Genomic DNA, 72,089 nt, shown 5'->3' on the forward strand with positions numbered 1-72,089 from the left:
TTTCTATCATTAGATGCTTACAAGTTCAAAGAGGATCACCAACAGTACAAAGTCAGTATGTTACCATCAGTGTGCTATAAATGTCATAAAAATCACATTCAATGGAGGAATTTTCATAAAATGGTTCACAAGCTGCAGGCTTTGAGTGCTTCAGAAAGAAGTAATGGCATTTTGTCACTGTTGCAGAAATCTAGAGAGTAGGTTGAGAGAGAATACTAGCATTTTCAGTGCAATTGCAGTCCTTGCACTAGAAAAAACGCTACTACATTGGCACTAGCAAACCCTACTAGTTGTGGCATTGAATTCTGTGGTAGTAGAGCTTTAGTGGCATGCATATACTGCCACCAAAGATATTTTTGTAAGATCATTTGGTGGGCCGGCATATGTCTATGAGGAATTTCAGACATTATGGCTGTCTTAACGTAAATATCCGCTTAAGTGATTGCATTTTGAGATATTACGTCATTTTAGATGGTATGGGGTAATTTTGAAATGTATAGATACCAGTACGAAATTACGGACTCTTTGATGGGTGAAATCCATAATGGTCCTTATTATAAAATGGTAGTGGTCCCTGGGGTCGTGCAAGGGTTGCCTGAAACATTGGTTTCTAGAGTTTTCCTCTTCCCCATCTAAGAGAGACCTCAAGCGCGCCGCACGTACCCTGGAAGACCCTACTGCGATCTTCCCGTGCACCAGTTCAGATGGATTCAGGTACGCTTCCGCTTTCAGTTTAAGGTTTCGTTTATTTCAATGATTTAGCATGAGCATGATCCTGTTTTAGGGTATATACGTTTGGTTTTGTATATGCGTTATGGGGAGAAATCCCAACATTTGGTATCAGAGCCTTTGTTCTTCGTTAAATCGTTGATCTTTTGGCGTTCTTCCCATTTGAGTGTTCCTGTTCTTCGGCTGCAAGTTTTCAAAAAAAAAAAAAAAACTGGACAGGGGGCGACGGCCTCCATCGCGTAGGCGATGGAAGCCGTCGGCTTCCGTCGCAACCGGAGAAAGGGACAAAGGGAGCGGAAACGGCCGGCGAGGTCGCTGTCGCCGGAAGGGGCGGTGTGACCCGCCGGCTGTTGAGCCTCGGTCGTGGACGACAGAAGCCGTCGGGCTCCTGTCGCAGCCACGAAAGAAGAAGAAGACACAAAAGGAAGGAAACGGGGACGGCAGGGAGGGGCGACGGAGGAGCACCGGCTGGCGATAGGGGCAGAGGCCGGGGCCGGCCTTTATGGCGGCACGGCGGGCTGCGACCGTCGGTTCGGGCGACAGCCGGTGCCCACCCACCTCCGTCCGGCTCGTTTCCTTTATTTCGTTTTTTCTCAAAGAACTGCAAATAGGGCAGAATGACGATGTGGGGAAACCGGCCAGAATCGGTCGGTTTCCGTTGGGCGTTGGCCTGCTATCGTGGCAGCCGACGTCCGGCGACGCCAGCGGCCACCCACGGTGATGGGTGGCCTGCCGGTGGAGCTTCACCGCCCGCCTGCCGTTCGGCAGGCGAGCGGTGGAGGCAACGCCCGCGAGCGATCGCGCGGTCGGGCGGGCGGGCGGACCGGGTCGGTTCTCGACAGACCCGATCCGGATCCATCGTGATTTAAGAAAAAAAAAAAAATATTTGCCGCCGCCCGCTCGAGCGCGTTTATGTTAATTTTTCGGACCGGGTCGGGTCTCGTCAAACCCGACCCGTATCCATTTGGTTTAAGTTATGTAAATCGGTTCATTTTTTAAACCGGTTTTGGAAAAGACTCGAACCGGTTCATTCGGTTTCAGACCGGTTCAATACGATTCAGAACCGATTCGGTCCGATTCAGACCGGTTCGGACCTTCTAGGGACCGGTTCGGACCTTTTAAACCCGATTCAGACCATTTTTGGGACCGGTTCATTCAGTTTTAGAACCGATTCAGGGCTTTGAGAACTGGTTCATTCAGTTTTGGAACCGATTCTAGCATTTCAGAACCGATTAAGTTGATTTTCGAACCAATTCGGGCATTTTCAGACCGGTTCACTTGATATTTAGACCGATTCAGGGCTTTTCAGACCGGTTCATTGAGTTCTGGAACCGTTTTTGGGCCAATTTTAACCGGTTCAGTGGGTTTTAGAACCGATACGGTCTATTTTTGACCGGTACGTCTAATTTTTAGACTGGTTAAGCCCTATGTAGGGGTATGTGGGTGTTCTAATTGTGGTTTAAGAACGATACGGGCCATTTTAAGGCCGATTTAGTAGTTCTTGACCCTCTTAAGCACGATTATGATACCGGTTTATAAATTTTGGACTCTTTTGGGCCCATTTCATTGAATCATTTTGGTTTTGGATTTAATGTAGGGCATACGTGTATGTAATTTGGTTTATGCATCAAGTTTTGGATTCATGTAAGGCAATTTTGTATGTGTCACATCATTGAATCATTTGGTTTTAGATTCAATGAATGACAATTTTATATGTAATTTTTTTTTTAATTCATGTATCATGTTTTGCATGTTATTAAAATTGTGTATGTGCTTTAGATGAATGTTTGGATTATGAATTTGATCTTTGGCCATGTCTGTTGTTTCAAATGAGTAAGTTTGTATTTTATGTCGCCAAAGTGACCTCTGTTGTACGAATTTGCTTGTTTTAAACATTAGATGATAGTATACTTGATCCATGCGGACAATGATCAGCCCAAAGGAGGATTGTTGTTTGGTCAGGTTTAAGTATACAGGGCAATGAATATGTGATAATTTTTCAGGTTTCCATGTGAATAGCGAGTCAATCCAAAGATAGGCTCGTTGTTTGACAGGGTTAATTATCTATATTCATTGTTGATCAAGAATACCACTTGCAGTTAGTATTTCAATACAAAGATTGGATATTAATGTTGCACCGGTACCTTGTGATGGGATTCAGGCCATTGTATTTAAATTCATTTATATTTGTTATTTCATCTTTGTACATGTATTGATTGTGAGCATGTTTGGTATTTTTGGTTTGTTCTTTATATAGTGAGTTCTGCTTCCATGATATTTGCAAATTTGAATACTATTACTGAGTTAAATGATTCGATTTTTTCAAGTAAGAAAAGAAAGACTGTTAATGAAGTTGCAGTTGACCAATCATCCGTTAAGAAACAGAAGAAGCATAAGGAAGGCCTATTAGGCTGCTTCTTTTGCAAGGGTGAAGGTCATATGAAGGAGGATTGTACTGAGTATCACGCATGGCGTGAAATGAAATGTACACTTTTCACTTTGGTTTGTTCTGAGGTTAATTTAACTTCAGTACCCAAAAACACTTCGTGGGTAAATTCGGTGTTACTACTCACATAGTGTTTATGCAAGACTGCTTAAATTGTCGAACGCCAATTGATGCTGAAAGATTCATCTATGTGGGTGATGACAAGAAGGCGAAGGTTGAAGCCATAGCAGATTTTTGGTTATTGTTAAAGACTGGTTGCTATTTGAATTTGACAGAAACTTATGTGGTACCGTCTTTTAGATGGAATTTGGTTCCTATTTCCTCATTGAACAAGTTTGGTGGAGGAAGTAAATTTAAGTTGCTTCTGTATTCAAATTTGATTGTCACTGATTCTTTGTCTAGTAGCGATAACCTTTATTTGCTTGATACGGTTGCTTCCTATAATGAAATCTTGCATGTTACGTTTAGTGGTACTAAAAGAAATTAGCCAAAGAGAATTCTACTATGTTATGGCATTGGCGCTTAGGACATATCTTTGAAAAGAGAATATAAAGGCTCATGTCAAAAGGAATTCTGGAGTCTCTTGATTTTACAGACTTTAGTGTTTGCATTGAATGTATAAAGGGAAAATGAACAAACATTAAGGGGTTATAAGTTTTATAATCCATTTAGTAAGTCTTTCTTTGAAAAGAGAAATGCCTATTTCTTTGAGGATATTGAGTTTGAGGAGGTAATCAAGTTAGAAGCATTGCCTTTGAAGAGGGACCTGAGTCCACTCTATTCAGAAGAAGGCAATGATGTCGATCTTCATACTGAAGAACAAACTCAACAACCTCAAGAAAATCAAGTAGAGGTGCCACTGAGGAGATCCACTAGAGAGAGGAGAAATACAATTTCAAATGATTTTGTCTATCTCCAAGAACATGATGTTGATATGGCCTAAATGGAGGATGATCCTGTCAACCTCCAGCAAACAATAAAGAGTTCTAAATCTCTTGAGTGGATGAATGCCATGAATGAGGAAATAAAGTCCATGATGGATAATGACGTATGGGAAGTTGTTCCCTTGCCTGAAGGTGTGAAACCCATTGGTTGTAAATGGATATTTAAAACCAAGAGGGATTCATTAGGTAATATCGAAAGGTATAAGGTACATCTTGTCGCTAAGGACTTTACTCAAAAGGAATGCATTGATTATACAGAGACTTTCTCTCCAGTTTCGTTGAAAGACTCTTTCAGGACTATAATGGCACTTGTAGCTCATTTTGACTTAGAGCTGCATTAGATGGATGTTAAGACAGTGTTTCTAAATAGAGACATTGATGAAACGATATATATGGTGCAACCAGAAAACTTTGTTTCAGGAAATGCAAAGAAAATGGTCTGCAAACTCAAGAAATCCATCTATGGGCTAAAGTAAGCTTTCCGTTAGTGGTATTACAAGTTTCATCAAGTTATAGTTTCATTTGGTTTCGAAACTAATATGGTTGAAAAATGTGTATACCAAAACTTCAGTGGGGCAAGTTTATCTTTCTGGTTTTATATGTCAATGATATATTGGTGACAAGTAATGATGTGGGCATATTGCATGAAACTAAGAATTTTTTGTCAACACAATTTGACATGAAAGATCTTGGTTGTGCATCTTTTGTATTGGGGATCTAAATATTTCGAGATCGTTCTCAAGGTATTCTTGGATTATCACAAAAGACATACATTGATAAGGTGCTTCAGCGATATGGCATGAAGGATTGTAACCCAGGAGATACTCCAGTTGCTAAAGGAGACAAGTTTTGTCTCAAACCAACAGTGCCCTAAAAGTGAAATCGAATCTAAGGAAATTGAAAGGATTCCCTATTCGTTTGTTGTGGGAAGCCTTATGTATGCTCAGGTTTGTACTCGTCCGGATATTGCTTTTATCATTGGAATGTTAGGCAGATACTTAAGTGATCCTGGTATGGGTCATTGGAAAGCAGCCAAAAGAGTTTTGAGGTACTTAAAAAGAACATAAGATTTTATGCTTATATACAGGAAGTCAGACCAGTGGGAGATCATTGGGTATTCAAATTCTGACTTTGCTGGGTGCCAAGATAATGACATCCAATCAGGTTTTGTGATTGCAGAATTTTGATACAAGGCTGCGCATTTTGTATGGTATAGAAAGACCACTAAGGTTGTTGTGTGACAATAATTCAGCAGTCATGTACTCTTATAACAGCCACAGTTTGTCAAAGTTGAAGCACATTGACATTAAGTTTTTTGGTTGTTAAAGAGGGGATACAGAATGGTCAGGTGTCTTTAGAGCATATTGGGACAAACTCTATGATTTGCGGATCCGCTTGCCAAGGGTTTAACACATAAGGTCTTTCACGAACATGTTGTTCGTATGAGGATGTTATCCTTGGATGATGTGCTGGTTTAGTGGGAGTTTGTATTTTGTTTGCTCTAATGTATGGACACATATTCAGTTTTCTGCAGAATAAAGTTTAAAGTTCTTTGGTTCCATTCTGTGTTTATGTTTTGATCTCCATAAGGTTTTAAAGTTGGACCAGTTGAGAATAGACATGTTGTAATCACATTACATGTAATTCTCATGCTATACATCCATATTAGATATATGTCATTGGTTATGTTAACATTTGTGATCATTGAAGGTTTAGCTAATTTTGATATAGCGAAAGCCGCTTTGGTTCTATGTTGATATGATCATGGACGAGATTGGTGAAATGACGATTAATAAGATAGCAGTTATGAGCTCTTAAGGTTTTGTGTAATGTCTGAATGTATTAAGACATATTTGGCCCAAGTGGGAGATTGTAAGATCATTTGGTGGGCCGGCATATGTCTATGAGGAATTTCAGACATTATGGCTGTCTTAACGTAAATATCCGCTTAAGTGATTGCATTTTGGGATATTACGTCATTTTAGATGGTATGGGGTAATTTTGAAATGTATAGATACCAGTACGGAATTACGGACTCTTTGATGGGTGGAATCCGTAATTGTCCTTATTATAAAATGGTAGTGGTCCCTGGGGGCGTGCAAGGGTTGCCTGAAACATTGGTTTCTAGGGTTTTCCTCTTCCCCATCTGAGAGAGACCTCAAGCGCGCCGCACGTACCCTGGAAGACCCTACTGCGATCTTCCCGTGCACCAGTTCAGATGGATTCAGGTACGCTTCTGCTTTCAGTTTAAGGTTTCGTTTATTTCAATGATTTAGCATGAGCATGATCCTGTTTTAGGGTATATACGTTTGGTTTTGTATATTCGTTATGGGGAGAAATCCCAACAATTTTACCTTGCAGTTTAAGCAACAATTGGTCATGCTTTTGCATATGATAAACTCACAATGATGGAAAGGGAGAATCATCATCTCTAAAAAACAGTCACCTACTGGCCCTCTTCACTTCCCTTCAGATACTAAACAAATGTGCTTATCGACACATGTTTGGTGCATGTACAAACAGGGCCGTTTCATTCAGCTTAGACAGAACTTCGTTCACGATTGACTTGTCAATGTCATTTACAAATGAAGTTTTCAGTTGTGGACATGGATCAGCATTTGACGAGCTAGGCTAACCAAGTCAAGTTGCCTAGATCATTTTCCACCCCGATCTGGACAACAAAGATACTTCCAATAAGTTTATAAAATTAGATCAGATCCGATACATACTTGAAGAAAGTCTAGAGTTTTAAGATACAAGCATTTACACTACCTGGCAGATTGTTGGAAAAGTCTGCCTAACCTAGCACTTTTTGTTATCAAAATAAATATCAGTGCGGTTCAATAGTAGAAGCTATAAATTGAATAAATTGCTGGCCAATCTAGCCTATCTAGACATAGTGTTCCTTTCGAGGTGGGTGAGAGGAACACTAGCCATGACTTGGAAAAAAGGGCCAAACACCCTTTCTAGAGCACTTGCTAGAAATGATCTTGCCAGAGGTTCACCTCCAAAAATTAAATTAAAGGTATAGAGCTGCACAAAACCCCTCAAGGATATACAAATGAACAACAAAAACACAACCAGAAGCCAAAAAATTGGACATTGTAGGGTAGACTAAGGAAAGTCAAACTATATTTCAACTAATTTGAGAGTGATGTCTGGCGCAGGGTCATCGGACCCAATCTCCAGCTTATGGGCGCACAAAGAGATCTTCAAAAAATTTTTGGTCAAAATGTTTCAACAACTCCGAATCTAGCGCAACCATAGTTTGTTGTTCGATATGACAAGGATACTCTGCAATATTTCAAGGTGGACATAAGTGAGAATACCTTGCAAGGTATCAGTTTCAGGCATGAGGGAGTCACCTGTAATCACGCGCAGGTCACCGCCATAGAAGCCTTTATCTTTGTCTTGAAAACCATAGGCCACATAAGTCCCCTACCTGTTAACAATGCAGATAATCTGAATACAAATGCATCCATCAAGTATTCTCGGCCACTTTCCACCTATACCACCAGTCAGTATCCAAACCTAAGCACTAACTAGTTCTGTTTCATTTCTGCTAGTGCCCATACAACTGTCTACATAGATCTTTAAGATCCTTTGAAGTTCTACCTCCAATCCACTTTGGTTTTGATCTAGCATAAACGATTTATGGTCATCCAGACACCCTAGATGGCGCAACCAAACCAGACTCATCAACTCCTTGAAAGCCAGCCTCGCTTGAACCCTGCTGCAAACCATTTTTTAATACTAGATAGTAGATACAATGTTATGATATGGGGCACATTTCCTTCTGAACCGCTAGGCAACCTCCGTCCAGATCGCTTTGGCTTTTGCTTGTTGACAGATAAAGCATCTATTAGCCAATGCCACTCCTCTTCTTTTGACATGGTCAAGGGTGGGTGACTTGTTTTTGCAGGCAATGTACGTGAACCACTGTGCCCTCAGATTCAACACCAAGAACTAGATAAACTCTTTCCACTCTGCCAATCTGTGTTTAGATTGAAGCAGCTCCCACAAGACCTAAGCATTAACGTCTTTAGTAGGATCCATCGACAACTGCAACCTGTCCTCCTTGGGGAAGAGGCAAGGCCTCTCAATACCATATTGTCTAAGGAGGCAATGGAACTCATGCAGCAGGATCAGATCCAACTCTGACCTCTTTGACGGTCAGTCTCGCAGCAGCTTGGGATCCTAGCCTTGTTACAGGTCAAGTTATGGCAGTGCATGACTATTGGTTTGTTCTCTTCTGAACCCATAGGGCCTTCGGGGAGACATTCTTCATGGATGGGATATACAAGCCTAAGGATCCTTCAGCTTGCAAAGAGGCTTTCTCCTGCCTGGAAAGCTATGTTCTTGCCTGCATCTCCCATGTGCCCTGATGGGGGATTTCAACATTATGTTCAGAAAGGATGACAAAATTGGTAACTAACCTAACCCTTCCTCTTGTCATGTTTTTAATAATTTAGGTCGACAGGAGATCTTCTGACGTTTCACTTGTTCAAAATTGTGTGGAGGAAAACCACATTTGGTGTCACTAGATTGGTTCTTTGTCAATAGAGCACGGTATGGGAAGTAAGTGGGGCTTGATGGAACTTTAGCAGCGGAATGGCACCTACGATCAGCCCTTCTTCTGCACAGCAAATTCACCAGCGGCTTCTCTAGGATGAGCATCAAGAGGCAGCAACTATGACAGATAGAGAAGAAGAGTAAGAAGTAGGGAAGTTTTGGGTTTGCTTCTGGAAGGACAGGCTATAGGGTAATCTCACAATTAACCCTAAGTTTTAGATTAGCTAGGCTTTTACAAACCGCCTCACAAGATTTCTCGATGCCCAGCAACGGTTACGGCTAGAGGGAGGTAATGTAAATCTTTTAATTTGTGATGTAAATTTCTTTATTTTATTCAATAAAGTCTTCATTTGTAAAACGTTTTAGCTATATTATCTCGAAACCCCTTACAGTTAAGAGATGTAGAGATAGGGCTCATTACCACTATCCAACATCTTCCACTTGGCCATGAGACTGTCAGCTTGCTTCTACTATGTGTGAGTTTCTTTATTCTTTTGATATATGGTTTTTCGTAATTGGTTTATCCATCATAATTTGAGTTTGTTCAAGGTTTACAACGAAGTTTTCCTTTCAATTGCTTTCCATCGCAACCTTTCAGATATATCTTAACCCCATATGGGATACATGCTTGGTAAACAAATCTTCAGTTATTCCCTTAGTTAAGGGATCAGCTACCATGTCATTGCAAGACACATAGTCAACTGTTACAGCTCCATTTTTCATAATAGATATTGTTGTCTGATTATCACAATATAATTAAATTAGTTCATGATCAAGATCTAATTTCAAGTCTTTCAAGAATCGATTTATCCAGACAGCAAAGGTAGTTGCAACATTACATGCTTTATACCCTGCTTCTTATGTGTGTTGAGCAACACATCTCTGTTTTTTACAGGACTAGGTTATTGCTCTACCTCCAAAGAGAAACATGTATCCAGATGTGGACTTATTGTCGCCTTTACAACCAGTGAAATCTGCATTGAAATAACCAACTAGAGTTAGCTCATCGGCTTGGGTAGGACAATTTCAGTTCTTTCATTCCTTTAATATACCAAAAAATTCGTTTAACTGCTTGCCAGTGAGGCCAACCAGGATTACTTTGATAACGACTCACCAGATCGATAAGAAAGCTTACGTTTGGTTTAATACAAAGCATTAGATACATTAAACAACCAACAATCTGTGCATATGGGACATTTAATTTCTATTGTCCTTCACCAGGATAATTACTTCTACATAAATTTACTCCTTTTGTTATGGAAGTTCCAATAGGTTTGCATTCTTGCATTCAAAACTTCTTTAAAATATAATCAATATATCGTTCTTGGCTTAGACTAGAAATTTATGAGTTTCTATCTTGAGTGATTTTTATTCCTAATATATGATATGCTTCACCCTTGTCCTTCATTTTGAAGTTCTCATTTAGCCAAGTCTTTGATTTGAGTATCATATTGTTATGGACAAAATACAAAAGAGATCTCATTTTTCTAGATATATACACACTAGTCTAGCTGATTTACTACGTAATTAAGTCTTGTGATTGTCTTATGAAAGGCAAAATACCACTGTCTAGACTATTGTTTCAAACCATGCAATGATTTACGCAACTTGTACACTTTGTCTTCACTTTCTTTAATGACATATCCTATGGTTGAGTCATATATAAAGTTTCCTTTAACTCACCATTAAGAAAAGCAGTGTTCACATTCATCTGACAGACATCCAAGTCATAGAAAGATGCAATAGAAAGAATTATTCTGATTGATGCAAATTTTGCTAACGACAAATAGGTTTTTAAGTAATTAATTCTTTCCTTTTGAGAAAAACCATTTGCCACCAATCCTGTTCTAAATTTTTCGACTGATCCGTTAGCTTTGTACTTTTTCTTTAGCATCCATTTACACCCAATCGGTGTTCCATCTTTAGAAAGATCTACTAGCTCTCCAACTTTATTTGTTTCTATACATTTGATTTCCTCATCCACAGCGTCTACCCAATCTGACGATTCATGCGAGTTTATGGTTTTATCATATGTCAGATTGTCAGACATTTTACCATTATGTTAAATAGCATAACTCATCTGCAAGATGTACATAGCAATCACTCAAATATGTAGGAGGAGTTCTAGGTCGTTTATGACCTAACAAAGTCTGAGATGACGAGATACTCGGATCAGTTGATTCATTACCAAAACTATTCCTCAGTTGTTTCATTATCAGACTGTTCCTCAGATGATTCATGCTCAGTTGACTCATTACCAAATTGTTCTCCAGTCGACACATTGCCAGACTGATCTTTTGAATAAATCAGATCATCCAGTAGACTATTATGGTCTTCCATTGGATCATTGTCTTTGTTATTGAGTTCTTCTAAGAACTCTACATCTCTACTTTCTATAAGTTTTATAGTCGAGTGATATAATTTGTAGTCTTTGAATCCTTTTGGATATCCAATAAACACACATCTTACTAATCTGTTATCTACGTTATCCATTTTTAGATCTATAATTTCCACATGTGCTACAGATCTTTATCTCATGAGATGTCTCAGATCTAGTTTCACACCAGTCCATCTCTCATAAAAAGTGATTGAGAATACTTTACAAGGAACTCAGTTTATTATGTATGTAGTTGTTAATACTGCTTTACCCTAAAATACTTTGGGTAATTGTGCATTTGCCAACATGGATCTTACCAGGTTCAAGAGGGTTCTATTACACTTCTCAGCAACACCATTTTGTTGTGGTCTTCTAGGCATTGATTTTTGCTTATTAATTCCAAAGTCTTTATAGTATTTGAAGAATTCATTTGATGTATATTCACCACCTCGATCAGATTTTACAACCTTGATATATTTTTCAAGTTGTCCCTTCACTTCAGTTTTATATTCCTTGAACTTATCACTAGCTTCTGAGTTATATTTGATCAGATAAATATAGCCAAATCTTGAGAAGTCGTCAATGAATGTTATGAAGTATAATTTGCCACTATGTATTTCGACCTTGAAGGGTCTACAAATATCTGTATGAATTATTTCCAATAGATCAGTTGTCCAAATTACTTCAGACGAAAAATATTTTCTTGTCATATTTTTATATAAACAATACTTACATTTCGTGAAATTCTTTATATTATATCGGATATTATACCTTGTTGTGCTAGAGTCTTTATCTTATTGATGTTTACATGACTTAATCTTTTATGCCATAAATTTGCACTCACATTCAACGCAGAGTCAATATAAGCAGAACTGGAAGTTTTATTCATCACCATTGATGAGAACTTAACCGCAAGCATATCCAACCACAGTGACTTGAGCAAGGAAAATACATAAGCATAGTCCAAATGCAATTTATCCTCTCCGCCGGCAAGAGTGGCGATAACTGCAAAGGCAAATGAACGACACATCTGCACGTAAACCCCCTTTGTACGAAAAGTCGTTTCCTACCATTAACCTCCTTGATCTCCATATCTTGTTCTGACTCATCCCCGACCATCATTTCGCCTGAAACAATCTCCATCGAATCCCCTCGGTCCTCTGCTAATAGGGGAGGCCCCAATGACGAGACCTCCACTCTCACAAACTTTAGCCGCGTGCAAAGCAAACCCTCTCTCTCCTCACAGAACCTCCAACCTGTGTAGAAACTGTCTTCAAATCTCAATCTGCTACCGTTAAATTTGAATGGGCTGATATATATGGCATTTAATTATTTAGTGTAAATAAGCATTTCTACTGCAACCATGCTAGGATTACACCATAATTTTATTAGAAAGAATAGAAAACAGATTATTAGAAAAGATGGTAGAAGGAACCTTTAAGCTTGAGGAAATGAATCCCAAAACAGCTCTCCTACCCTTGGGCAAGGTCTACAATATGATCATAGACCGGATGAATAGATGGTCGAAGAATGTCAGCTCATACATTGGTTTGTGTAACAGTTTCAATCCCAAAATTTTTATTGGTTTTTGGAGTGCTCCAGAAAAATGAGATTTTCTTTTGAAAATGAGAGAGAAATGAACTCATCCATCAATACGATGAGATTTTCTTTTGAAAATGAGAGAGAAATGAACTCATCCATCTATACGAGAAATGACTGTTCCTGGCACCTTTACCAGGGGTAATCAATGCAAGGGCTATGTTTATTATTGATGCATTTCATTTTGGTTTAAACATCTTTTCTATTCTATATGCGGTGTAGTATTTGAAAAAAATGTTGAAAGTTTGATGTTTCTAACTTTTGAAAAGATTCTTGAAGAATTATTTGAGAATGTGGAACATTTTGGAGAAAACTAGAATTGAGAGATATTTGTAAATATCATTTGAAAAGCTTGAAAAATCATTTTGAAGTCACTTTAGTGTTCTCTCAAGATTTTAAGTAGGTTTAAGATTTTGCTCTAATTCGGTTACTACCTGGTTAGAGTTCAATCTCATCTTGCTTAAGTTCTTTTAGAAATTTGATTGTGCTTATAAGTGCTATTGAGTGAGTGTGACTGCATGAATGTATTGATCTAATATGATTGGAAATGGTGAGTGTGACTCCATGAATGCATTGATCCAATATGATTGGAAAGGAAAATCATTCATTCCTACCATAACATTCATTTAAAGACATTCTTACCACAACATACATCTAAGGTTTTTGTAATAAATATTTTTGATAAAAGAGAAAAGTTTTTGAAAATGAAATGTGGTTGTAGACCCTCAAGCATAATTCCAATATTGGGTCATTACTTTGAGTTTTGGTCTTAGTGAAGTCGGAAAATGAAAATTAAAATTTTAAATGATAAGATAAAAATCTTGAAAGAATGGGAAAAGACGAAAGACTTTATCCCAAGAGAGATATAGATAAAGAGAGAGAGAAAGAGATCTTAAAAATCATAAAATTAAAGATTTAAAAGAAAGAGAGATACATATTCATATACATGTTTATATATACATATATATGTATATACATATACGTATAGATACGTATATGAAATCTTGTGAAAATGAGGTTTAAATCAAATAGAGAAGAGAAGATCATTTTATAAAGATAGTGTGATTTAAAAATGAAATACTCGTACATATGTATATGAGAATTTGTAAAATGATATGTTAAATCATAAAGAGAATGATAAAAAGAAATAATCATGTGCACGTGTATATATATAACATGTATATACGTACATGTCTTCATGATAATTAAAATCAAGAAATGAATTAAAAATAGTCAATTTCAACTTTTAATATAGGCCGGAGGGGAACTTGGGCTCACACAAAAACCAAAGTTAAGTCTTCAAGACCGCATTAGAGAGGGTATTTGGTTTTGAAAATCTTCTGAAAAATATAATTCTAAATATTTTTGAGAGTGAATAAAAACCACAACTATTACAAGAAAATTAATTTCTCCCACCATTGGGTATGGAAGAAAATAAAAAATACATGAAATTGAGAGCAACGTAGGAAAGCACTCATTGGGGTCCCTAATCGGGGGATAAAAAAATAAGTTAAGCGTGAAAATGACATGAAGATGCACTTTAACATGTATAAATTCATGGAGGGCTTTCCCAGGTTGGACAAGTCCCAACCTCAAAAATCAACACAAGAATGAAGAAATCCCAACCCCAAGCACTCATTCTCACCGTGCAATTGCTCGTCAATTAAGGAAAATTAGAACATCATGCATGAGCATCATTTCAAGCATGAATGATGAATGAAGACAATATAGCAAACATATTTTGAAAATAAATGAAGAAATGGAATTTATTTCACCTTGCTCATACTCCCGGTGCACTCAAGATATGGCTCTCGATTCCGGATAGGAAATCATTTGAGCTTTCTTGCATGGCCATGGAGAGGTGGCAAGAGGAAATGAAAATAGATGGAAATAAGAGGATGACTACATACCTTGAATATGAATGATATTAGAAATGAGTCCTCTCTTTTAAATGATTTTGGAGTCGCCTAAGATGAAGCTCAAAGATAATGAACCACTCAAGAGATCTCTTTATGCTCCTTTGAAAAGTTTAAACTTGAAGAATGCTTGCTCCCAATGTTGGAGAAGAAGAAAGAAACGGAAAGAGAGAGCCAAGGAAAATCAAAAATTTCAAGTGAGGAAGCATGATAGGTTCCTCCATGGTTGACTCATGTTAAGAGGGGGGATTGTGAGGGTATTTATAGAGATTTTGGAGTCAAAATTCAAAATTTGATTTTTTTTGAATTTCACAACATTTTCATCCGAATTTCAAAGAATTTTGAATTATTTTCAAATTTTTTTCTAAGGAATAGGTTTTGACTAAATGGGATTGAACATTAGCCCTGCAAACAACCTTTTGAGGTGTGGTCAGGGCTATTGCCCACCCAAAGAAACCAAAACCGCCCCCAAAGGAGTGGGTTTTGCAAAAAAAAGGGCGGGGGGCTGCATTGTTGCAGGCCCCTGCCCGTGGGAGTATGCACGCGGCAGCGCGCTGCAGCGTCGCAGGCGATCACCCTACACGCCTTGCCTGATCACTTAACGCAATTGCCTTGCGCGATCACACAAGCGCACGGTGCGGGAAGCTCCACCCCCTCCCCTCCCTTTTTTTTTTTGAAATAAAACTTTTTTTTTAAGTGAAAGCATAAAAATCCAGTTTTTTGTTTAATTTATTAAAAAAAGTATATAAAATTGGTTTTTTTCGTTATAAAAGAATGGTCTGCTTCGTTTTAATCTTGAAAAACGTATTTTAGTGCAAGGATGAAGCATAAAATAAGGGAGAGGTCTGCGCATGCGCACGCGGCGCCTATAGCACCAAATTTTGTCGTTTCGAACTCGATTTTGGATTTTGAGTTTGAAATGCTTGATTTGGATCTAAACTTGGGTTTAAAAATTCATTTTAGATTGAATATTTGCAAATTTGTTTTGGGTCTCGGATTAAATCCACATATAGTATTTTTTGAAAATTTTGAGGTGATAACAGTAACATTAAGTACCAAACCTTGGATCCTCTCTTTGCTAGTTAGATCTTATGAATAAACAAATTTTGTTACATTTTCCGCTATGAATATTTTAGGTTCTTTAAGTACCAACTTTCCTCTTAATCATAATTGGAAACTCAGCTTTCACTAAATAAGCATTGCGGATAACATATATGACATACTTTTCTTTTTTCTGCAAAAATGAAGATAGAATGCACCGGTGATTTGGGTGATCACAAACTCTGCTAATTTCATCAACTTTGAAGATTGATCATACAAGTATGGTTCGTGCTTCGTTGGAAAAATAAATTGTTGGCACACATATATATGTTGTTTACACGTGCATACATTTTTTGCCACATGTATAAGTAAGTTCAACATACTGAAACCTATCTATGGAAATTTGTTCGTGAACCAGTGAACTAGAAAACTGAAAAAGTTCTTTTCAATAAAAGGTCTTCATACCAGAAGCCATATCTTGGGGGATGAGGGGTTGGGTGGGAGTTTTTGGCTCCAAAATAAGTTCTTTGCAATGAAAAAGTCTTTGTCGCCCAAGATAAAATAAGTTAATAATTGAGCCGTTCCTTGGCAGGTTTTCATTGACCTGTACTGCGTTTCTTTTTTATTTGCTAAACAAATTCACTTCATTACCGTGAAGAAAAAATTAAGATGACCTCATTTAGTTGACAAATTGTGAGATCTTGACTCCCAATATATGACCATGAAACAGGAATCTAGTTGGGCGTTCCGAGTGAGGGAAGCAGAGCTCCTCTTCCTTAATTATTATCACCTCAACCTTTTTTTTTAATTCAGTGTTTCGCACAAGTAATGTGCTTATCGTATTCGATATTTTTGACATCTGGCTTTTTTAAAACCAATCATACGAAATTACGAATGCATTTTTCATGTCTTAAAAAGTTAGGAAATAATTTTTTTTAAGTTCTTATACGAGCGAAAAGATAAACCATGGATCTGTAAATCCTCATACAATGTTATTTTTTGAGAGAAAAACATTATTTTCAGTCAGATTTTTTTATCTTGTACGTCTGGCGGATGTAAGGACTCTGCCCTTTACTTCTAGAACCATCCAAGTCCAGCATAAGTAAGACTTTTTCCCCAAAATTTGACACCATTCTGTTAGTCAATCAAATCATTTTTAATTTCAATAAAAGACTCGGGGACTTGCGCGTTGAGGTATTTTATTTGCAACGACAAAATGTCTCAATCACCTGATGTCAGGTATCAGGGCAACTTGTATGTTATGTGTTAAGGCATTTTAACTAGGTTGGCATAATGTCTCAATCACCTTATGTCATGCATGCCAGAGCGGCTTGTCTCTTTAAGGCATTCTACGACGGCAAATGCTCTAGAAAATAACATGCTCTTAATGTCTCCATAAAGAAAAAAGAATCAAGTGGATTTTGAAAATTGGAAAAGGAAATGAGCGTGAAAAGTAGCTACCGGTGAGAAAATCCTTTTCAATTTCTGGGTTTACTGGGAAAAGCGTCCAGGGGAGAATACCTCATCGGCTGATCATCCTGAGGGCCGAGGGGACGTGCAACTCTTTAAAAGAGGGGAGAAACTAGGCATGGCATTCATCTACCTGTGTGAATCAACTTAGGGAGATTGCATCGGAGCTTGAAGAAGATCATGTTGTTCCATCGAAGGCCACGGCCGCTTGACCACTCGGCCTCTTAAAAGGAGTCAAGCTGCAGCTGCACTTGTTCTTTATGGTAAATGTTTCTGAACTTAGAAGCTAATTTCTTGGTACATAACTCATGCTAAACATTAACTGCAACCTTTCTTTCTTCCTTCATCACTTAGAAAAGGCTACGAGGTGGGTTCAATTTTGTAGCCGTTTTTCTTTCGTTCACGATCTAAAGTTATGCTCGTGCATAGAAATCAAAAGGCCTTCTCACCCTACATTTACATTGTGGGGGAGGCAATGGCAGGTTATTAAACCGGTGCCAAATGTTATAATTATTATCTAGCTAAGAGTAGTTTCTTTGTTTCTTCTGGAAAAATGTTATACTTAATATGATGAAAGGTCCATGGTAGGCTGGTGATATATTGCTGTTTCAGCGTTCAAGTCCTGATTTTTTTTTGAAACATCAGTCAGCAATCAATCTTATTGAATGAGCAGGAAGAGTATTTTGTCGTTCCAGCTAATAAGAAAGCCAAAGCCTCTCCTCCTCCTCTTGCCTTAGAGTTTAGAGCTGGTTCTGACTTTCATACAGGTACTGCATAGCTGTGGTTAGCTCGTGTCGTGAGATGTTTGGTTTGGGAGGATGATTTCATCCTCTCCGGTGTCCACATTACTACTCCTTCTATCTGGCTGCTCTTCCCTCTTTACCTAGTTGTTTGCAGCAAAAGCCGCCGACTCATCCTCCATCGCCTGGGGATCCCTATCATTCAACAGGAGATCGATGAGGCGATTCCATTGTTCGCTTCTTTTGTCAATCATCCTGACTTCCCGTCTTCAAAATCGAGACAAGATTGGTACGCTCGCTCACCGTGGGCGTTCGTTCAGTCCCAATCTCTTTCTGCGTTAGTGTCTGGAATAGAGTTTGCATTGCGTTGGCTTCAACTAGTGTATCACTTTCTCCTATTGGCACAACGAAGTTAAGTGCATATGCCACTACTAAAAATACCCTTGGAAGGGTAAGCATTCAACCTTCACCAAAAGAACAAATAAAGGGATGAAAATACTGAAAAAAATGCCTAGCCTGCAGCCTGGAAAAGGGGCAAGAACGAGGGATTAGCCGATTCATTTCTTGACACATTTCTGATACTTGTTTCTGAAATCCAAACAATTTTGTTTCTGCAACTGTACCATCTCTCTCTCTCTCTCTCTCTGAGCCACAAAAGAACAGAAAAATCGTTGGTCAACTACTCCATGCTGTTTTCGCGGGCAACACGCGTCATCGTCCCAAGCCTATTTCATTTTCACATATCATCTCATGGGATTCCACGGATCGGGTTTGGCCAGCACATGGCCCGTTCTATATCTACCATTATGGTCCAACTTTGTTCGTAAAGACTGGCCTAACTGAGTAAGATATCCGGCCAAGTTGTCTCTTTGTTTTGTTATGGTGGGTCTGCCCCCATGCATCTGGATCTGGTACTAATACCGCAAATTAAGTCAAAACTAAGTCCTAGAACTGCCTGGGGCTAAGCGCAAGTTAGAACTGACCAGTTAGCCTTTTAAGTCCCAACCTATGTCACCTGAGTCACCTGAGTGTAGGTGCAGGTGTCGGTGTGGGTGCAACTGCTGGAGCGGAAAATAAAAAAGTTCGGGTGACTTAGGTCCCAACCTACCCTTGTGATGGAGTCATGTTTGATGAATAAGTGGAAATCCCACCTTTGGAGCCAGAGCCGAAGTCTGGGTTCTTTTTCCACCCTAGAGTCCAAAACTGCCTATATGGTACCTGGACTGGACTGACTCCCTTCTAAGATTTTATTAAATCTTGAGCCTACGTGCCAACAGTTACGCCTCCTTTGGCCTGAGGTAGGCAAATAAAAGGAAGTCCATATATATGGACTGACTCCTCTTGTGCTACTGTGCCCCTTGACTTTGCTCCTTCAAACGCGGTCCTCTTAGCTTTTTATTAAATTATGAATATGATAGGCCAACCGATAAATTATGAATATGATAGGCCAACCGAAAAAAGGCAAAAGAATCATTTTATTGGTAATTTAAAATTTTTATTAGTATTTTTTATTTTATTATGAATTAGTAATCTAGTACCCCTTAAATTTCGGTTTAAGCCAGCGGCCAACAGCTGCTAGTCCTAATGACCATATGGTCGGTATTTTCGGTGTCTTCTTTTCTCTCTCTCTCTTTCTCTCTTCTTTCTCTTTCTTCAAAAAATATGGAAAAAAAGAAATAAAATATTACAAACTTTTCAGGAAAAGGTAAAACTGAAAAAAACATTGTGTAACGTTTAGTTACAATTTTAAGTACCGAAAATAGTCTAATATGATTTATCGGCCATATGGGAAGCACTTTTATGATCATGAGTAGACGATCTCCACTAGTAGCTGGCCTTATAAGGCAATGGGGTTTATTAATTTTAGCAAGGTACTTTTGTTTGGTTGAATTGGTAAAAGTTTTTGGTATCTATATTCGCTTAAAAAGAACCATATAATACCAGACTCTCTCTCTCTCTCTCTCTCTATATATATATATATATATATATATATATATATATTGCACATGTTATTCTCAAATGTCTTTTTTCAACATATAGTATTGGAGAATCTGTATCTCAAATTACTACACGGCCCTTAGACGGGATGGTACCTGCCATTCTCCCCCTTAGATATATAGGTTCAAGTTTAAACCATAATACCTTGAGATTGTTACTATACACTACATGTAGACATGTAGAGTCTTTAGTCTAGCAACATTACAGGAAATACAGGAAACAGTGGCAGTGATTTTGCGTAATTGAAAGTCTTTTCTAGTCTAAAGTGGCCTTTCGGCAGTTAACACCATGTCTTTAGTTTACCAATTTTTGGCAAAAGCATGCGCCAATAATTTGGACGGAGTTGAAAGCCAATGGCGAAAAAGAATTGCAAAGAAAGATTGACATGGGTTTCAAACATCTTAGTGACTATATTCAGCATCAGCACAGTAATATTGAATTTTGATTTAATACTAAACGAAGGAGTCATTGTTCGTGAACATGAATGTGCTTAAAAATTGCTTCTAAGGAGCATGTAGGGATCGAGTTTAACTCACGCGACCTGTAAACTGGAAACTTGGCCACATTTGCGTGTGTGTGCGTGTGGTACCGAGTCAGCTATCTTTTAACCCATTACAGTTTCTGTAGATTGCTCATAGAAGAAAGGCAACCTTTTGTTCTGACTTTCTAGGAATGCTGTCAAAACCAACAAATTGCTTGTACAACATACGCTTGCTTAGCATAAAACCAGAAAAGAAAAGTAGGAGTCTGTATTTGTGAAGTTGACTGCTTTTACATTTCCCACACATCAGATAACTAAATTCACAAGATGGTAGAAGCCCATCACCTCAACGAGGATATTTACCAAAACATCCTGTCCAGATTGCCTGCAAAATCACTACTGCAGTACAGGACTGTCTCCAAGCAATGGAGGGCCATGATCTCTGACCCTCAATTCATCTCCCTGCATGCTTCGAATTCATGCAGCAAAAGCTCTCATGTCTTTGCCTCCGTCTACCTCAAGGGCTCAAGACCGTTTCTTTGGAACGCCTCCGCAGCAGGCATCCATTCTGCTCTGGAGTCCTTCCTCCTGCAGAAGGGTGCTGATATTGTCGGTTCCTGCAACGGCCTTGTGTTCTGTTGGAACTATGATGGCCTCTCAAGCTCCATCATGATACTGAACCCCACCAACATGGACTACATTTCCCTTCCGGACCCGTTAAAAGAAATGTCATTGATGTGCCAAGAACCATTTGCCAGTTATTCCATTGAGACCAGCGTTGGCTTGGCCTTTGACCCTTGCATGGGATCCACCGGCTTCAATTACCAAGTTGTACTAGTTGAAGCCCTTGTTCCAAATTGGCAGGCTTCATATGAAACACCCCATGGCTTGAAGTTCCAAATTTACAATTCAAAAACTGGTGCATGGTCTATGTCAGGAGAAACTAATAGCAGCCACACTCTGTCTGATGCAAGCCCTGTGTATCATAAAGGAGTTCTATTTTGGCTTTCCATCAAGGCGCAGATTCTTGCTTTTGATGTAGAGAGACAGCAATCTTGCTTATTGGAGTTGCCATCACAAATTGTGGAAGAAAAGCGGAACACCAGCTCTGCAAATTGCGACGATGAATGGTTCGGAGCCTTAGGTGGAGGTCTCTGCTATTTGAGAACTGGCAATACTACAGTGAATGTGTGGACTGCCACTGCAGATTACAAGGAAGCCCAGTGGGTTCTGAAGTACAGTTTGTGCTTGCAGAGCATAGTCTACAATCACCTTTGTCTTTTGAATTCGCTACTGAACCGGCACACTTGTTCTAGTGAGATGGTGTGCTCGAAGAGAAGCTTGGACCTCAAAGTGTGTGAGATGGACATGAAGTTTTTCCATCCATTGTGTCTCTGTGGAGATAACAGAGTCCTTCTGAGGGCGGGGGACAGCATTCTTTCTTATGATATTGAGACAGAGACTTTCGTGGAGTGTTGCGATTTTCGTAATGTGAACTTTTTTTATGTCTACCCGCATTGCAGCAATCTTGTCACTTTTAGCCTTTTCAAGAGAAATTAAGCGAACTTTTTGGGTGGTTGCTTGCTGCCTTTCGCTTTGAAGCTTGTTGTGATAAACGTATTGGAAGTTCTCAGTAAACCAGTATCAGTAATTTAGATGATAGTGCCAACTGGTGCAGTATATGGCTTTAGACTCGAAATCAGTTAGAGTAACATCTCTCCCTCTCTCTCTTTTTGCATGTGGGATATGCACATTGATATAATGCTATGACAAACTGAAACATAAATGGTGTATGAATTCGCACATAAACTATAGAAGTTGGCCCAAGGCACAACAGCAGAGGTTCTTCTATAAGTCATTTAATTAAGGATCCCCTCATGATGGTACAAGGAGTTGAAGATATGTAACCTTTGGAATTCAGAGACGCGGTCTTTTGCAGTACACTTCTTTGTTTTTCACTACCTGAGGTATGAACTGTACTAGCAAATACTCTTGGTGTGCCTCTGTATGCTTGTTAAATTGACAAAATTAGATCTCCTGATATGCATTCGTATTCATGTTAGCTTGAGATTTCTAAGATGCAAGACTCCAAAGAATTAAAAATCAAAATTGGAATAAGAATACTTATCGTTGAGAAAAGATCAAAAAATGGATAATTTGTAATTTCCAGCTATTTGCCAGCTGAGGAGACAAAAAAAATTGAGGACCCGTGAGATCACTATATGGCATCCCTAAAGCAGCCATAACCTTTCAAAACTTCAAAGTTGCACAAATGCAGTATGTTGCTCTTTGAACTCCAACCCACTATTAAGATGCATCGGAAGTTAATGATCCCCAAATGTTCAGGTTGTGCGCCAAAACTGGACCAAGTGCATTAATGCCTCTCTTCTTAGAGGAAAACAGCAATTGGAAATCTCTGGAACTGATTGAGGAAATTAATAGAAACTAGAAAGATTTCATGGGGAAGTTTCCAACAAGAGCGGTAATGAGCTTGAAACAGAATTAGTGTTTACAGAACAACAAAAATTGTTGTTCAGAAAGTGAAGGAAATAAGTTTCTATCCTTGTCCAAGGGGGATACGACAATGCAGAGCTTTGTCAAATGACTGCATCCTCATTAAAAAATGGAACACAAATGTGATTTAATATAAATGAAAATGGATGTCCTGGACTACAGTTTCAATCTTTTCGCTAAAGAAAATTTAGAAACTGACCATTTGAGAGGCATTGCTACGCCTAATGTCAGGCTAGAAAAAAGTGCAAGTTCTTTTAAGACTCTATCAGTCTTAAAGAATGAGTCTTTGCTTTAGATTAAGAAAGTGTTCTAGAAATGATGGTTTAGAAAGCATAAGGAAGTTTCCCAGAAAAGAAACTGAGGAGCTAATCATTCAGCTTTTTGGGGATATGAAGATGTTCAGATTAATCGGTCATATTCATGCTATTTTTTTATTTTAAGAAACCAGGAACTTCTAAAAATGGTGCAATTCTGACCAATTAAGCTTTGTATTTCCTTTGCACTTAATCAAAAAGTGACAAGCTGCCTGCAAGTTCTTGTTACAGGTCAATTAATTGAAGAAAGTACCTCACTAATCCTAACTTTGTAGACATGGCTCAAATAAAAAAAGGATGATAGTGGATGAAAATGAATGTAATGAAGCCATATGAGGGAGTGGCCTGGGAAATCTTGAGAAGCACACTTGATTTCATTGCTGTTGACCCTAAGCATTATGACTGGGTGTTGACTCTCGCTTTCATTGGTGTGGTGGATGGAGAATCACAATTTGAAATTTAAAAAGCATCAAGGACCTAATAAGAGGATTTATCTCTCTATAATTTATTCTGCTAATGACAGAGAGACCATTGCATTTGTCATTATTACACTGATTAACCTCTTATTATCATTCCGATCTAAGGTTTTTATTGGAACATTGAAGTTTTTATCCTACTTTTCCTCTCTAAGTACTACAGCTTCTTACACTAGTAGCAGTTCACGTGGATGTAATTGTAATAGCTACACTTGCACTGAGGTCTTCAAAAACCACAATTTCCTCCTTTGCGAACATTCCATATTGAGCTGTTGTACCTTCTTTCAAACTGGTTAAGTTTAACTACACTTTATTATTGGATAGCTTGTCATGGGCAAATATTAACTCTAATTTTTTTTTATCTTTCTTTAGGTTTTTTTGTTCTCAATGATAGTTTAAATTCTATCAGTTCTACACCATGAAATTTAGCCTCAAACAATTCTCTAAGATGTATGCAAATTGTCTAAATAGTGGATATTTTCATCCTACCTGATACAGTGCTCCTAGCAATAGCTAGGTACTTAAACATGTCCAATATCTTGTTGACAAGATCCACTCTGTTGTTTGAGTCCTTCATCATATATGATTTGTGTTGTTTGAGAAGAATTTTGATATGATTTTCAAGAGTGGTGCCATACTTTGATTTAATAGTATCAAGCGTCTCCTTTGTAGCCTTGTGGCTTTAAAAAATTTGAATCAGATCAATATTCATGTATGCTGGCATTATTTTTTGTGTCAAAAGACCACCCTTCTGAATTTTTTTGCATTTATGAGCAGTGTTCACACTAGGAATTTAGATGGATCATAGCACATAATTCAATCCTTCAATGACAATATTAAAGAGTGGTTTTTTTTTTGTGTGTGAACATTCATCACTACCATTGTTGAGGAAGATGTTGATGCACAACAGATACAATGAACACCACCACCAGTTCATGAAATCCATTGGTGTGGATGATTTCGATGAAGATTCCGTTGATGGTCTAAGTATATGTCCACTTATACTAGCGGACCTGAATGTCAATGTATCTTGCTGGTTTACCCACACAGCTTACCATCAGTAAAGTATGATAGTTCTACTAACGTAGGTTTACCGTCAGAAAACTCCATTCTTTTACTGATACTCTTTTGCTTGTTATATTCACATGTTTGGCACATTAGTAAAGGTCCGTTTTACCGACAAGCCTCCCATGTGAGTAAAAACTTTCATATTTTTATTATTTTCTATTATGTACGACCCAAGTAATGAGAATATAGAAAAGCCTTGCAATTAGTGGATTGCAGAACTAAAAAGCTGGAATTAATATATTACATAGAACATATTCTTAGTTAACATACAAATGAAATTACAAAATCACTTCAACCATTGCTATTCTCTTCAGTAACACGCATGTTAATAAAATACATAAAAACTGAAACAACCCCAACAAAGTTTTTGGTATATGTAGTCCATCTTCCATATTAAGATGGTACTTGTACATCACATTGATAAGTACATAAAACCAAGTCCAAGAATCAAAATTTAATTTTGGTCTACATGTATTAATGGTGGAAATCAAACGGTGCCAGAAAACCTACATAGAAGAAGTAAAATATGTTACAAAAAAATGGTGTGAACAATTTAAATGTATAATATATTTTAAACTTAATTGAATGATTCTACAAACAAAAACATGATTTTATTTATACAATCTTTAAGCATATCCAACCTTGCACATTAACATCTAGCTCAAGGACCTAGCATAGGTTGCCTCGAGCTCAAGTACTCTAGCACATGTTAATTTTGAGCTCATGACATCATGCACATTTGCCCTCAAGCACAACTAATTTTCCTTGTAGGGTACTGATATGATGTATTGATTTATAAGTAGTTAGTGACAAAAAACTCAAAACAGTGCACTACTGAAGTACCAATACACACAGGTACATAAAGCTTCACATGATTTAAAGCAAAGAAAGTAAAATATAATTTGACAATATTTTGAGTTTATATCTATAGTTAAATAATGTTTAACTATATATATATTGACTACTCAATTTGATATATTCCTTTGTACAGTTTGTAGAATATGGACTTGAGCCTTCACACATTGAAGTTTTTATTGCTACTCGAAGTAGCACTAATACAAACTACTCTAACCTCAAAACTAATAGTGTTGTTGTAAGTGTTGTATACATTTGTCATTCACACAATAGTATATATGTTACTGTACAATAACTTTGCTTATATATTGTGCATTAGGAACAGCTAAAGGAAATGATATCTACTTTTCTCAAGAGAGCACCTGATTCACTGCAGTTGTGATGTACTATCCCAAGTGATCGGAGAAGATAGACAGGGTCTGTATGTAGAATGAGAATATTAGGTGTCAAACCTTTGTAGTTTTCTAATGTAAGCACAAAGGAGAGTCAAGTTGAAGTACAAAATGCAGCATTAAGAACAAGTATGACATTTTATAAAGAGAAGTGGTTGACAGTAATAATGATATATATATATATATATATATCTAGACCTACATAATGTGCTACCTGCTGATGTAGATAATGTCAATGTCAATGTAACTTGTGTTAGGGAGGATGTATAAGAACTTGTGGTTAATCATTCTCTTAGAGGTAGTTGGTATGAATTACACATATATTATTGCTTACATAGTCAATTTGTCATAATAGTTATATGTTTACCCATGGATTGACATGATAAAATGTTTGAATGTTATTTTGCATTGATAGATGATGGCACTATTGTTCTACACTTGTTTATATGTATGTTCATTTATTATTTAGTAATATATTCTTTTGTTAGATGACTTTTCAGAGACAATATATACCATTGACGTATGAGAGCATTGAAGATGAGACATGAGATGAAACTTGTTTGGGTAACAATGTTATTCAATTACTAATAATTTTATTCACTAAAGATTAATTTATGTTTTAATTAACTTGTTTACAATACTCCCACCAAGAAACACATGGATTGACTCGAGCTCTTGCTACTACCAATTTGAGAAATGGCCATAAATATAAACTACACGTGAACATCCCCAAATAACCAATCAGTAGAAAATGACAATTTTTGACAAGGTATATTGCAATGCATACTTGAGACCTAGACTGCACACCGTTGATTTTTCACGAGTGGTCAAAATAATCCAACTCAGTTAATGTAGATTTTTGGAAACGTGTGCATATTATTATTGTCTTTTTCTCTCAAGGGTTAACTAAACTTTGAAAGCCAAAGTGAAGCGAGACTATCAGAGACAAACAAAATCTTTCTAAGCTGATTTTCTAAGCTTCAGTAGGCTAATCATCGTCATGAAAAAAGCCATTTCTAGAGTCAGATGAATGTGAAACAGTCTCTTGACTCCCGAACAGCCCAGATCTAAATCACGAGAAATGTTTTCAAACTTTTGAAGCTCATAAAACTCAACTTGTGAAGTACAAGATTCTAGATGATTAGTTGTAATCTATGATGAGACATCTTGATGAAAAGAGGCAAAAAGTATGCATCCATAAATTTAGTGGAAATTAATTTGTACTATAAATCTTAGTATAAGTTGATGTAATATTAGGTCTTGTTTATGAATTATTTCTTTTGTTATTGTATTATGTGCAGAAGGGAGGAGCGAAATGAGATGGAAATCTCAAGTAGAGTTCTGGAACGGAGATTCTTGGAATGAACAACCATAACGGATGTACAAGATACTCTCATTACTGCCTGGACAATTAGACATCCAACTTGTAAGCGCAATGACCCAATTGCAAGAGCGGAGCGCTACCAACTGAGCCATATCCCCCGAGCCAAGTGGAGCATGCATGAAGGAATCAGATGCTTATTCTATTTTGTTCCTTGGCACAGCTGGGCCATCTTGGACTTGAACTAGAGACCTCACCCATGAAGTAAATCATCACACCTACGATCCAACCAATTGGGATATAATCATTTTTTTTTTGAGAAATATTCATCCTTTCTGAATGCAGCATACAACGTAACAACATGTTAATCACTTTCTGTAATGCTCGACTTTGTGTAGGTAGGCCGATCGGGTCCAGACCAATACCCGAACCCACCTGCATAAAGAGCTCGACACGGGGACTCTTCGTTCTCTCATCTCGTTGGTGGGTAGGCACCACAGTGAAAGAGGAGGCGGAAGGAACATCGGCGACAGAGGTGATGACGGCGGTGGCAGCAGTGCGTAGGTAAGCTCATCAGTCTCTCTCTCTCTTCTCTACCTTCTTCTTCTTCTTTCTTCTCCTCCTCCCTCTCTTGTTGTCGCCCCTCCCTCTATCCTGATTCTCCTCTGTCTAGTCCCCCTCTTCCTCATGCGCTCCTCACTCGCCCCCTTGTCTCCTTCCTTGCCTGCCCTCTCTCATGTATTGTTTCCCTCTACCATTCTCTTGTCTCTCCTCTCTGCCCGAACCCTCTCTCTCTCTATCAGTCTCCCATCTCTGTCAGCACCCTCTCTCTTGCACGCTCCCTCCCATGCAACCCGCTCCCATCTCTCTGTTCGCTTCCTCTCTCCAACACTAGTCCCACACGACTGGCTTTTCTTTTTCCTCTCCCTCAACCGAGCACTCTCCCTCTCTGCACACTCTCTCTCCTGCCAGTTTTTCTTCACTCTGAGTGTTTTCCACCTTCAGCCAAACCAGCTCCTCACTACCGGATGCCCCATTCTCACGGCTGACCTTTCTTCTGATCTCTCTCCGGCTGACTCTCATCATATTTATTGTTGTTTGGTTGGATTTCAGCTAGGGAAGTTTGTCTTTCCCTTCTTACCAGAAACTAGACCGTGTTGTTGGCAACAGCAGCAAGCAATCATTGGCATTTGCGCTTAGTCGAACACTTGAGGTGGCTGCCGGGAGCACTAAAGCAGTTTGGGTTTTAAGAGTGGGGTGAGCGAGGCCTAACCGAACTAAATTTTCTAATAATTTCTGTTAGCACATGTATAATTGTTGATTGTGCATGCTAAACTTAAGATTTGACGATTTAGAATGCATGCTAGCGACTTTGCTTTTGGGGGAAGGTCTAAGACTATTTTGGAGGGATGAGTATCCACGTGTATATCTATCTTTTTAGCATGATGGGTTCATTTTTGAAGCGATTAAGAAGCATGGTAGAGATTTTGATATTGTGGAGAAGGTTTAGAACCGTTGCTATGAACACGTGGCACATGATACTGTCGATGTGCGTATTGTGTTGTTGCTTGGGAAAGAGTATGTAAGTTGGGTGTAATTGTTGGCAAGACGCCTCAACTAAGAAAGCAAGTGAGGAACATATTAGTGATGGGTTGAATCAAAGCTCGGAGTTTAAATCATTGGGTCATAACCTCAGAAAGTTGGGAAGAGACCTATTGGAGGGCTTTGTGGGCCGATACTGCCTGTTGACACCCTCTTGAGGCGATGACCTACGCTTCAATGATTTTACCTTATACTTGTGTAGATTGTAAAGCAAAAACAAGTAGAGAACTTACCGCTTCCTTATGTTTCCAGGTACACTGGGCACGTCGAGTAGACCTTGAGCAACAAGATTTGAAGCTCGAGACATTTTGGGTCTTTTGGCAATGCGCGATAAGTATGGCGACATTCCAGGCAAATCCCTGCGTGGGGCCAACCTTTGAATGTGTGTTTTTAGGATCGTTGGATCCTATGACCATATTGTGATTGAATAAATGTATGCATGTAATTGGATTGTTATAAGATAAGTTTTATTTTGAAAATTACTATGCAATTGCATGTGCATGCTAGCAATGATAGCTATTTAGGACAAATGAGGTGAGGTATCGAGTCGAGTATCTCCTCGACCCTGATTGTGTATTAGAAAGCATCCAAGAATAATAATTGCATAGATAGCTACGAGCCAATCACAGATCGAGACTACTCCTTGTGGTTCAGCTAAGTTTTGAAAGATGTGATTGACATGTTTAAATTTTATGAATATTGCAACATATTTCATATGCATTGTCATGGGCATGACGCAATTGAATGTCTTTGGAAGGTATTGTACTTATAAAGTTATGACGGCTAACTAACATTGTTAACTATATGTGTAGCCCTCGTGTGGAGGCAATTAGAGGTATGGGTGCACTCGTGAAGTGAACCAACCTCATGAGCTGGCTGGTCATTTTGTGAATGTGCTTTCATAATAATAAGTAAGAAAAAATAAGAGATGAGAGGCTAGTGGGTTGTGGCAATGTGTTTAGGATATGTCCCGCCTTCGCCACAAGTTTTTCCTGTTCAGAGCGCAGGCGGTGCAAGGCTCCACGGTATCATTGTGTGGTGTGCTTGAAGCGTTGGGCTCCCGCCTTCCCAAACTAGGTGTCCTAGGAAAGGCAAGGCAACTCTCTTTGGACTTTAAACATCCATGGATGATTGCTCTTCCGCTGTAGCATGAATAGATCCATATCATTTCGGGCCACCACAGGGGTTTTGTCCCGATTGTAGGTCACACGTGGTGTGCACGTGCCTATGTTTGCACCCATAGGAACTGTCAATTCACTAAAGCTAATGTAAATGAAAAGAATGTGAATGAAGCGTATGTGAATGAAGTAAATGTCATTGTTAAATGTGTTTAGTGTGGCTATCGAGTGGCCTTTACATGTCGTGCTATATATGAGGGGCTTCCATAACAAGTCAAGTGACTGCATGCCCTATCACAACATGGCAATGATTTGCTTCCGTAATTGCTATATCTCATATTTGAACCCTTACCTTAGAGGGTTAGGGATCTTTTTAGTATGTTTTCATACTACGAAGGCTAAGCCTTCAGTTGTTTTTCTTTTTTAGGTTTTGGTTGATCAGATGGCTCTACTCAAATCCTACTGAGGAGGATTTGGGTCAATTGTAGTGCCGGTGCATCTTATTTTGGTCTTAGTGATGTCTTGTTTTTGTTAGGCATCATTGTTGTGATTTGGGGTATTTTTGTCATATGTATTATTGAGAAATAAGATGTGATTTGTATATAAACTGAAATTATTATATAATAGAAAGTTTACCCCATTGTTTTGACTTGCATAGCTCTTTTCCTTGTAAATCGTTGTGTCGTTGCACCTCAATGTTTTATGTTTTAACAACAAAAAAAATTATTTGAGGGTCAAAGGATTGGGGTGTGATAGCTTTGGTATCAGAGCTATGGCAAAACCCTACTATGGATGTGAATTAAAGCCTATCTGTGAAGCCGCGTTGCCCAGGTATGCACTACTTGATAAAACTTTTATTGTAGTTTTGATTTTACCATGATATATACGTAGATGAGGGATTGATGTCTTGATGATTGTTATAATGCATCTTTGCAAATGAGACTTTTAAAAGTTGTCTCAGACCTTATAATAAGAATGATGGTTCTTGGTTGTATATATGAAGTACCAATGTAGGGGTAAGAAGCGACGTGGGCCACCTATAGAGGCACAAAAAGAGTCATTCAGATGTGCATATCCCACTAGACGATAGTACGTCAGGGCAACCATTCGCCAAGACATGTGTGAGTGCCCAAACCCCACCAAGGCAGACTGCACTTGTGGATCAGCGGACTATACTGCTGACGACCTTGCAGACACTGACCTGTCTAGTACAGTTGATGGTTAGTAATCAAAGGACTCACTCGTCTCCTATAGGATACACTACTGTACCACCTAAGGAAAAGGCGACTTCGGTGTCATTCAAGCAATTTATGTCAATGCAGCCCCCAGTCTTTACTGAAAATGACTACCCAGACATGGCAGAAAAATTGGTTGAAGAGGTTAAACGCATCTTTGAACTTCTCAAGATGCTAGAAGGAGACAAAGTAAACTATGACTCATATTTGCTAAAAAGGTGATGTCAAACGGTGGTGGCAATCAACCCGTGAGATTCGGTTTGTTGGCCAATAGTCAATCTCATGCAAGCAGTTCAAAGATTCTTCAACACTTACTTCCCAGCACATGCCAGAAACAAAAAATACAGGAATTTCTTGAATTGCTGCAAAATCATATGAGCTTGGAAGAGTATGTTATCAAGTATTGGCACTTGGAGGTGTATTTCCCACACCTCTATACCACAGATAAAGCCAAAACAGACAAGTTTGTGCGACGGGCTGTGAAGCAAGGTGATGTCCAGCAGGCCACGCGATTTGGACGAGGCGGTCACCATAGCTAGACACATAAAAGAGGATTGGGCTAGAACTCAAAAGGACCATCACAAGAAAACAGGCCAGCACTCACACGGTAGGTGGACGCAGGTCAAGCACTACCATTTTACAGGCAGGGCAAAGCCTTATGAGAGGCATGATGACCGAGCATTCAGGCGAAACAAGCCAAACCGCAGTGACACCTCACAAGGGCAACAACTACTCCAACTCTACCGAGGTGCCTACTTACTCACATGTGCACCCCAAAAAATCGTGCTATCGGGAAACCAGAGCGTGTTTGCATTGTGGAAGGATGAGACATTTCATCAAAGATTGCCCTACAATGCGGGGGAGAGAGCTGAAGAAGCCCAAGGCCGGTCCTTCTAGTGTTGAAAAGACGACTGGACGCGTCTATGCAACTACTGTGGAGGAGCTTCAGGCGCACAATCTTATTGAAGGTACATTTCTTGTTGGTTCTCACATTGCTAGAGTATTGTTTGATGCAGGGAAGACTCATTCTTTTATATCTAGTCAGTTTGCCATTTCACTGGAAGTGTCAACTAGGACAATGTTGTATATCTTAAAAGTGGTCAGCGCTATGCATGTTCAAGATTCATGTAGCTAGTATCCACCTGATGTAGACGTGGAGATCCATCAATATCACTTACCTGCACAGTTGGTGATCATAAATCTTAGTGGATTCGTTGTTATTCTAGGCATGGATTGGTTATATAAGCATTATGCCAATATAGATTGTAGGAAGAAGCAGATACAGTTGTTGACTAATTAGATACAACCAGTAGAATTCCAAGCTCGAAAAGTCAGTCGAACTGATAAGATAATAGTGTCTGCACTGAAAGCTAAACGCTTGTTAGAAAAGGAGAGTGTTGCATTTTTTATCAATGTGTTAACCAATGAGACTGAGCCAGTGAAGTTAGAGGATGTTGCCATTGCGAGTGAATACCCCGATGTGTTTCCAGAAGAGCTATCGGGTTTGCCTCCAACACGAGAAGTTGAATTCAAGATAGATTTGTTACTAGGGATAGCTCTTATTTCTAAGGCATCATACCGAATGACACTGACAAAGTTAGAAGAATTGAAGAAGCAATTACAACAGATCTTAGATAAGGGCTTCATTCGACTTAGCGTGTCACATTGGGGAGCATCTGTGTTGTTTGTTAAGAAGGATTGAACAATGTGCTTGTGTATAGATTACCGCATGTTGAATCAAATCACCCTCAAGAATAAGTATCTACTTCTTAGAAGTGAAGACTTAATGTGAAGGTATTTGTCAAAATTGATTTGAGGACAGGTTACCATCAACTCTTGAGTCGGGTAGAAGATATTGCTAAGACTGCCCTTCGAACTAGATATGGGCACTATGAATTCAGGGTCATACCTTTTGGGTTGACCAATGCTCCCACAGTGTTTATGGACCTCATGAATCTGATTTTCTAAAAATACTTGGATCAGTTCGTTATTGTCTTTGTGGATGATATTTTGGTGTACTCAGATAGTGAGGCAGAGTACAGAGATCACTTAAGGAGTGTGTTGAGTATTTTGCGTAAGCATAAGTTATACGTCAAGTACTCAAAATGTGAATTTTGGTTAGAGAAAGTAAACTTCATTGGTCATGTGATCTCAAAAGATCGAGTTTCATGCAGCGTAATTGAGGTTAGAAGTTTTTTAGGATTGGCAGGATACTATCGTAGGTTTATTTAAGACTTTTCGAAAATAGCTACACTCATAATTAAGCTATTGAGAAAAGGAGTAAAGTTTGTATGGAATGAAGAGTGTGAAAGGAGCTTCCAAACTTTGAAAGACAAGCTTACCACCACCCCTATTTTTACACTTCCATCGGGTCATTCCGGATATGTAGTGTACACTGATGCAACATGGCCGTGTAGTGGCTTATGCATCAAGACAATTGAAAGCACATGAGAAACGTTATCCACTCATGATTTGGAATTGGGAGTGGTAGTGTTCGCACTCAAAATATGGAGACACTATCTCTATGAGACAATATTTGAGGTGTTTACAGACCACAAGTAATTGAAGTATGTATTTTCCCAAAAGGATCTCAATATGAGGCAAAGAGGCAAAAAAGATTGATTGAATACTTAAAATATTATGATTTCAAAATATCATATCATCCAGGAAAAGCGAATGTGGTGGTTGATGCTTTGAGCAGACATGCTAAGACGACGTTATGCAGTATGATGAACCTCACAAATCTAAATTTTTCATACACCCTGGCAGCAAAAAGATGTTTCAAGATATGAAAAAAAAAAAATTGGTGGCCTAGAATGAAGCGTGAAATTGCAGAATATGTAGCAAAATGCTTAGTTTACCAGCGGGTCAAGGCAGAACATCAACGACTAGAAGGCCTGTTGTAGAGGATTGATATTCCAGTGTGGAAATGAGAGGACATTACGATGGATTTTGTGATTGGTTTGCCTTACACCAGAACACAACATGATGCCATATGGGTGATTGTTGATCGACTTGCGAAGTTCACTCATTTTCTACCAATCAGAATCAGTCAATCATTGTAAAGTCTCGCGGAGTTATATATTGCCCAGATAGTGAGATTGCATGGAGTGCCAAAGTCTATTATTGTAAATCGTGATTCACGTTTTACCTGTAGGTTTTGGGAGCAATTACAAAAGGCATTGGGTACCAAGCTTAAGCTAAGGACAGCCAAACTGATGGGCAATCTGAAAGGACCATTCAGACCTTAGAGGACATATTGTGTGCATATGTCTTAGATTGGAAAGGAGAATGGGATAAACATGTGAATTGGCAGAGTTTGCATATAATAACAACTATCACTCTAGTATCGGGATGACACCTTTTGAGGCCTTGTATGGAAGACCATGCAGATCGCCAACTTGTTGGACCAAAATTGGTGATGGCAAGATCGAGAACCCTTTAGTATTGCACCATTACACTGACCAAGTACAATTGATAGGAAAAAGTTATTAATGGCACAGAGCAGACAAAAGAGTTTTGCCGACATTCAACGTAGAGAGTTGGCTTTTGAGGTTGGTGATCATGTGTTTTTGAAAATTTCTCCTACTAAAGGCATTTTTCAATTCGATATTAAGGGAAAGTAAAAGTGGAATGGCAACACCATGGGTTGAAGTAGAGCATATGGGAACTCGAAGATGATATGCAAAAGAAGAATCTACACTTGTTCTTGCATTGAGGTATGATCTACATTTTGAGGACGAAATTTTATTTAAGGAGGGTAGAATGTAACGCTCGACTTTGTGCAGGTGGGTCGGATTGGGTCCAGACCCGGACTCGAACCAACCCGCGTGAAGAGCCTGACGAGGGGGCTCTTCTCCCTCGCCTTCCTCAGCGTCCCCCTCTTCTTCGTTCTCTAATCTCACTGGTGGGTAGGTGCCACAGTGAAACAAGAGGCAGAAGGAACAACAACGACGAAGGTGATGACGGCGGTGGCAGCGGTGGCAGCAGCGGTGTGTAGGTAAGCCAGTCAGTCTCTCTCTCTCTCTCTCTCTCTATCTCTTCCTTCTTCTTCTTCTTTCTTCTTCTTCTTTCTTCTCCTCCTCCCTCTCTCGTTGTCACCCCACCCTCTCTCCCGATTCTCCTCTGTCGGGTCCCCCTCTTCCTCCTGCGCTCCTCACTCACCCTCTCATCTCCTTCCTCGCACGCCCTCTCTCCAGTATTGTTTCCCTCCGCCACTCTCTTGTCTCTCCTCTCTGCCCAAACCTTCTCTCTATATCAGTCTCCCCTCTCTGTCAACACCCTCTCTCTCGCACACTCCCTCCTGCACAACCCTTTCCCATCCCTTTGTTCGCTTCCTCTCTCCACCGCTAGTCTCACACGACTTTTTTTTTTCCTCTCCCTCTCTGCACACTCTCTCTCCCACCAGTTTTTATTCACTGCGAGTGTTTCCCACCTTCAGCCGAACCAACTCCTCACTGTCGGATGCACCATTCTCATGGCAGACCTTTCTTTTGATCTCTCTCCTGCTCACTCATCAAATTTACTGTTCTTTGGTTGGATTTCAGCTAGAGAAGTTCGTCTTCTCCTTCTTACCAACAACAAGGCCAGGTTGTTGGCGATGGCAGTGAGCAATCGTTGGCATTGGCACTTAGTTGAATACTTGAGGTTGTTGTCGGGAGCACTATAGCAGTTTGGATTCTAAGAGTGGGGTGAGCGAGGCCTAACCGAGCCTAACTTGTCTAATAATTTCTGTTAGCGCATGTATAATTATTGATTGTGCATGCTAGCGACTTTGCTTTTTGGGGAAGGTCTAAGACTATTTTGGAGGGACGAGGATCCACGTGTATATCTATCTTTTTAGCATGATGGGTTGATTTTTGAAGCGATTAGGAAGCATGGTAGAGATTTTGATATTGTGTAAAAGGTTTAGAACTATTGTTACAAACACGTGGCACATGATATTGTCGATGTGCATATTGTATTGTTGGTTGGGAAAGAGTACGTAAGTTGGGTGTAATTGTTGGTAAGATGCCTCAACTAAGAAAGCAAGTGAGGAACATATTAGTGATGGGTTGAATCAAAGCTCGGAGTGTAGATCATTGGGTCATAACCTCCGAGAGTTGCAAGAGACCTATCGGAGGGCTTTGTGGGCCGATACTACCAGTCGACACCCTCTTGAGGTGATGACCTACACCTCAATCATTCTACTTTATACTTGTGTTGATTGTAAAGCAAAAACAAGTAGAGAAATTTCCGCTTGCTTATGTTTGCAGGTACACCAGGGACGTCAAGTAGACATTGGGCGACAAGATTTAAAGCTCGAGGCATTTTGGGTATTTTGGGGAAGTGCAATAGGTACAGTGACATTCCAGGCAAATCCCTGTTGGGGCCAAGCTTTGAATGCGTGTTTTCAGGATGGCTGGATCCTATGACCGTGTTGTGATTGAGTGAATGTATGCATGTGATTGGATTGTTATGAGATAAGTTTTGTTTTGAAAATTATTATAAGTTTTGTTTTGAAAATTACTACGCAATTGCATGTGCATGCTAGCAATGATAATTGTTTAGAATGGATGAGGTGGGGTATTGAGTCGAGTATCTCCTCAACCCCGATGGTGCATTAAAAAACATCTTAGAATGATAATTGCATAGGAGAGCTACGAGCCAATCACGAATCAAGAATACTATCCATGGTTCAGCTAAGTTTTGAAAAATGTGATTGATATGTTTGAATGATGTGAATGTTGCAGCATATTATATATGCATTGTCATGGGCATAACGTAGTTGAATGTCTTTGGAGGTAGTTGTACCCGTAAAGTTATGACGGCTAGCTAAGATTGTAAATTATATATGTATCCCTCATGTGGAAATTGGAGGTATGATGTGTACTCACGAAGTGAACCAACCTCATGAGCTAGCCGGTCATTTTGTGAATGTAGTTTCATAATGATAAGCAAGAAAGAATAACAGATGAGAGGCCAGTGGGTTATGGAAATGTGTTTGGGAGATGTCCCGCCTTCGCCACTAGTCTTGCCTACTCAGAGTGCAGGCAGTGCAAGGCCCAAGGTATCATTGCGTGATGTGCATGGAGCGTTGGGCTCCAGCCTTCCCAAACTAGGTGTCCTAGGGAAGGCTGAGAAACTCTCCTTAGAATTCACAGATCCATGGATGATTGCTCTTCCACTGCAGTGTGAATGGATCCATGTCGTTTCAGGCGACCACGAGAATTGTCTCTTGACTGCACGTGCTTGTGTTTGCACCCACATGAACTGTCAATTCACTAAAGCTAATGTAAATAAAAAGAATGTGAATGAAGTGTTTGTGGATGAAGTGAATGTGATTGTTAAATATGTTTAGTGTGGCCATCGAGTGGCTTTTACATGTCGTGGTATATGTGAGGGGCTTCCATGACAAGTCATGTGATTGCATGCCCTATCACGACATAGCAATGATTTGTGTCTGTAATTGCTATATCTCATATTTTTGCCCTTAGCTTAGATGGTTAAGGATTTTTCTGATATGTTTCCATACTGCGAAGGCTAAGCCTTCAGTTGTTTTTCTTTTCCAAGTTTTGGTAGACCCGGGCAGCAGGTTGATCAGATGGCAATACTCACATCCTATTGGGGAGGTCTTGGGTCTATTGTAGTGTCTGCGCGTCTTATTTTGGTCTTAGTGATGTCTTGTTTTTGTTAGGTGTCAGTGTTGTGATTTGAGGCATTTTTGTCATATGTATTGTTGGGAAACATAATGTGATTTGTGTATGAACTAAAATTATTATATAATAAAAAGTTTTCCCCTTTGTTTTGACTTGCATAGCTCCTTTCCATGTAAATCATTGTGTTGTCGCACCTCAATGATCTATGTTTTCACAAAAAAAAATTATTTGAGGGTCAAATGTTTGGGGTGTGACACTTTCAATCGGGTCCTCTACATAACAAACTTGTGATTGTAATGCTAAGATGAAAGATTCATCTTTTATACATTTGAAGTTGATTTTGATGCACGTGAATTCATATTTGTCTTGTTTAATGTCACAATCATACCCAGTACATCGTACCATTCACATTTGGATATCACAAACTTCAGTCTTTGTATAAGTGACATTTACAATGTTTAATGACAAATCTATAGTATGCAATTTCACAAATTACACGATTCCTATCTCTTGAACTCAAGAAATTAAAGGCCCTATGTATTAACAAGTACACCATTGTTTTGGAACTTCATAATTATATATTTATCTTTTCTTTGAAATCTAAACTCATTGCATATGAAGTCATTGTATTGCAGCACAAATTTTCTTAGAAATTGAGACAATCATACAATATTGTCTAATATATGTTAACTTAGACAGTCACCATGCCGACAAACCTGTCACATAGAAAATGTAAATATTAGAGTCATTTTTTGAAGCTACCTTTAAGCATAAGCTTTTGAAAAACCTCCAAAGCTTGACCAACAGTAAGCTGATATTCTTTGACAATGATTTTCTGTCAATGGATGCATGTGTTGCATTAAGATATGAGAGTCATGACTTTTGAACCGTGATACTTTGTTTTGTTCAAATGCACACATTTTGAAATATTTGATGCAAAGCCGTTAAGGGTCCTCAAGCTTTCTAGTACTTTGCAAAATATTCTTTTTTCATCTCTCGCCATTGTATAGCAACCAAATGGTAAATGAGCTTTGTTGCAACTTGGCATATCTGATATACATATTTTGCAAATCTTATCTAGCAATGAACGTACACGTGATTTTGAAACTAATTTGAAGATGTTGTTTTAGAAACATGCTTACTATCATGGGGCCTTTTAGAGCATTGATGTTTGGCCAATCTTAGGTGATACCTACATAAATACATATCATGTGGGTTAGTGTGTGATGCTTGTTCAATTGATGAACTCAACGACCTCAACATGTGCCACGTTCCCCTCCTTTCAGGAAAAAAAGGGAATTATGACTTTTCATTTTTCCATGTCGAGCTTGATACATGCCAATGCATAGGTGCGGAATTGAATACACACACACACACACAACGTTTTGCCTTTTTTTTGTATTTTACTTAGGCACCTAAAGAGACTTTGTTGCTTGCCTAAGACATAAAACCCTCAAGTGTCATTTTGCCACCTCCCCACTTCTGACTTCTATCTACCCTCATGAGAAGGCACCCAGCTTGAGTTTGAACTAGCAAGTAGCATCGAGGGCATCGGTACAATGGGTGGGGTGGAGGCTGGTAGGCGGTCAGGCTCTGTTTTGAATCCCCAGATTGCAAAATTCATGTGCTGTAAAAGGGAGACACCAATATGCAAGTTGAAACATAATGTAGGTGCCTTATTCAGAGCACCGAATGTAAGTGTATACCCTGAAAGATGGGGGCAAGGGCAAGGGTTTTGACCTTTTTTGTTGTGCCCCACCAATTGTCCCACACACCTGGGTGTTAACATTTGCTCTGACTCATTTAAAGGCTTTCTTGCCATATGTCACTAAGTTGGTAATAACAATGGGAAGTCTTTCCTATGATATAATATAGGCAAACGATTAAAAAAAAAAAGAAGCAAAATTTTGGTTGTTTATAGGTAAGAAAGTGGTTGGGCTTGAGTTATCAAAGATCAACACATAAAAGAATGTGCTTTCTTTGCTTACATACACACACGTAAGATGGCTTTCTTCCAAACAACATTTCATAAGGTGATTTATTTTGTATAACTAAAGTTGTAGTTCTATTTATAAGATATATAGTAGTTAGTATGCGCTCACCCTAAAAATTCAGTGGGAAATTAGCTTGAAATCTTCAGCTACATGCGACAGCAAGAATGTGTCTATGCTTGCGCTCGACTGTGATAAGAAGATCTACGACAATCTAGGAGAGGACGACAATCAAGGAGAGGATAACACCAACCCTGCGTTATTCAAAACTGAAGGACCTTCTCTTGATAAGGAAAGATCCATTTCTAAAACAGTCTCCTGTAACCTTGCCAAAGTCTATTGTGTGAATCCAGATCCTAAAATCAATGATATCAATTTTACACAGTGACTATAAATATATGTGCTCTCTCTTGGTTGAATCATTGAAGAATAGAGAGAGAATTGTTAGTGTGGACATAGGCTTGTCTAGCTGAACCACATTATCTTGTGTGTTCTTCTCATTTTCTCCTTCTCTCTTTCTCTTGTGTGCTTTCAGTTTCTTAACTTGGTATCAGAGCCAAGAGAGTTTTGGAGTTGTAGAGTATTGGTATTCATCACAATAGCATCAAAGAATTGTTGAACAGAGAGAATACCGACAGTTATCAGCAAGATAAATCCACCGGCATTATCGACTCTGGTGACCCTAGTAGTCGAGCAAGGATTCATTAGGACTGTCTGCACTTGAGGATTAAATCTATGCAATATCAGATTTTTTGGAGCTGCTGGTGGAGAGAAACTGAAGTCAAAAGCTCCGCCTGTCTGAAGAAGAACACTTGCAGAAGAGCAATCAATTTTTTTTTTTTACGGAAATCCTTTGGTGTTGTCTCCACCGAAGGTCCTCTACTGTGACATTGGACATCCAGCATGCTCCAGGGAGTCACGATTCCAACACACTGGTGCTCAGCCAGAATCATCGTCGTCACCTGTCGGTATTGTTTTTTTTTTTGTCGCCTGTCCCCTGTTGCGTCCTTTCTCTCTTGTTTCTCGTTATACGCTGCCATGACCTACTCGTAATTTTGGCCACGCTGTCAGCTCTGGCGATGCCAGGGGTTGTGTAATAGCTTGTTGGAATTGCCTTCTTCTCAGGAATCTCCATACCAATTTTTAGAATTTTTGACGCTACCTGTGAGAGAAATGAATTTTTGAGGGGAATCTATTGCTGGAAGCTCGCTTGAGACTATGACCCTTGAATACCGCCTGAGAACCTATCACGAAATTGGTTGGCGCTGTCAGCTTCGGTGACGAGAAAGGTCAAGCAAGGGCTCTTTGGAGTTGTCTACATTTGAGAATTCTTCCTACAAAATTTCAGTTTTTTTGGAGCATGCTTTGAGGAGTTATGGATTTTTCTTTAGCAATTGGTTTTCTGGAGTTGCAGAAGCCTGAGAACGCACTCCGCCGACGACCAGCGGCAGATCAGTCGCTCCTTGTGCGATTGTCCCTGGGGATCAGCTGTCAGGCAGTATATCATCTGAAACCTAGTTGACTTGGAGATCTTTGGGCAAAATTTGGCGTTGATTGGAGATGAAGGGACCTAACGCCGAAGGTCTAAAGCACTGTCTGATTCTTTGAAGTCTCTCCTTCAACACATAAGTTTTTAAGAGGAGTTCTTGTGCTCACCAACTATAGTTCTACCAAAGGAGAAAAAAATGGCTGTGTCATCTTCCTCTGGCGTCTCTCAAACTGCTTCTGCTGCACCAGGTACACAATGGAATGCTTTCTCAAGTTTGGTTTCAGTTTAAGCTTGATCGATCAAATTATCTCCTCTGGCATTCTCAAATTGAAATTGTTTTGAAAAGTCAAAATCTGATTAAGTATGTGAATGGAAAATGTTCTGCGCCTCCTAAATTTCTTGATGAAGCACACACACAAGAAAATCCTGCTTATGATTTATGGTATCGTAAAGACCAACTTACATTAAGTTGGATTAAAGTCATTGTACCTCAAGCAGTCATGTCACAACTGGTTCGTGTTGGCACCGCTAGAGATGCTTGGTGCATCCTTGAAAAATAGTATGCCTTACAAAATAATCTTCGTATTATTCAACTCAAACGAGAACTACAAAACGTCAAAAAAGGAGGATTGTCTATGACTGATTATCTTCAACATATCAGTTTTCTACATGATTCTCTTAGCACTGTGCAACATTTTGTTTTTGATATAGATCTGGTTCTCTATACTTTGAATGGGCTGAGTTCTGAATATGAATCTTTCATCACCACAGTTACTGCATTTAAAAATCTGCCTTCATGGTCTGAATTATATGATATGTTAATCACTCAAGAGCAACGACTTGGAATGCTTTCCTCACCCTAACTGACTCAGGTTGAAGCCACTGCCACTGCCTTTATTGCTGAACAAGGGCATGGGCTTGTCTTTGACCAGGGGTGTGGGCGTGGTAACTATAATGGTAGTAGGGGTAGAGGCCATAGTGGAGGAAGAGGAAACTATGGTAAAAACAATAATAGTATTAACAAGTCTAGTCAAGGAGTAACTTTTCAATACTGTGGAAAAAAGAATCACATAGCTCTACAGTGCTATGATATCCCAAAGGCGTTTATGGCTATGGCACTCAACATGGGAAAGTCTGACAATGCATCTAGTAATCAAGAAATTGTCAACAACACTCATGACTCAGCCTGGTACACAAACACAGGATCCTCCCACCATGTAACAAACTCAGATCAAGATGTGCAAGGTAGAGTTCCTTATCATGGATCTAATTCTATTATTGTTGGCAATGGTAGTAAGATGCTAATTAAAAATATAGGGATTGTATCCCTACCTAGCAAAACCTCATATTTTGTTTTGAAAAATATGTTTCATGCCCCAAAGGCACACAAGAATCTTATGTCAGTTGCAAGGTTTACCAAAGACAATCAACGCTCTATTGAATTTTTCTCTAATGGTTTTACTGTTAAGAATGTGCAGATGGGCAAGATTCTTCACAAGGGGCCGCTTGAGAAAGGAGGACACTATAGATGGACGAAAGAGAGAAAGGAGAAAGGACTCTAAAAGCAATCCTATCAGTATTGAAGATGATGGTCAACTAAAGACTGCTAATACTTCTTTAGTTTCTCAAAATTATTGTTTAGATTTTCAGTTATGGCATTTACGTCTAGGACATACTCACTTTTAGTTATTGAACTGATTGAAATTTGCTGGTTTAATTTCTGCTAATGACAAACATAAATTAGATTTCTATTCTTCATGTGTGCTTGGAAACATGCATAAAATTCCTTTTTCTAAGGCTGAGTTTCAAGCGACTAAACCACTTGAAGTGTTACATGCTGATCTTTGGGGCCCAGCACTATGTGCTTCATGAGAAGGGTACATATATTATCTCTTAATAGTTGATGACTACTCTCGCTTCTCATGGATTTTTCCCTTATCCAAGAAAAGTGATACGTTTCCATGTTTTAAAACTTTCTCTAGCATAGTATAACATCAACTTGAGACAAAAATTAAAATTTTTCATTCAAATGAAAGAAGGGAATTCATGAGCAAAGAATTTACCACATTTCTTGAAAATCAAGGCATTCATCGATGGATAACATATTCTTACACATCTCAACATAAAGTCATAGTAGAAAAGAAACATAGATATCTGGTGGAAATGGGACTTACCATGATTATTCATGCCAATATGCCACAAAACTTCTTGTTTGATGATTTTAAAATAGTTGTTCACCTTATTAACAAGTTGCCTATTGCAGATTTGCAAATGACACCATATGAGAAGCTCTTGCATGAAGTTCCAAAATATAATCATCTATGAACCTTTGGATGTACCATCTATCCATTGAATGGGCCTAGATGTTCTTCAAAGTTAGAACCCAAAGCTCAAGCCTATGTCTTCATCGGCTATGGAAGCTGTCATAAAGGTTATAACTGTTGCAATCTAGTCTCCAATCATGTCATCATATCTAGACATGTTAGATTTGATGAAAGAAGCTTTTTATACTCTCATTGTGGTCCTTCTATTACTCCCTCAAACATTTCAAGATGGCTAGATTCATCCATATCTGAGAGCATTGAACCTAGACCTATTGACAAGTCAAAAGAGAGTTCGCCTCTCATTGAGTTACCCAGAATCATTCCTAGTCCCCCTCGTTCTGCAGTTGTCCAAACCGGTTCTAATTCCGTTGAGTCTCCCTTCAATAATGAACCTAACAACCGATTAGTTGAGTCTGCTAGGTCCCATCACATGATAACAAGATCCCAAGACGGAGGCCGACGGCCTAAAGCCTTCACCTGATTGACCCAAACCACTCCTCAAACTGAACCTACCTCTCTAAAAGAGGCTCAATAGGACCACAACTGGATTAATGCTATGAAAAGCGAGATTGATGCTCTTTACAAAAATGAAACATGGGATCTTGTGCCAAGACAGCCTCACTTAAATGTTATTGGATGCAGATGGGTCTACAAAATCAAGCGGCATTTTGATGGTACTATAACTAGATACAAGGCTAGATTAGTGGCCAAAGGATTTAATCAAAGAGAATGAGTGGATTACTTTGATACTTTCAGTCCAGTTGTCAAACCAACCACTATTTGTCTTGTTTTGTCTATTGCCTTCAACCGTGAAGAATTTCAAAACTGCATCAATGGTACTATAACTATTCATCTTGTTTTGTCTATTACCTTTCAAAGAGAATGAGTGTTGTCCAAGAATCAAGAATTTCCTAATCATGTTTGCAAACTCAAAAAATAACTTGATGAACTCAAGCAAGCTCCCACAACTTGGTTTGACAGCTTGAAGCAGTTTCTTATCAGTGAAGAATTTCAAAAATCGCAGTCTAATTCGTCACTTTTTATTCGCAATTCTGGTTTCAGCACTATTTATTTCTTGATCTATGTCGTTGACATTATTTTGACTGGCAGTTCCAAGATAGAAATACACAATTTTTCAGCAAAGCTTGGACAACACTTCTCCCTCAAAGACTTATGACAAATTCACTACTTTCTTGGAATTGAGGTATCCTTTAACAAAGATCATCTTCTTCTTTTGCAAAAGAAATATATTCTTGATGTACTTAGCAATGCTGGGATGAAGAAATGTAAAGATGTTGTTACACCTGTTGTTCCAAACTTACCCCTCTCACGACATGAAGGGGAGAGACTCAAGGATGCTACTCTTTATAAGAGCATGGTTGGAGCCTTGCAGTGTCACCCTCACTCGACCTAATATTTTCTTTATTGTTAATAAAGCATGCCAATTTACGCATGATTCTACTAATCATCATTGGGGTCTTGTCAAACGCATTCTTCGGTACCTACAAGGCACAAGCACATATGACCTTCAAATTCGAAGAAACCAGTCTATGACATTGGAAGCATATGCAGATGCCGATTGGGCTGGCTGCCTAGATGACTGATGATCAACTAGTGGATTTATTACTTTGCTTGGAGGAAATATTATTTTTTAGGGATCAACTAAACAACATACTGTAGCACGATCAAGCATAGAAGCTGAATATAAAGCACTAGTGACTGCCGCTTCTGAAATTATTTGGTTGAATTGAAATCTCTTCTCAAGGAACTCAAGGTTGACATTACGGGGCCACCAATACTCAAATGTGACAATCTTGGAGCTACTTACCTTGCAGCCAATCCTATTTTTCATGTAAGAACAAAACATATCAAAATTGATTTTCACTTTGTTAGAGAGAAAGTCACCAAAAAGGAAATTCAAATTGAATTTGTCACCTCACAGGAACAGTTGGCTGATATCTTGACCAAAGCATTGGCTGGACCACGGTTTCATTGTCTAAGGAGCAAGCTTGATCTTGTTGACACCAAGATCACTTGAGCAGGAATGATAAGAGGATCTACGACAATGAAGGAGAGGACGACACTCAAGGAGAGGATAACACCAACCCTGTGTTATTCAAAACTGAAGGATCTTCTCTTGATAAGGAAAGATCCATTTCTAAAACAATCTCACGTAATGTTGCCAAAGTCTATTTTGTGAATCCAGATCCTAAAATCAAGGATCTCAATTATACACAGTGACTATAAATATTTGTACTCTCTCTTGATTGAATAATTGAAGAGAGAATCGTTAGTGTGGACGTAGGCTTGTTTAGCCGAACCACGTTATCTTGTGTGTTCTCTTTCTCTCCTCTCTTTCTCATGTATGCTTTCAGTTTCTCAACAGACTACTCCATTTCATTGTGAAGTATACACACAGCTGTGTTCATGTATGACACCATTATTTATGAAAAAATTGTTTAATTCTTGATTAAAAAACTCAGTACCATTGTATGATCTAACCTTTAAAATATTTGCTTTATATTGGACGTTGACAAATTTTAAAAATTTTTGGAGATGAAAACTGGTTTCATGTTTGTATTTCATTAAGTATACCCAAGTGGCACGAGTGAAACCATCCATTATGGTTAGAAAATAGTGGGTATCTATTAACGAGGATTGAACATAGGGCCCCCAACAATCAGTGTGAATAAGATGGAAGAGTTTCTTGATGAAATGTTACTAGACGGAAACGATGGACTTGTTTGCTTTGAAATAGCACAGATTTCACATAGTTTTTCATTCAAAATTAGATTCTTGTCATAGCAAGGGAGGCTCCTAGAACTGAGCCTAATATATTGTGTCAAACACCACAACTGAAAGAAAAAACTTCTTCATGATGACAGGGTTTGTGGTTTGTTTTGTTTTTAAAGTAATATAGACCACTCCGGAGATCACCCAAGCCAATCTTCATCTTGGTTTTCAGGTCATAATACAATTAGTTGAGCCAAAGATCAATAGACTATTTGAAGATTAGACAAGCTGACTAACTGAGATTAGATTAAACTTGAAATTAGGTATGTAGTATATGTTTCTAAGAAACAATGATGGTGATGAAATAACATCTCATTGATGTGACGCATAGACACAATGATTGTCAAGAAAACAAATAGCAAAAGGTTGTAGGATTTGGAAGAGCTGATCAAATTTGATATAGAGCAAGTTAGATGTTTGCTTCTCCACTATGAATTATCCAATCATTACCTTTAATGTTTGGTATACCAGCGAAGGATTGGGAGATAGTGGTTTTGTCCTTAATCAACTGGAGCAGTTGTTGATTCTCATCCATAGTTAAAGCAGATGTAGCAATCTTACCATCATTTTTAGCAATAGCAGCTGAGTTGGCAGCACGAACAGAGGCCGAATTGAGTTGAACTGGAGACTTTGCTTCAAGATTCATTTCACCCTTGGTTATATATTTTTTTTATTTTTTAGAATATCCATGCAACTTGTAGAAACGGTCTCTAGTATGCCCACTCATTTGACAAAATGTACAAAGCATCATCTGCCTCCTAAAATTCTTTCCCTTCATATTTCTATTCTCAGATTTGATAGCAGCCAATCCAACATGATTAGTCGCTGGACTCATCTTGACTTATCTTGGCCTCTCTATGTTTTTCTTCTTGGACTATCAATGAATACACCTTGCCAATAGGTGGTAAAAGGTTCCATAAGCAAGATTTGCCCCCTAGTTCATAAGAATCGCTCAGTCCCATATGGAACTAAACTACTTTATCTTCTTGCATAATCTCAAAGAAACGCTTCATTGCACCACAAGTACAAGATGGAAGAGGATCATAGGAAGCCAACTCATCCCAGTAAGATTTCAACTTAGTATAATATGCTAAAACAAACATTAATTCTTGAACAAGTTCATTTATGGTGCTCTTAATCTGAAATTTACGTGGTGCTACACTTTGTGTAAACCTTTCACAGAGATCTGACCATACCTCCTGTGCAATGGTGGCATAGATAACGATGCTAGCAATATCATGACTGAGAGAGTTAACTGACCAAGATATGGAACATGTATTGAACCATCAATGAAGGCTATCTTGTTCTTTGCAGCAAGTGCCATCAACAGTGATCTGCTCCATGTGTCATAGTTGTCTCCATTCAATTTTTGGTTCACCAACAATACACCAGGGTTATCAGAATGGCGAAAGAAAAAGTAGGGCTGCACACGAGCTGAGTCGAGCTCAAGCTCAGCCAACTCAAACTTGGCTCCACTCGTATTTTGCTCAACTTGAGCTCGATTCGAGCTCCAGCTGAGCTTCAAAAGTTAGCCCAAACTCGATTTAGTTGACAATGATGGAACTCAATCTCAACTAGAGTTGGGCTCATTTACTAATTTGTTTAGTTTAACAGAGGCGTGACTTCTTTTTTCCTTAATACATAAGGAGCTGGGGAAGATGTCTGCATAGGCGAGATAATGGGAGCTGAGTTTTAGTGGCCTCTGTAGAAAAAAGAAGAATAACAATGACAAAAACCTTAAAAAAATAGATCAAGGATTTCTGAGAGCAAAGGGAGCATCAAAACCCTCGCTCGAGCAAAGGGAGCATCAAAACCCTCGCTCGAGCCCAAGAGGATTTCTGAGAGCTCAAACCTTCACTAAAGAGGGAGAGAAACAAACAAGAAGAGGAAGGAAGAAAAAGGGTTGCAGAAGACTTACCTTTGGTCTCACCCGCTGCCACCAGTTGTTGAATCACCAGCGTCGCCATGACGATGGATGTTGCCATCTGCCATCACCGGATGATGGAGGAAGCTTTCATCAGAGTGAGGAAAGATGAGAGAAAAATAATGAGGGAAAATAAAACGATGGATGACAATGAAGGGATCGTGAGTGAGGAGAGAGAAAAAGAGAGGAAAAAATGAATGACAGGTGAAAAAAAATTAATGATGGGATGGGTGAGGATGAAGGGAGCATGGGCGAGTAGAGAGAAGAAGAGAAGAGGAATGAAGGAGGGTGAAAAAGTAATGATGAGGATGCAAATGAATGGAAAAGTAATGATGGTTTTAGGAAAAAGTGAGGTGATGGGAGGGCAAAAAAAAAAAGACAATGAAAAATTTGTAAACTTAGTAAGAAAAAGCAAATAATTGAGTTCAGTCGAGTTTAGTTGAGTGGAGTCAATACAACTCAAACTCGGCTCACTAATAAACTCGAGCTTACATGTAAGCTCGAGTTGACTCATATAAAAAAATTTGTCAAGCTCAAGTCGGGTTTACTCGAGCAAGTTCGAGTCAGCCCGAGTTGGCTCCACTCATTGTGTAGCCCTAAGAAAAAGGGTTTGAGAACTCAACATTGATGTCATTTGATGTGAGCTTCAAACCTGATGAATCAAAGTTGTCAACCAGAGACAGAATGTTTGACCGGTTGATTTAAGCCTTGACTAGTTTAGAGAAGGAAGGAGAGACCAAAAAACACCTAAAGCTCTGATACCATAAAAAGAACAAAGCACTAGATGAAAAACAGAGCTTGTGATGGAAATGCAAAGCAGAAGACACATGTCAAAAATATCTCGTCCAATTGTTTCAGAGAAGATACTCACATTTATACAATGTTATAGAAACAGATCAAGTAAAGATGCACGCATTGCGGCACAGGTGCTGCATAGTGCACAAATAATCAGCCCCAACAAACCAAAGTATAGGTAGACCAAGAAAACACAGAAAACTCTCTCTCTCTCTCTCTCTCTCTCTCTATATATATATATATATATATATATATAAAAGAGAGTGAATGCATCATACCACTCAATTACATTTAGAATTTCTTTTGTGAAATTTTTGAACTGCCCAAAGTCATTTCACTTGCAGATTTCATTTATATATCAGAAACACCATCTTGTAAAATTGACCGACTTTACAAACGTGAAGATGACGTGTGTACATATATAAGTTTAATAAACGTTTTTAAATTGGAGATCATATGAATTGCTTCATAATTGCGTCGGTTCAACACATAACTTGATATGTCCAATTCTATGCAAATGAGAAATATCTAGTTTCATCTATAGTTCCATAACTTTTTAGTAGCAGTAATAGTATGTTTTTGTCTATATAACCATCAAATTCAAGCTTTCTGAAATTATATATGGAAGTGAGTTTTCATGGGTGCATTTCTGAAATAGATAAATTGAGAGAGAGAGAGAGAGAGAGAGAGAGAGAGACTAGGAATTATTTTCCTTCGACATTACCTTGGCAAAAGAAACACCTTCAAGATTTTGGAAGGATTCAAGTACACCAGCAAATGAAAGAGTAGGATGGAAGCGGCAGATAGGCAAGCGTAGTCTAATAATGAAGAATGCTAGTAGTATGCTTACATAAGATACAGAACAAATAACATGTCTAGAACCATCCTCTGCAAGCAAGTTAATAGTAAAAATAAAAATTTCTGTTGTTATTGTTATTGCTATTCTGATTATTATTGTATTGGCGGATATCGTGCTCTAGCAGCTGATTTGGCCGATATTATCGTTTTCCTTTTCCAGATCATTTCAATGCATGGTGAGCGATACGTGGAGGCCGACAGCGAGAAGCTAGCAAGGAGATGATGTAATCAGCTTCGGTCGATCCTGCCCATACCTTCCTACAGTTTAATGGGGATCGCTGTTGCCATCCCCACGCGCTCGAGGACGTCTCCATGGCTGCGGAGGCGTGGCGCGCACGCCTTGAAACCTATGGCTGTCTCTCTCCTCTCTTTCTTTTCCTCTTTCCCTCAATGCGTGCATCTTTCTCTAGCTCCGGTATTTATACATAGAGAGACAGTAGGATTACAACGATTGTTTTCATGATTCTCTCTTGGATGAAGAGAACCAGTTATATTTTCCTCACTTGGGTTGAGTTGGTTGCTGTTTTGATCTTCTCCTTGATTAGTGAGAGATCCTCCTCCAATCTTCCTCCCTTGATTGATTTTATCTGCACTAGTTGGCATATATTTGACCTTATCTATTCTGTCATTATCGGTTCTGCTAACAGCCTCCCTCAAGCTAACGGTGGATGCTACCAATAGAAGCTTGTTGAGTATGTGAGAAAATTGTTGCCGTCCCAATGGTTTAGTGAAAACATCTGCAATATGATCCTTGGAGGAGATATATTTGACATCAAGTTCTCAACTAGCTATCTTTTCTCTCACAAAATATATGTTGATTTCTACATGTTTGCAATGGCTGTGGTGAACAGGATGAGCTGCAAGATGAGAAGCTCCAATATTGTCACACCATAGTTTGGCTTTGGCTGCTTCTTTGATGCCTAGTTTTTGCAACAAAAATTTGATCCACATTATTTCAGCAGTGGTATAGGCCAGCAACCTATACAGCTTTGGTACTAGATCTGGAAACAACACCTTGCTCCTTCAAGCTCCAAGATATAAGGTTTCGTCCAAGGAAAACAGCATAGCCTCCTATAGACCTGTGATCATATGGGCAGCCAGCCAAATCAGCATCACTATAAGCTGAGATAGGTAGGGAAGCACAGGGTTGAATGACTACCTCATGTGATATGGTGTGCTTTAAGTATATGAAGATTCTTGTTACTTTGTTCCAATGATCTTCTATTGGTTGATGCATGTATTGGCAATGAATCTGGTATTGTCATGGTGGCATACTGAAGTGCACCAACTACACTCCTATATAGAGTGGGATCATAGAAGCTGGCACCTTGATCAACACTGAGAGGAAGACGTGCCATGGGAGTAGCAACCGGTTTGGCACCCAACATGTTTGTCTTCTTGAGCAGGTCATAGATATATTTGTGTTGAGAAAGTTTTAGACCTTGCTCTAAAAATTTTGCTTATATACCCAAGAAGAAATGAAGTTGGCCAAGGTCCTTGAAGGCAAATTCCAATCTAAATTTCTTAATAACACTATGAATTTGATTAGTGCTAATTCCAATAATGAATATGTCATCAACATAAACTAACACATACATAACATACTACTTGTTCCTATAAATAAAAAGTGAAGTTTCAGTTTTGGCACTAATGAATCCCAATTGTAAAAGAAAATTGCTCAATCGAGCGAGCCAAGCACGAGGGGCTTGTTTCAATCCATAGAGAGCCTTTTCAAGCCTGCAAACACGGTTAGGTAATCTTGTGTCCTCAAACCCGGGAGGTTGAGCCATGTATACTTCTTTTGAAAGATGTCCATGCCAAAAGGTGTTTTGAACATCTAGTTGTCGCACTGCCCAATTATGGCTCAAAGCAATGGTTAGCACAATTCTAATTGTAGTGGGTTTGACTACCAAACTAAAGGTTTTGGTATAGTCCACACCTTCAATTTGGCTATAGCCTTTAGCCACAAGACGATCTTTGTACCTTTCCAAAATTCCATCTACCTTCGTTCAATCTTGAAAACCCATTTGCATCCCATGACATGTTTACTAAAGTCATTTGGAACCAGTCTTCATGTGTTATTTGTCATGAGAGCATTGTATTCGTTTTGCATTGCTGCTCACCAATGCTCATTTGCAAGAGTCTCTCTAATGTTTTTAAGTTCGGTGTCTATATTAAGATTGGCATGAAGGGCGATAGGCAATAGATGTTTGGTAGAGGAATATAGATGATAGTTATGGTATCTAGGATTAGGTTGACGAGTACCTACTTGGGATCTTGTAGTCATTTGGTGTGTGCAGACGGTTTCTTGAACAGGTTCATGAGTGTGTTGACCTTGACTAACTGATTCAGTATCGTGGTTATCAAGATGGACGTTTGATTGATTTTCAAGCGAAGGAGGAATGGGACTATTATTGACATTTTCTTCTTTAGAGACTTCTCTTTTGTTTTTGAATGAAAAGTCGGTCTCATTGAATGTGACATGTCGAGAGATGTCGAGTCTTTTGTTGTTCATACTCATGCATGTGTACCCTTTGTGTTAAGGTGCATAACCCAAGAATACACATTGTTCAGATCTGAAATCCAACTTGTTTGATTCATAGTCTCGCAAGAAAGGAAGACATTCACAACCAAATATTTTTAAGAACTTGTAATCAAGAACTTTTCTAAAAAGTTTCTCAATAGGAGATTTAAAGTTCAGCACCTTAGTGGGAGTTCGGTTCAAAAGTTAGATGCCAATGCTAAAAGCATAACTCGATAGATTTTTTGGAATGCTTGTTTCAGCCATGAGAGCCAAACCTGTTTCAACGATCAACCTATGACGTCTTTCAGGAGCTCCATTTTGTTGTGATGTGTGTGAGCATGATAGTCAATGTCCAATGCCACACTCAATCAAGTATTTGGTCAATCCTTGAAATCCGCCCCAATCTGAGTGGAAATACTTTATTTTATGTCTTTTTGTATTTTCGGCAAGGGATTTAAAGGCTTTAATGACATTGTATACATCATATTTTTGTTTAATCAAGTAGAACCAAATATACTTAGAGAAGGCATCAATGAAAACAACATAATATTTGTGTCAATGCATCCTTTCAATAGGTGCAGGCCCCCATAAATCTGAATAAATCACTTCAAGAAGAAATTGAACATTATTCATATTTGAACTAAAAGGTAGTCTATGATTCTTTCCTTTCTGACATGATTCACAAATGTTAAACACTTTATTGCTATAGGGAATATCAAAAAGTTCAATATATGTCTAACGATTGTAAGAGCAGGATGTCCCAAACGTTTATGTCAGTCTTCTAACGAGTCCTTCTTCAAGCTGAATACTTCCTTGCTTGATTGACCAAGATGAATCTTATACAGTTCATTGCTACTTGTTCCTTGATGAAGAACCTCCCCTATCATCTGATCCTCAATGACACATGTTCGACGAGAAAATTCAAAAATCACATCATTGTCTCTTGCAAGATGTTGAACTGACATTAAATTTTTTTTTTTTTTTATTTCAGGCACTACCAGAATATCTCATCTTTAAGGAATTAACTTGAGAGCATCCAATGCAAGAAATGTGCAAACCTGAACCATCGCCAATTTTCAAGGTGTCGCCTCCCTGATACGGACTGTGGATTGAGTGATTGTTGATGTCGTTCATCACATGATGCGTAGCACCTGAATTGGGGTATCAGCACTCGTGGCCTATACCTTGGGTTGATCCTGTATTATAGGCAGCAGGACCTATCCTTTTCTCTTTTAGAAGACTAGTATAAGACCAACAATTCTTTGCAATATGACTAGCTTTTCCACAGATTTGGTAGATAGGTCGGTTATTGTTTTGAAAATCATTCCTTCTTCCTTCTCTACTATTTTTATAGCTACCTCTTCCTCAGTTTCTATAGTTTGAAGATCGATTGTAACTGTCCTGGTTAAAGGCAGCATTAGCTACAGGTTTCAGCAGTTCACAGTTTTGCTATTTGATTTCTTTAATTGGCTTCTTGGATTAATACTAGCCCATGGAGCTCGGTTAAGGTAATCTGATCTTTTTGTGTCTCTATACTGGTGCGAAAAGCAGAATACCTGTAGGAAGACCTCGTAAGATTTGAAGAATGTGATCATCTTCATCAATACGTTTGGCAGCTATAGCTAGTTGATGGGCAATACTCTTTGTTTTGTTAATGAAAGCATCATGGAGTATGTTCCCTTTTTGAGATCTTAGAGTTGACACTTCAATTGCATAACTCTAAATCTAGAATGAGCAGCATATGAATCTTTAAGGGCTTTCCACACTTCAGTAGAAGACTTTAACCCAATAGTTTGGGTATGGAGAGGTTCTAATAGAGAAGATTTAATCCAACTTAACGAAAGTTGGTCACGACGCAACCATTCAGTATACTCTTTATTGACTTCAATAGTGCTACCTGGTTTGAACTTTGGAGGAGCAGGTTTACTACCATCAATAAATCCCATAAGATCATAAGAGATTAGTTTTTGTGTAAATTGGTCTTCCCAAATGAGATAGTTTTCTTTTGTCAATTTCATAGCTAGAAAATGTTGAAGGCTGAAACAAGAGGGGATTGAGACTCATACTAGAACTACCAAAGTTTTGAGATACGCATGATCCCTGCCCTGCCATGGTGAGCTACCAACCAAGTTTCAGTCGAAGGAATGCTGCAATTGTTCTCCAATGCCCTGCTCAATGCCTTGGTTTGATACCATGTAAAAAGGAAGATAAAGAGGAAGAAGACACAATTTAACGTGGTTCAGTCTAATGATGACTTACTTCCACGAATAAAGAGCATTAGCTACTTGCTATGTTTTTCATGTTTTTATTTCTTTCTCTAGCTCCAGTATTTATACATAGACAGACATTAGGAACAAAGCATTAGACGAAAAACAAAGCTTGTGATGGAAATGCAAAGAAGAAGACACATGTTAGAAAGATCTCGCCCAATTATTTCAGAGAAGATACTCACATTTATACAGTGTTGTAGAAAGAGTTAGAAGAATCAAGGAGAAATTTGGGAAATCTTTGTTTGCCAGTTACAATCAAGAATAGTATAAAAAATATTGATGTAGCTTTGCTTCCGATTGTAAAAAGTAAGATAAAGAAGAAGAAGACACGGTTTAACGTGGTTCAGTCTAATGATGACTTACGTCCACGAATAAAGAGCATTAGTTGTTTGCTCTATTTTTCATGTTTTTATTTCTTTCTTTAGCTCCAGTATTTATATAGAGAGAGACATTAGGGTTACAACGATTGTTTCCCATGATTCTCTCTTGGATAAAGGGAATCAATTAGATTTTTCTCACTTGTGTTGAGTTGGTTGTTGCTTTGATCTTCTCCTTGATTAGTGAGAGATCCTCCTCCGACCTTCTTTCCTTGATTGATTTTATCTGCACTAGTTGGCATATCTTTGACCTTATCTCTTCTGTCTTTATTGGTTCTGCTAACACTTATATACCAGAATGAAGATGAGATGCATCAGCATAAGCCAGTTATAGCCTCAATTATTGTCATGCCCTTTCACACATGTTGAGATATGCTCAATAGCAAAGATCATAACAACCAGATGGCAGCCCTACAGTTACCAACCATCAAGCGGCACTGGCCGATGGCCTAGGCACCACCATGGGGTGGTGGGAGGGGAAAAACCCTATCCCTATCCCTTCCTCTCTCACATCGAGAGGGAGGGGGACCCCTTCCACTGCCAGATGGCGGTGTTTAGGTCATCGGCTGGAGCCACCTGGTGGTCCTGGACAGACGGGCGGTGCCACCCAATGGCCTGGGTATCACTATCAGGTGGCGGTTTCCTTCCTCCTCCTCCTCCTGCTTCTCTCTTCCTCCTCTCCTCCATTGCACGGTCGTCAACAAAAAAATAATAAAATAAAAATAAAAAGCACATTAATAAAGATTAAATGAGGGTGCTCCATAAGAAAGATGAAGGGTCCTCCTTTAATGTCTCCAAATGTCACTTAAAGTTCTATATATATATATATATATATATATATATATATATATATATATATAAAATTTAAATAGAAATTAAAGAAAATTTTCCCATATTAAAATTTAATGAAGAGAAAACATTTAATAATGTGTCAAATTATGCAAAATGCATGCAAAACCAAAACACTTATACAATATCCAAAGATGTGAAGTTTTGCACCATCAAAATAAGCCTCAATCTCATTAGACAAGTATGAAATTCTTCATGATATTTGTCTTTGTGCAATGATCAAATGTCTCAATTGGAAGCATCTTCAAGGATCTTCCAAAACCTAAAGTGAAAGAAAACAAGCTTCTCAAAATCTTTGCTCCTCAGTCGTTGGAACAAAAAAGAATCAATTCTTTCATAATAACAATATAAAATTCTGAATTACCTATTTACTAAGGAAGAACATAATTGCACCTAACGAACCATTGTATGGCAGTTTTGATGGCTGATATTTTGGGTATTTGTATGCAAATACATCTCCCAAGAAACTTGTGCCTAAAAGGACAAAAGGTCAGTCTTTTAGAAAAATGCAAATCAAAGGCACATTACAATAAATAGAAGTAAGGCAAAACAAGAAGGGATTTGACACAAAAATTAAAAACAGTAAAGAGCTTGAAAAGAAAAACTGACAAGTAATCGCTAAATGCCGCAGTGGGTCCCGAATTCCAGTCCCATCCCTTGACTCCACAAACTCCATGCCTATATCCCAGTTTAATTCATCCAGTGCAATTCTGAAGATGTTAGTTATAGCTTCGAGTAGGATGAATGAGAAAGCAAAAAGTGCTAACCATTAATCATCAGGAAAAGACCTCTCTCTGCTGCGTAAGCTGAATAGTGGAGAATAAACACCCTAACAATTGATTTCAATAGTCAAATGAACTCCAGCTATTGCCATTCAATCGTACATTACCAGGCCAAGATATGCCATGTTGATTACTGCAGCCCGGTTTTCCTTTATGCTTTTATTAATTTTTACTCGGTACTCCTGTCCTTTTGGTTAGTTTTAATCTTTATTTCAAATTATGTCACGTAGGTGCAGGTACGTAGGCACGGGTACGGTAGGGGTTTGGGTACCTAGTACAGGTTTGGACATGTTAATTTTGAAAATTGTGGATACATGGGTACAAAAAATTTTATATTTTCATAAATGATAAAATGAAAAAAACATTAATAGTTCACACTATGTGTTATAATCCACAAAAATTCTCAAAATTAAAGAAAAAAGAGAGGAAAATATAGAATCTTAGTGGAATGGAAATATCAAAGAAGGTAAGAATCAAAATTAAGGAAAAAATTATGTTTGAAAATATAATTTTAAATGTTTTAAAATGCAACCATACCCACGTACCAACAAGGGTACCTGGGCAAATTACATGTACCTGTGTCACATAGATTTCAAACAATATTGTGTAATGAAGTTCTGCAATCTAGTTTTTTTTTTTCCAACTTGTGTCCTCAGATCATCAAGGATGCCTGTTAACGACTCTAAATCCATGTCAATGACCTGGCTAGATAAGCTGTCTTAAACTAGTTTTCATGAAGAACCAACTGGTTACTACAATACCAAGCGTCTTGCTAATGGTTCAAAAGTTACCAGCACGTGCAAATCCACCACCAGATGCTTACTATGTTTACTAACTATATGAAAAAACTTGCAGTTAGTAACTAGAAAATACTAATTTATATTATTAAAGAGAGGATTGTATCTTACTAGTAGTACTTCAACATAACAATTCTTACTATTGGACTTAATAATGCCCATAGAGGGATGTGTAGAGGAGTGCCATCCACCTGGCTAGGGGTCAGACAGGAAGTAAAGGCTTTTAGATGGGTCTTGGCATAATCTCGAAAAATCTAACCAATGCCATCCGTCACACAATAAATAAATAAATAAAGATATATGTAACATGCTAATGTTGGTCCCTTTCTTAGCGGAAAACTGAAGCCATGGATAGACTACTATCAGCCATCATTCATAATAGGACAAAAGTGCCACCGGATGCTTAATTCAATTTATTGAATTGCACAAGATCTTTTCCATCTCCAAGTAGATGACCATCACAGTGCGACCCAGTACCTCCATATCTGTCTCCCTTTTCTGAACCCATCTAGGTTAGAAAGAATGTGGCTTCATGCCACTGCATGTAGGCCAATGACAATGTAAAACTATAGCTAAAACGGCCATCAAGTACTGGCCAAACTAAACCACAGTCACTCCCTTGCTACTGCTGCATTTCAACATAAAAGTAAAGGTACACATGGAACATGTTCTAGATCAGTATATATAAAGCAAAAAAATGTGTAATAGTAACAAAAATACATAGCATGAAAGTACATAAACAGTAAAAGAAACAAAGAAAGAGGTGTAGAAGGAAGACAAGAACTGCATTCTACAAATCTCACCATGGGAACTTATGCCAAACTATATATGCTCCTATGTTCAGAGAGAGAGAGCTCGAGAGAAAGAGAGTATACTTTGAACTCTTCAGTTAAATTTCCTATTATCAACTCTGCAAGTTCCTCCAGTCTACAGTCAATGTGGCCCAAGTCAAAGCAATTGGACGAGTAATCTACTGTTCCAGAGGAAACCAAAAATATGCCTCTCTGTTCAAAGTTTGTGATTTGATGGCTCAAAGGTAAGACGTGTTCCTGCAAATGATATCAGTTTTCCAATACTATGCCAGTCCGCTATGAATCACGTGTATATATTTAGTTTGAGAACATGGAGATTATTAAAAGCGAAGAACATCTCGGTCTCAATCATTTGAATGTAGTGTTAGATTTTTGTGGTCATCAAGGGCATCCAACTGAAAAATATTCACTAATTAATTAAATAAAAGGATAACTATATTGCTCATGCAATCTAACATATACGAAAAGACAATACAAAGACTGTTTTAAAATAAAAGAATACCGTATAAGATATTTAGAAAAAGCAAGATAGAAAATAAAACATATAGTAGGCTCCCGAGCTTATCAAGCCTTTCAAGTTTTTTGATGGTCTAAAGGTTAGAGGCCCATATACCTTATCAACGTTCGTAATTCAGGCCCATATACCTGGAAAACAGATTTCAAGATCAAAAACCGCAAATCAGCTTTATAGGTTCAATTTGATCCTAATAATTAATGGACAATACTAGAGAGAAAAGAAGAGATAAAGCATACACGAATGGAGATTCGATGTAGAGGATAAGCGATTAGAGAAAGGAGGACAGCAGTGCAGAATCACGAGTAGCAATTCTCTTTGTGGGAAACAACACAAGCAGAAGAGGCAAAGAGGCAACTTGAACAATGCAAACCCTAGCCTCACTTGATGGGGAGATTTCCTCATGCATACACCAAAACGAATATGCCCTAAACAGGATCATGTTCATGCTAAATCATTGAATTGAAACTTTAACTGTAGCGGAAGCGTACCTAAATCCATCTGAACGGCACAGACGGTAGATCGCAGTAGGATCTTCCAGGGTCTGTGCGGCGCACGTGCGGCCTCTCTCAGATGGAGAAGTGACAACCGTAGAAACAATGTTTCAAGCAACCGTTGCACGACCCCAGGGACCACTACCCTTTTATATCAAGAGCAATTACGAATTCAACCCATCAAAGAGTCCGTAATTACGTACAGACCCTATACATTATAAAATTGTCTCATAAGGCTTCCTACAATAGACGAATAGGTAATCCTTTCCATTTCTTTATATTTGAGTTCACTTTTATGGTACTGTTTGAGACTAAACTTGTCTCCTTTAGCAACTAGAGTATCTCATAGTTTGCAATCTTTCATGCCATATCGCTGAAGCACCTTATCAATGCAGGCCTTTTGTGATAATCCAAGAATACCCTGAGAATGATCTCGAGATATATGGATCCCCAACACAAAAGATGCATCATCAAGATCCTTCATGTCAAACATTGTTGACAAAAATTTCTTAGTTTCATACAATATACTCACATCATTACTTGCCAGCAATATATCATCGACATACAAAACCAAAAAGATAAATTTACCTACACTGAACTTTTGGTATACACATTCATCAACCATATTAGTCTCAAAACCAAATGAAACTATAACTTGATGAAATTTGTAATACACGAGAAGCTTGCTTTAGCCCATAGATGGATTTCTTGAGTTTGCAGATCATTTTCACTGCATCTCCTAAAACAAAGTTTTTCGGTTGCACTATATATATCGTTTCATCAATGTCTCTATTTAGAAACGTTGTCTTTACATTCATCTAATGCAGCTCTAAGTCAAAATGAGCCACAAGTGCCATTATGGTCCTGAAAGAGTCTTTCGACGAAACTGGAGAGAAAGTCTTTGTATAATTAATGTCTTCCTTTTGAGTAAAGCCATTTGCGACAAGACGTGCCTTATACCTTTCGATATTTCCTAATGAATCTCTCTTGGTTTTAAAAATCTATTTACAACCAATGGGTTTCACACTTTCAGGCAAGGGAACAACGTCTATACGTCATTATCCATCATGGACTTTATTTCCTCATTCATGGCATCAATCCATTTATGAGATTTGCAACTCTTTATTGCTTGCTGGAAGTTAATAGGATAATCTTTCATTAAGCTCATATCGACATCATGTTCTTGGAGATAGACAAAATCATTTCAAATTGTACTTTTCCTCTCTCTAGTGTATTTCTTCAGTGGCACTTGTACTTGATTTTCTTGAGGCTGTTGAGATTGTTCTTCAGTAGGGAGATCGGCATCATTGTCTTCTTCTGAATATGTTGATGAAACAATGGCAGGAATGAAAACCTGACTATTGCTTACAACATCTATAAGAGTAGACTTACGTCTCTCTTCAAAGGCAATGCTTTGAACCTGATCACCTCTCCCAAACGCAATATCCTCAAAGAAATTGGTATTTTCTGTTTCAAAAAAAAACTTACTGGTTGGATTATAAAACTTATAACCCCTTAATGTTTGTTCGTTTTTCCTTTATACATTCAATGCAAACATTAAAGTCCACAAAATTAAGGGATTCAAGAATTCCATTCGACATAACCCTTTTGATCCTCTTTTCAGAGATATGACCTATGTACCTGTGCCACAAGATAGCATAATTCTCATTGGCTAATTTTCTTTTAGTACCACTAGACGTAATATGCAAGGTTTCATGATATGAAGCAACCGTCTCAAGCAAATAAAGGTTATCGCTACTAGACAAAGAACCAGTGGCAATCAAATTTGAGTGTAGAAACAACCTAATTTTACTATCTCTAAATGAACAATAATAACCAAATTTGTCCAGTAAGGAAATAGAAACCAAATTCCGTCTAAAAGATAGTACTACATAAGTTTCTGTCAAATTTAAATAACAATCAGTCTTTAACGATAACTGAAAATCTGCTATGACTTCAACATTCGCTTTCTCGCCATCCCCCATATAGATGAATCTTTCAGCATCATTTGGTATTCGACAATTTAGGTAGCCTTGCATAGAAACATTTATGTGAGTAGTAGCACCCAAATCTACTCACCAAGTGTTTCTGGGTACTGAAGTTAAATTAACCTCAGAACAAACCAAAGTGAAAAGTGTACCTTTCCTTTCACGCCATGCGTGATACTTGGTACAATCCTTCTTTATATGACCTTCATTCTTGCAAAAGAAGCAGCTTAATTGGTCTTCCTTATGCTTCTTCTATTTCTTAATGGATGCATGGTCAATTGTACCTTCCTTAATAATATTTCTTTTCTTACTTTTAGGCGTAGTAGCCAAGTGAGCACTTTCTATCATATTATGCTTCAATCTCTCCTCTTCTTCTACACAGTGCGAAATGAGTTCATTAAGAGTTCATTTCTCCTTCTGACAGTTATAACTGACTTTAAACTGTCCATACTGTGGTGAAAGAAAAAGAAGAACCATATGCACTATAAAGTCTTCAGGTAACTTCATACCTAGTGCCTCTAATTTTGAAGCAAAATGAGACATTTCCATAATGTGCTCCCATATGTTTCCCTTGCCTTTATATTTCAGCATCACAAGTTTACTCAAAAGAGTACTTGTGTCAACCTTTTCATTTTTAGCAAAACGATTTTTCAATTTCTTCGAGGAATGCCTTGGCACTTGCCTTTTCAGTAATTGAGCCCCTAAAATTTTTTGGGATTGATTTCTTCATGATCATTAGACACATGCAGTTTGAGCGTTCCCACCATTCAAAGTTCCACTTGTCCTCATTAGAACTTTCATTTGTTAACTGAGGTGGGCACGACTCCCTAAATACAAGGTCTATATCCATACAACCCAGAACAATCATGACAGTTTCTTTTCAGTCCTTAAAATTCAAACCATTTAACTTAGGAATAGTACTCAAATTTGCAGATATCATGGACGCAGAACTCATTGTACAAAGAACAAAATACCAAAACATGCTCACAATCAATACATGTACATAGATGAAACAACAAATATAAATAAATTTAAATACAATGGCCTAAATCCCATCACAAGGTACGGGTGCAACATTAATATCCAATGTTTGAATTGAAATATTAACTGCAAGTGGTATTCTTGGTCAACAATGAATATAGATAATTAGCCCTGTCAAATAACGAACCTATCTTTGGATTGACTCACTATTCACATGAAAACCTAAAAATTATCACATATTCAATGCTCTGTATACTTAAACCTGACTAAGCAACAATCCTCCTTTGGGTTGATCATTACCCGCATGGATTAAGTATACTATTATCTAATGTTCGAAACAGGTAAATTCGTACAACAGATGTCACTTTGGTAACATAAAGTATAAATCTACTCATTTTGAACAATAGACATAGCCAAAGATCAAATTCATAGTCCAAATATTCATCTATGATACACTCACAATTTTAATAACATATAAAACATGATACACATATTAAAATTTACATACAAAATTGTCTTACATTGAATCCAAAACCAAATGATTCAATGAAATAGCCCCAAAAGAGTAAAAAAAATTTATAAACCGATACCGTAATTGTGCTTAAGTGGGTCAAGAACCACTAAATCGGCCTTAAAATTGCCCATATCATTCTTAAACCACAACTAAAACACCCACATAACCCTAAATAGAGTTGAACCGGTTTAAAAATTAGACGAACCGGCCAATATTACACCAAATTGGTTCTAAAACCCACTGAACCAGTTTGAAAATGGCTAAAATCAGTTCCAAAACTGAATGAACCGGTCTGAAAAACCCTGAATCGGTCTGAAAACCAACTAAACCGGTCTAAAAATCAACTGAACCGGTCTAAAACTCAACTGAACCGGTCAGAAAAGGGACCAAAACAGTAAGAACCGTTTAATTTTGAACTGAATCCATTCAAAAAAGTGCGAACCGGTTCTGAATCGAGTCGAATCGGTCTTAAACCGAATGAATCGGTTTGATTCTCTTAAGAATTGGTTTAAAAAGAACCGTTTTACAAAGTTTAAACCGTATGGATACGGGTCGGGTCAGAAATGGTCTGATCCGGATCCGAAAGAACCGTATTTTCAAAATTTAAACCGTATGGATACAGGTCGGGTCTGATAGGACCCGACCTGGATTTGAATGAACAGTATTTTCAAAATTTAAATCGTATGGATACGGGTCGAGTCTGACATAACCCGACCGCGATCTGAAAAAATGAACTCACGCGGTCTCGGGCAGCAAAGTGAAATTTATTTTTTTTTAAATCTTTGTGGATCCGGGTCGGGTCTGTCCTGACCCGACCTGGGTCCGACCCTCTACCACTCGACCGCCCAAGCGGTTTCCGACATTGGCACCGCCGCTGGGTCTGCCAAATGCTGAATGGCGAGATCCCGGCGCCGTCCTGCGACGGGGAACTCGCCGGCGGTTGCCCCTCGCCAGTCGTCGTCCCTCCCTACCGTCGTCTCTCAATGTGCCCCTTTCCCTTTTGTGGCTGCAACGGAAGCCCAACGGCTTCCATCACCCACGCCACCATCTCTTCTCGCTTCATGGTGGGGGTCGGCGGGTCATCTCATAACGGCCGGCCGTCCCCCGCCAGACCGGTGAAAGCCGGTAGTCGCCCGCCAAAATCGCAGAAATAGGAAAGGTCGCCGTTTCACCTTCTCTGTCTCTGGTAAACCAGCGACCATCCGGATGATAAAGGTGAACGGTGGAAACAGAAGCCCAACGGCTTCCTTCGTTCCTCTTTCTCGTGGCTGTAACGGAAGCCCGATGGCTTCCATCGGCCACACCCCTTTTACATGTTGCAGAGTACCGAAAGCAGACATGAATGCCTAATATGCAACAAATTAAGGGACACAGGCGCCGGTGCTCTCGTCATCCACCAATGCAAATCATAGGAGAGAACCAAAGAAAGGAAAAGATCCGAAAGGGGAGAACACACAAAAAATCATCCAAAAATCCAACGATTCAACTATAAACATAGGCTCTGATACCAATTGATGGGGAGATTTCCTCATGCATGTACAAAAATAAATATGCCCTAAACAGGATCATGTTCATGCTAAATCATTGAATTGAAACTTTAACTGTAGAGGAAGCGTACCTAAATCTATCTGAACGGCACGGACGGTAGATTGCAGTAGGATCTTTCAGGGTCTTTGTGGCGCATGTACGGTCCCTCTCAGATGGAGAAGAGACAACCTAGAAACAATGTTTCAAGCAACCGTTGCACGACCCCAGGGACCTCTACCCTTTTATATCAAGAGCAATTACGAATTCAACCCATCAAAGAGTCCGTAATTGCGTACAGGTATCTATACATTATAAAATTGTCTCATACCATATAAAATGACGTAATATCCCAAAATGCAATCTCTTAAGTAGATATTTACATTAAGACGGCCCACCAAATGATCCTTACATCTCTCTGTCAATATCTTTGGAGTGATCTATCTTTAAATCGACAATCACAAAATGGACTCTCTCCACTGAGCAGATCTCCACTGCAATCAGAGATGAACCCTGATCAGCAACGCCCTACCAAATCCTATTGACATACAATCTGCAAACCCTTTATCGACACCTGACTTGCTTGATCTCCACTCAGACGAAGGGGTGCCTTCTCCACTTATTGAATTGATATCACTCAATTCTTCATCCTCTTCCGGTCAGGCAAATCTGCATGGCATCGACCGGTTGTTGTGGAGAGTCTTCTTTTCCCCCTCAGTCCTGTTTTCTCCTCATTTGCTATGCATGAGATCAAAAGAAGCTTGCGGGAAGCGTAAAAAACTCAAGCGGTTCGTATGGGGGAAAGGAAATGGGTCGACCTGTCCGCAGGAAAGGACGAGGACAAAGAGCTGACCATTATGCGCTACGCTTCTCATGCTTAGCAAGGATTATTGTTGATAAATACATTCCTTGTTGTGGCATGCATTAGGAATATTGTCATGGTCTTTGTAGCAGGACACTCACAAAGCATTTCATTCTCCAAGTACCTCCTAAGGGCTCATGCTTTTGGTCCTTAAGATGCCAACCGTAGAGGATAAATTAAACACAGATTCACATGTGAGCAATTCTGTTGGGACTCAATCAAACCAGGAGGATGGTCTGAGTTGTTGTGGTTATTGAAATTTTGTTAAGACAGTTCCCCTGTATACAAGTTCGGTGAGTTTCTAGCATGAGAAAATTCAGTGCACTTGAAACAACCCTGAATTGAACGAAATTGGAATACTCATTTGGTTGATGCACCATAGCTTGTCTATTAAGATATGGTTCTTACATGAGAAAATGCTCAGCCCTATACATGACACCACAAATTAATTCAGTGCCAATTGTAATAGCCTTGTAGAAATTTGTTTTAAGGGTTACAAGTGTTACCTTGGGCTAGAGAAATTTAGGAGCTTCTCATATTCCATCTCCCATGTGCAAGGTTAAGGTTGTCGCATAACTTGCTCTGAGTGTGATAGGTAGTAATGGTATTGTACGTTGCTAAAAAATGACGGCAAATGGTTACTGTCTCGGCACATTCAATGGAAGAAGAGCCGGAGGTTCTACAGGGCTTTGCAGTCAAGGGCGGAGTAAGAAATTTTGTATGAAGGGAGGGGCGGAGTTAGAAATTTTGTATGAAGGGAGCTGAATTAAAGTTTTTAAATTTTGAGAAGGACGGAAATATCATTTTTTTTAATTTTTGTATAAGACAACTGAAATTTTTTAAATTTACATATAAATTTTTTAGGTGGGGCCAGGGCCCCTTCGAGCGCCCCCTTAGCTCCTCTTCTATTTGCACTGCATAGGGAACCCGACCCAAGTATTATTCTCTTTTAATTTTTTTTTTACTTTTACAATATCAAAATGATTCAAACAAGTAACAAAAAATAATCAGATGCATAAGTGCCCAAAAACCAAAAACTTTGTGCAATGAGAAAGGCATATGCTTCCAGGATAGTTGTTTGCCATTATGTGGGCAGTGTCTAAACTGAGTCGTGTCTGGTTTGACCAGATCTGACTCCGACCCAACCTCTGTTTTAGTTAGTTGTATTCGATCCAACCCATTGCAAGCTTTTGGGCTGGGGCTGGACCGTAGCCCATAAATGTGGCCCAGGCCCTGCCAGGCCTGGCCCAATTAACATTAAAAAATAAATATTTTTAATACAAAATAATATATAAATAAAATTAATCATAATAAAATATATATAATTATAAATAATATTAAATATAAGTCATCAAGCTGAATCAGACTTAGTTGAACCTGCTCAGGCTGAACGGACACCCAATTTCTTAGCCTGGGTCCAAGTCCGAATCGGGTTGGGTACCTGGTACGGGGCCCTTTACCCATGCTTAATGCCATCATATAATTAAGTGCCGTCAGCCATGTCTTCAGGAGTGAAGTAAGAAATCTTTTGTTGGGGGGATTATTATTATTTTCGTTCAACAGCTAAAGCCTAGATATATAACGGATGTGCCGCTAACATCTTCAAGGCCTCTGAATATATATTCTCGATCAAAACTCACCTTTGTTTTCATAGGCGCTGGCAACTGCCTCCTATCACTCGCGGCGGCCCCTTTCACCGCCATCCATGCATCCATTGGGAATGGGAAAACTGATCGCCACCGTCCATCATCCATTTCACCGACGTACGTCCACACTTTAAGGGGGTTTGCTGTGGATGGTCATGGACTGGATCCCTCTACCTCTTATTCATGCACGCGTTACGCCGCTACCCAGCTTGTTCAAACTTTTCTCTCTCTCTTGCTAAAGATGCTGACCAGAGAAAAGTCTTCCTGAAATTTAAGAAAAAAAAAAACAACTTTTAGTATACAATCATGGAATATAACTATGTTGGGTTCAATCGAAAGAAAATCGGTAATGTTAAGAGTTCAATTCATAGTCACAAAAAGTCTTTTTTTCTTTCGAAGAAAACACATTTAAAACACAAAAGTAAGTCAGAAAAAAAAAGCCAAAAAAACACTGCTTTTTTTCAAAAGCCAAAGCGAAAAAGCATGCAAAAAAAAAAAAAAACGTATCCTTTGTTGGATTTTTCCTTTTTTCATTTCAGACATTTTTTCACGTTTTTCAACAGATTTCTAATTTTTATTTGTTATTTATCGACTTATTTTCTAATTTACCATATTTCTTTTTTTTAAGCTCACCATATTAAATAAAAAAAATCTCGCCATTTAAAGCGTGGAAACAATATTTACGACTATGATTTATACCACTTGAATTATTTCAATTAAAAATGTATTATTTATTTTATATAAGATGTATATGAACAATATGTCTTTGTGAGTATAGATCCATCAATTGCAGCGGTAATATATATATATATATATATATATATATATATATATATATAATCAAAATCAGACAGTTCATCGACAGCAATCAGGCTTCTTTGTCTAAACGAAACTTTTAGTCAAAGACAGTAGCAAATAACATTAATCTAGCAAATGTCAGCTATAAATAATTTAGACGAACTCTTCCTTCTTGTTGTTGCCATACTGTCATGCAAAACAGAATAAGACAAGGCGGTTCTTCTCTGCGTTTTCATTATTAATGTATTAGAACCACCATTGACATATTCATACTTGCTGTTTCTGTATTGACAAGTTCATCCCCACGTCTTTAAATCTGGAGACTATAATTCTTCTAACAAAATGATGCAGGAAGTCACAGAAGCTGAAAGTAAGTTAAGAATAACTTACTTTGCACAACATTTGAATGTTTTGTAATTAAATAAAAAAAAATCATTTTGTAGTTGTACATAATATAATTACGTTTTTGTCAAAAGTAAGAAAAAGACGACTTGGTTTGTTTAACAATGCAAATTAGTACCCATGAGAACGGAATATTTGTCAATTAACCGTTACGGAAGGCGGCAGCGGGTAATTGTCAATTGTTATAAGTTAAGGAGGAACTCAGAATTTACTGAGAATATATAGTACGTTAACGGATAGAAGGAAGCTTTATAAGAGAACAAAAGCAATCATATTTTACGTGAGCTGTGTTGCATGATGAGTGAGAAGAATAAGTTAGCCCACCATTGTTGATTATTAGTCGACAGACGTTTAAAAAAAGGATTTGAAGTTGTGGTTAGCAAAAGGATTTTAAATTGCTGCAGACTTCTTTTTCCTTCCGACATAAACATCGCAGTAGTTAAATTTTCTATCGGAAACAAATATTTCTCTGATCATTTTGGTGGAAGCATGATTTAATTATGAGCTCGAGCTCTATGTTGCTGACCATTTTCTCAAATTTCTTCTTTCTCCTTGCTTAGCAGCCAATAGCTTGTGAACAAATTCTAATAATTGAGTGCGGCCTTATTGAGAGGAGCATTCAGTATAAGGGTGCTTATATTCAGCATATTCGGCGCAGCATGTGCATGTTGTAAGATGGCTAAAAATTTATCATTAAAATAGTCACTACAGAGTCATTTGCGACCGTAATTTACTCTTTCATTCTTGTAATTCTTATAATATATATATATGTTAAACGGACCCAAAATGGTTGAATCTGTGGAATAGCAAGATCTTGGATCATGGATGCGTAGGACGTGGTTTGCTATTTGGATCAAAGGTTTGGACTACCATAATCAGATTATGGTCGACTGACAAATTAAGATCAACGGTCAACCCAGTAAGAGATTCAAGAGCAGGTTTAGAATTCTCTGGTCAAACCAAAACGATGGTGGCTGACACGGTGTCGGAAATTTGTTTACAAATTATTTGAAAATATTTATCACTAATTTTTTAATTGAAAAAGTAGAAAAATATATAGTTGATAGAGGTTGACATGCGCTGATGCCGTATCAACCAAAACAGGGGTACAATGCAAATACCTATGCCTATACCCATGTATTAGACTCGATTGTTGACGTTGAAGGTAGGCTTCAAACCAATTAAAAGTTCAAAAGTAACGTAGCATGCACTTCTTCTTCTTGTTATAAAATTCCTCTTTATCTTGTTTATCTAAAAGAGGGGAAACGAAAAATGAAAAATGGGTGGAGATCCTTGAAAGATGTTCCGTAACAAAAAAAACCTTCCATTTTCTCTCTCGATTGTCCCAAGCACATCATTTGGCGTGTACCTCATTCATATATATATATATATATATATATATATATATATATATATATATATATATATATATATATATATATATACCATGTATTGAAAGTAAGCCTATGCGTCAGGTGGAGTACTTTGCTTCACTTGGGCCCAAAAAAAAATGCACAGAACAGGCTCAAATAAACTGACTAAGTCCGATTCGGCTGGATAAGGTTTTTTTTAATATTAGTTTTATTGATTTTATATATAATTATAATATTTTATTACTATTAATTATTTTTATATATTATTTTCTATTAAAATATATATACATATATTAATTTTAGTCCGGCTGGACCGGGGACTCGAATTTTAAACATGGTGTTATGGTGTTAGGTCCAGCTCGAGTTTGTGTTTCGATATCAGGCAGGCTCGATACTACTTGAAAAAATGGTTAAATAGTTATTGGAAGTAAAGAAATTTCCAAAGCATATTTTGTTTGCAACAAATGCTGACGTGCGTGTCGCATGTGCAATCAATCACTTGCAACCTGAGACCCCAACACACACACCCACACAAATCCTCTAGCTGCCCACCCCGTCCATCCGACCTCCCATGCATATGTAATGCATGGAGCTTCATGTGTGAGAAGCTCGAAGCATCCGAACAACCAGAAAAATTCATGTAATATATAGAGTGAGATTTGGATTTTGACTATCTTTTAGATCGATCAACTAGCATGAGATCTTATGTTTACATATAATTGGATTGGATCTTTATCAGATGAAAGTCATAATTAAGATTTGTTATGAAACTGCTTGCGGAAATTAAAAATTTGGTTAGTAATCAAATTGGAGTTTATTTACCATATTGAAGTAAAAAATAGATAAGGTCATGTTTGAATTTTTGTTATTGAAATGTCACGCATTAAAATTAAGGTTGGGCATCGAGGCTGGGCTCTAGCCCAAAAATTATACACCAGGCCAGCCCAATAAATAACTTATCGGGTCGGCCCGATTAGGCTTCATTCGGCTCGATAACTCATTTTTAATATTATTTATATATATATATAATTATATATTTTATTATCATTAATTATGTTTATGTATTATTTTATATTATATATATTTTTAAATTTAACCAAGCCTATCCTAGGGTTTTGGATGTTGGGCATAGGCCTAGCTCAGGTTTCGGGTGTAGAGCCGAGCCCGGCTCGCAGTCACAGGCTATAGCCCTACTTATTGGGCCGGGCCTAATTAAAATGTCATATTTTAATAGCATATTATTGGTTGAGTAAAAAAGAAATTCACATTCCAAATACCACATGTCCATGATTACCAGAAACTTTTGTTTCAAGCGCTTTTTAATTTCACATTTGAATTCATTTGAAACTAAAATTTCATCAGTTTTAACTAAATAATTGATAGTAAAAGGGAATAAAACACCGTATGAGCTTAAAAAAAAAAGTAACAAGCAGAAAATATGTTCAACATTAGTGCTGTAACTAAAATACCACATCTTCCGGAAACATCCATCATTTTAGCAAATGTTTATTTCGTCACAGTATTTTGAGAGATATTGAGTTTTAGTTTCATATTACAATGATGCCAGACATTCAAACGCATCGTAAAAGAAAGAAACCGACAGTCCATTGTGGTGGCGGGGATGTGGAACGTGGAGGCCCCAAGTTTTGGTTGGACCCGCGGTTCCCGGAAACCTCCCCTGGATAATTCCCCACCCTGACCTTTTGCCTCCACCGCCGATCAAGGCCGTCCGTACTCGCCCAAAAGGACGTTAATTGGCCCTTCTCCGTTTCCCGGCGTTAATGTCTCTGTTATTATAATCAGAGGTAAACGACGAGAATACCCCACAGTTTGAGGCGCGCGCCGCGCGAAACGAGACGCTGAAGCCAGCCGGTGGCTGACGTCACCACTCCGCTGATCACGCGCAAACCCCCTCCCCGCTCTCCGCCATAATCCGACAGCTGGCCATGTGAAAAATCATCCCTCACGCCTTTTCAGCCATTCCCCCACATACCCTCCGTCCTCCCCCTCCACCAGTCAATTGGGTTAAACCTATAACGACAAGTAGGTCTCAGGTTCAATTCCCACAGTTATAATGCACGCGGTAAGGACTGAAGGAGAAGTCCTACGAGCTATAAAAATGGCTGGACCCCTTTTCACTTTCTCTCTTCCTTTCTCTTCCCCTCTCCGTTTCCATGTTCTAATTAGAACACGAAAAAGATAACATGCATTTACAAATCAATGGATAGTCTATCCACTGCTGTAAAAATTGGTCCGCTGTATATTTTAATGGAATAGTTGAGAACCGACAAGTAGATTCGATTCATGAGTCATCGAGGAGGGGCAGAGGTAAGGGGAAGGAGAAGCCCGCATGGATCCTCGCTCTATCTTAATTTAAAAAAAAAAAATTTACATATAAATTTTAAAATTTCTGGCTCCATTCCTGACATCATTTAAATTATTTTATATTTTATATAATACTTTTCAAGATAAAAATTTTCCAAGTATTTTTTTCTTGACATGTAACTGATTGAACTGAATTGGTGAATCAGCCGCAATTCTATTAATTTCTGAGATTTGCAA

The 72,089-nt window shown here is 38.5% G+C and overlaps 1 protein-coding gene and 1 long non-coding RNA gene across 5 annotated transcripts; one reads left to right on the plus strand and one right to left on the minus strand.

Annotated features, from left to right (window-relative positions):
• The first annotated feature begins 17,128 nt into the window (after nucleotides 1-17,128).
• On the plus strand, nucleotides 17,129-22,088 carry LOC116252193 (putative F-box protein At2g02030). 3 transcript variants are annotated; one of them, XM_031626305.2, is made up of 2 exons: nucleotides 17,129-17,357; nucleotides 20,836-22,088. In XM_031626305.2, the coding sequence occupies exons 1-2, from the start codon at nucleotides 17,355-17,357 to the stop codon at nucleotides 21,871-21,873; spliced, it is 1,041 nt and encodes a 346-aa protein (XP_031482165.1). In that variant the 5' UTR covers nucleotides 17,129-17,354; the 3' UTR covers nucleotides 21,874-22,088. The 3 variants fall into 3 exon arrangements, with proteins under 3 accessions (XP_031482165.1, XP_031482164.1, XP_031482163.1); XM_031626304.2 differs by having other exon boundaries at nucleotides 20,694-22,084; XM_031626303.2 differs by having other exon boundaries at nucleotides 20,624-22,081.
• A 3,827-nt stretch (nucleotides 22,089-25,915) lies between these two features.
• On the minus strand, nucleotides 25,916-48,630 carry LOC126409973 (uncharacterized). 2 transcript variants are annotated; one of them, XR_007573040.1, is made up of 3 exons: nucleotides 48,362-48,630; nucleotides 47,704-48,145; nucleotides 25,916-25,959 (listed from the first exon to the last, which is right to left on the minus strand). It is a non-coding gene; the product is annotated as an uncharacterized LOC126409973 (long non-coding RNA). The 2 variants fall into 2 exon arrangements; XR_007573039.1 differs by lacking the exon at nucleotides 25,916-25,959 and having other exon boundaries at nucleotides 47,490-48,145.
• Between the last annotated feature and the right edge of the window lie 23,459 nt (nucleotides 48,631-72,089).

The sequence above is a fragment of the Nymphaea colorata genome, chromosome 4 (assembly GCF_008831285.2).
Source record: "Nymphaea colorata isolate Beijing-Zhang1983 chromosome 4, ASM883128v2, whole genome shotgun sequence".
Taxonomy (NCBI): domain Eukaryota; kingdom Viridiplantae; phylum Streptophyta; class Magnoliopsida; order Nymphaeales; family Nymphaeaceae; genus Nymphaea; species Nymphaea colorata.

Coding starts and splice junctions, on each gene's coding strand:
- LOC116252193 (XM_031626303.2), top strand. CDS start 20,641: ATGGTAGAAGCCCATCACCTCAACGAGGATATTTACCAAAACATCCTG.